At 40.9% G+C, this 72,089-nt stretch overlaps 3 protein-coding genes across 3 annotated transcripts; all 3 read left to right on the forward strand.

The window, feature by feature from the left end:
* Positions 1-3,757: 3,757 nt before the first annotated feature.
* Positions 3,758-8,875, forward strand: LOC122033501 (condensin-2 complex subunit H2-like). The gene is made up of 11 exons (XM_042592540.1): positions 3,758-4,120; positions 4,221-4,320; positions 5,776-5,879; positions 5,954-6,096; positions 6,192-6,648; positions 6,729-6,892; positions 6,979-7,143; positions 7,218-7,313; positions 7,824-7,925; positions 8,040-8,198; positions 8,339-8,875. The coding sequence occupies exons 1-11, from the start codon at positions 3,922-3,924 to the stop codon at positions 8,687-8,689; spliced, it is 2,040 nt and encodes a 679-aa protein (XP_042448474.1). The 5' UTR covers positions 3,758-3,921; the 3' UTR covers positions 8,690-8,875.
* Positions 8,876-28,086: 19,211 nt separating this feature from the next.
* Positions 28,087-29,501, forward strand: LOC122034559 (nudix hydrolase 17, mitochondrial-like). Its single transcript, XM_042593858.1, has 5 exons — positions 28,087-28,191; positions 28,310-28,409; positions 28,779-28,862; positions 28,953-29,081; positions 29,183-29,501. Exons 1-5 carry the CDS (start codon positions 28,118-28,120, stop codon positions 29,300-29,302), a joined length of 507 nt encoding a protein of 168 aa, XP_042449792.1. The 5' UTR covers positions 28,087-28,117; the 3' UTR covers positions 29,303-29,501.
* Positions 29,502-52,753: 23,252 nt separating this feature from the next.
* On the forward strand, positions 52,754-55,507 carry LOC122034495 (G-type lectin S-receptor-like serine/threonine-protein kinase At2g19130). The gene has a single exon (XM_042593774.1). The coding sequence runs from the start codon at positions 52,919-52,921 to the stop codon at positions 55,292-55,294; it is 2,376 nt and encodes a 791-aa protein (XP_042449708.1). The 5' UTR covers positions 52,754-52,918; the 3' UTR covers positions 55,295-55,507.
* Positions 55,508-72,089: the final 16,582 nt, after the last annotated feature.

The raw sequence follows: 72,089 nt of genomic DNA on the forward strand, positions 1-72,089 counted from the left end.
ATAATAGTCATTATAAGGGATTATAGATGTTCATATTAATGTAAATAAAAATTATTTAATTTGGGTAAATAGCAAGACATGGATATCTTCAAGATAATAGTTGTGTGCTACTAGGAGATTGAATGTATCCTGCATAAAGGTTATGTGTCATTAAGAGAGAGAGAGGCTATGTGCCATTATGAGTATGCCTCTAATTTATTTGGAAGAGCGGCTATGTAAGAACAATCTTCTTAGCAACTATCGTTCAATGTGCTTGTTGTCACATGAATCATTTTCTCTATGTATGGATTGGATGTTCTAATATAGTCTTTGTGACTAAACTCTATATAGTTTATGTGACTTATTTAGTGTTTGTAACTAACTAGTTTTAGTGATTTACCTGGATAAACTAGTCTTAGTCTTTGTGACTAACTAGTCTTAGTGATTTACCTGAATGAACTAGTCTTAGCGACTTATCTTGGACGAGTGGGAGATGTAGGAAATGGGAATGTGAGGAAGCCCACGTTACCCACTACTTTTAAGGAAAAAAGTCCCTTTTACCCCTGGGATAATTCTCATATAAAGGGTGAGTCTAAGAGTGGTTCAACCGGAGGGTTGGTGTGGAAGAAAGAGAGGAAGAAGAATATCCAAGGCCGCGAGATTTGGTTTGTGGAGTTGTCGAGAAGCGTTCATCGTCGTAATCTTCTCGTAGACGGCAAGACGACTTCCTCCATCCAACGATTTTCTCTTCTCCATATTTTAGGTATAATTTATTGGTTCGTACAGTAAGTTTTAATTATAATTCCTTCCTGTGAATGATTTAGTTTCATGAAATATATGTTGGGTTCCAATCATGTAGCTAGAGGGGGGGGGGGGTGAATGGCTCGATGCGCTCGTCGTGTTCTTTGTTGCTTGTTTGATGATGAAATACGAAACAACATACACAACGATGGATGATTTATGATATCCACCTCACAAGGTGACTAATCAGGATCCACACTCACACCTCCACTATGAATAACACCTTTATGGTAACTACCAAATGCGGAGCTATAAGTTCACACTACAAGAAAAGGGAAAGGAACAAAATGCAAAGCTAAGTTTGCACAAGAAACCTAACCCTAGCTTCTTTCTTCTTCTTTCATCCGCCTCTACTTGGAAAAACCTCGAAAACCCTCAAGATCTGCGGTGAGAACTCAAGCTTTGGATGCCCTGAATGATCCGAAGATGAAATGCTTGTAAGCGCTGCCAAGTTACTCTGCAAGAATGCCGCCAACGAGCATCTGTCGCGTAGCCGGATCGCATTGGATTGCTCCCAATCGATCGGGAGGCTTTGGATCGATCGGTCGATCGATCCTGCTGGCTCCGTGAATTGCTTGGATATCGAGGGCTTAATCAGGCGCCGCAACCGACTGATCCATGACAACCGATCGATCTAAGAGATCCGTACGAGCCTCTAATTGATCCACCGATCGATTGGAAGGGAGACTCACCCAAGGACTCTCCGATCATCGATCAATGATGGGCATGAGCAATCGATCGGCGATCGATCGAGTCCTTGATTTTGCCCAAAATCAAGTCAAGCCCTAAACCAACATCACCTGACCTTTGGTACATCATGCATCCATCACCCTGACCCTTGACTTGCTAGAACCGCATGTCCGCATCAACTTTGACTGACTTTGACCTGACCCATGACTAAGCGTTGCAAGTTTCGATGAACTCTAGACTTTTCTCGTAAGTATCCATCAACCTTTGACCTACTTGGATTTTCAAACACGGATTTCGATCAAACTTAATCCATTTCGCACCACCACCGCTCCTGGGACTTCACAGCTTCTAGCCCTTCACCAGATTTCCATAACGTTCCAACCGCTTCACTCCAGATCTTTATTTCCTAGCTTCACCTTACCACCGTTTTGGCACAGCTTCACTTCTGCTCACCACCTTCTCTCTCCTGACTTTCACCACCTGACTTTAACCACTGCACAGTCAGCTCTTTCCCAGCCTGACTTTCACTCAGCTTCACCGAAGACTGTCCTGCTACTCACCTTGATTTGCCTTCTCACTATCCTCTACATGAACAATTGCACCTGCAATCTTCATGTGTTGTTTACATGTATTGTCAAACATTGAAACCTAAACATCATGACTCGAGCTTGACTCAATTCAAGCTCAGTCGACACGATCAATCTTAACCTGAGGAATATTACACCAACAATATACTCTCTAAAAACAAGGATGATCTAACATTCAAAATTTCTATTTTAAGTGTTATGAAAAGTACATATATCATAGGCTTGCTAATATACTGGACAAACTTCGCATATATGTTAATTTTGTTTAATTTGAGATTCCTCGTGTTGAAACTCTTTCTTTTCCTTATTTCCTCCATTTAATATACATATATTCATCCTTCTCTTTCACTATTGAAAATTTACTATCCATAATTAAGTCATTTGATTGAGACGTATAAGTTTAATAAAGTTGGAAAGTTAGATTATTAATTATCACACTGGATAAATACATTTTACAACTTCATTTGATAATAAAATTGGATGAAAAAATGATAATGATATAATAATTAATAAATTAAGAATAATTTATAATTTTAAATAATATTTTTATTCTATGCTTTCGAATATTTTGAATATTAAATATTTTTATTTTATATTTTCAAAAAATTAATATTCATATATTTTTTATTTTACTTATATTTTTAAATCAATTAATTTATTATATTAATTATAGTCGACGATAAATCTCATATAATTTTAAATCCTAGCTATGCAACATGTACCATTGCCTAGGGCACCTTAATTTTACTTTCTTCATAAAATGGATGCATGTTTGTTAAGGGAGGGTTTAGCTCGTGCAAATTCATCATAATGGAGGCATGAAAGAGTTTGTGCTAAAGGTTTGGTGAGTTTTGATGCAACGAGGTAAGATGATGCCATAGTACAAAAATAAAAAATAAAAAAAAAATAAAGAAGTAGGACAGACTCCTCTACAATAAAAATTAAAACTCACGTAAGGTATCTCATATATTTATGATGTTCGAACCCTTTGATGTTGGGCCACCCGTTAGAATTCATTTGCACTTCTAGAAATTACCGAAGGAATTGATATAAAATTTCTATTGAGTCGAATCGATTATTTTAAAATTAATCAGTTAAAAAAACTCCTTAGGTTAAAAAGAAATCTTATCTTCCTTACAATGAGTTGAAGCTCATGCAAGGTACTTCATATGTTTATGATGTTTGAATGCAAGGTACTTCATATCTTTATGATGTTTGAATCATTCGTGATGTTAGATTATCTGTTAGAATCTATTTATGCTTCTAGAATTTATTGGAGTAACTGGTATGAAACTTCTACGAAGCCACATCAATTATTTCTAAAATTAATCGGTTAAAAAACCTAAATACCTAGGTTAAAAGAAACCATATCTTCCTTATCCCTATCTGTGATAACTTAACAAGTTAAATTAGCCCATAAACTATTAATTATAATTACTTCTTGTAATGAGTAACAAATTTATCTTGACTTAATAATATCATTAGTTTATATTTTTTTACGACTTTAACTAATATGTATTTTATATTTAAATTTTATTATTGTCTTGTTAAATATATTATGTAATGAAGATTTATCACAGGCTTTTCAGAAGATCGTGATCGTCAAAACACTCGACGGGTGTGATGGGATGACTGACGGCCGTCCCCATTTCTTGATTCAAATTTATCGAGCGGGAAATCAAGATCTCAATCTCCTCTAGGGTTCCTCTTCTCGTCGTTGCCTGGGCTCCAAACCCTAACCTTGTTCTAGAAACCCCTTTTTCAGGTGTTACTTCTCTCGATTCGGTGGTCGTGGATGTCGACGCTCGGGACGGGATCGAGGATGTAACGCCGCCGATGGACCTTTCGCCTCCGCAAGTCGAAGATGAACGATAAAGAACACCTCCCCGGATCCGACGAGCCCGCCGGGTCGCCGTTTCAGTTTCTTCAACCCAACCGCAACCTCCAAACTAACTGGGAGGTCGACCTCGCCAAAAAGCTCGAGGAGTACCTCTTGAAAATCTGTTCCGGCGAGGTTTCCACCGACCAGGACCACGAGCTCCACTCCGTGAATTTTGCCGAAGGTGCCTTTTTGATTTTTTTCTTGTTTTGTCGCCTTGATTTGCGTACCTCTTTGCGTGGCTAAAACTTTTGTTTGCTTTCAATGTGGGTATTTTCTTGCAGCTGCACTGCTTCTCCAAGGTTCAGCTCAGATTTATAGCCGGAAGGTGGAGTATCTTTATTCTCTGGTGTTACATGTGCTGGAGTTTCTCTCTCAAAAGAGGTTTGAGTTTCATCACTTTTGGCCTGCATTGATAAATTGTTGAAATGTCCTCAATGCTGCTCGGTCAAAATCTCACCTTATAGATTTACGAAACAAATTGGTGAGGCTTATCCTTATTTGACCAAGGGTACATCAGTAAGCTAGCTATTGCTTTGTGCTTTTTTTTTTAACTAACAAACAACATATGACATGCTGCACTATTTGCTGAATACATGGAGTTGTCTAGTTTAGTTGCTGTTTCAACATAACATTTCCTCTTGTTTGACATTCTACAGTCACCGATAGAAAACAGTTAGAGTTTAATTGTTAATTTGAGTGTTGTAAAGCTACTTGACGTGTTTACTGGGCCTTAACCATATAGGCGAGAGGTTCTAAATTCTGAATGTGGCTACCTAGACAGCCTGTTGTGGTTGCACATACCAATTCATACAATGGCAAATCTATCATAGTCAAGTGCTTAAAAGAGTTGTAGTCAATATAGATACAGAAGCATATGCCCAAATGCATGTGGCTGATGGAGAAACTCCCACTCTCCTAGAGTGGTGTACACATCTGCCACAACGTGCTATGAATTCAACATATGTCCTAACAAGAAGAGTGAACCTCGTTGTTGCCACATTTAACAACTCAGGTACCCGTAGATATCACCAGATAATGCATAAATCACCAGCATTGATCTCTGTGACATAGGAATACAAGTGTCTTATCAAGCTAAAAAAGTTTATACAATGTTAATAAGCAATGAAAAAATGAAAGTCAAATAGAACTTGGGATATCGAGTGACAAAGTCAAATATATCATACAAATTATTATGGAATTATCGAGTAAAGCAAGAGATACATATACAGTGCATCAAGTGTCAAAGTTGAGTATGTTATACACTAAGGGTTATTGAGGAATTTATGGATCAATTCAAGAGCAATAATGAGTAATAAACTATCCACAAGTAGAAGGATTATATAATTTGAAAGTATTATCATGAATCATAGAATACAATATTAAGGCTCATAATTTAGTCACTAAATGTAGTACTGAATAGGTCAATGATGGTCAATTTACGACAACAATGATATTCTTTAATTTCATTATTAAGATCGTAAGTCAAGGTTGAGGATAAAATCATGAAGCTATAATCTAATTGTAAGGATTAATAATAGATGGAATCCACTAACTAACCCAGATTAAATGTAGAATCATCATCCTTAGGTATTATCAAACTATATATTCACACAGACTAATTATTAAGGCTAATATATCTTAGGCTGCATGACACCTTTTGGTCTTGTTTAACTCTGCCAGCTAGACATGGTGTATCGGACCAGGTCTGTCTTGCTAACAATCTTATCCATGTTATTTCAAGTATTTCATGATGATTGTGAGGTGTTTAACATCAAGCTCCTTTTTCGGTTTGTATCTTTTCTGGGTGGTACTGAAGAGTTATGCGCATTTTGACAGGCAACTTCAAAATGAAAAAGATTCCAATCAACCTGATGGAAGCAAATTCAATAATGTTCTTAATGAAGAGAATGAATCATTTTTGGAGTTAGATGACGTTCCAGGTACATATGATTTGTTTTTGTTTATTAGCTTCATAGGTATGACAGCTGATTTGGCAAGTTTACTGATTAAACAGTTGAAGCAAAAATTTCTTTGGTTGGTGTACTTGATAAAAATGAATCTTCAAAGCTGTGTGCAAAGCCTCCTGCCAATTTGCTTGTGCTAGAAGGAGACTGTTTAGATTCTAGTGGTGATGGTAGTGAACTAGAATCGTACTTGGTAATATATATTATAAGCATCTACTTGACACACATCTAGAATTATTCTTCTTTCTTAGATATGCTACTGAGATCTGTCTTACTATTCTGTTGCAGTTAGCAACCTGTGCTTTTTATGGGGACTTTCTTTTGCTAGATCCTTCTGACGCTAGAGCCGTTTACGATTTTTCGAGAGCAAGTAAAGGTGATGACAATGATATTGTTACACATACTGGTACTCCAGCGAGGTCCAAAACTGCCCGCAATTCTTTTAATTCGCCAACTATAAGATCTTTGGGAGCTGCTTGTAAGTCAAATTTTGGAAAGAATCAAGGCAGCGAACTAAATAAAATTTCAGAGAATAATTGTGCCTTTGAGATCAACAATGATACCCAGATACCTACATTCCACATTGGCATTGATAATTATTCTGATCATGACAATTGTCAAGTAGATGAACCCAATTTTGGGTGTTCAACTCCTAGGGATGAATCTGATGGTGATGATGATGATCCGTGGAAACCATTGAATCCACATGAGCTGGGAAATTTGAAAGTGAAACCAAATAAAAGAAGTAGGCTTTACATCATTTATTACAAACTTTGTTTGTAGTTATTTCATTTTAATATTCTCTTTCATGCTATATTTGAATAGTCAAGGAGTTTGGAAGGCAAATTATTCACTACAAAAGGCAGTGCACTCAAGCACCTCAATTTCCTATTGTGAAACCTGATGCTATTGTTGATTCAGAGCTTCCAGTCTCATTTGAATCACAAAAAAATTTACAAGAATCTCAGTCACTTCCTATCTTCGAGAAGGTTATTATTTTGCTTACATCGTGTGGATGTAAAGACATTTGTATGATGTGTGTTTGTATAATCGCTGATCTACTTTCTTGTTGCAGCTAAGAAGAACTCTCATCTCTGCAGAATGGGGCAAAAATGATGGATTTTGCAATTTTGTTAATGATCATGATGATAATGGGTTTGGCTCTCCTGATTTTAGTCAGGATGAGATTGATCTACCAAACACAATTTTTGATGAAGAGGATGTGCCTCTCTGCAACATGGTCAGTTTTGCAAAGGTTGTTGGTTTTGTTAGTTACTTCACTATTTTAATTGATATGCACAAATTCATATGCAGAAAGGTGATCCTGTTGTGTCTGAGTGTCCTGAAGCTTTTCAACATGATAATCATGATTCTCATGCAAGCCTTGAAGATTTGTGTCGCAGTCATCTGGTAAAGGAACAAATATTAGGTTATCTTATTATGCATTTTGTATAAATTCACGTCTTCAATCCATGTTAATCCTAACAATTTTGGTTCTTCTATATGTATCTTATGTAAGACTATCTATCTACCTAATAATGTTGAAATATCTTATTTCACTTTTAATCATGCTAACCAAGTGTTCTTCTATTTCCCTCTATCCTTTATCTGATCAACTTGAGTTGATTCGACTTGTCTAATTATAAAATCTATTATTGATTATTTTTGAAACGATCTATTTTTAAATTATTCAATGGTTTTAATATACAGTTTTTATTTCTCTTCTAAATTTGACATACTCTAAGAAGCTTGCTTGTTCAGGAGTTACTATTTTAGCATGGAACTCTTGCATGGGTTTATGACCTTTCACATGGAACATGAGAAAGTCACATGTTATAAATTTTAATGCACAAACTTTTCTTCAATCTTGCAAGGATTTGGTCTGCAACTGATTGATTTATTCTACCTATCTTGTTTCAGGATGCCTTGTTGGCTAATATAGCAGAAACACAAACGCAAACAGAGTTGGCAGCAAGGGTATCCACATGGAAGCAACGAATTGAACACACATTAGAAGAGGAAGTATGATCGTGAATCTGGTTCATGCACTTCTGGCCAAATATATATTTTATTGAGAACACGAATTTCTTCTGAATTTTATGCAGTATTATTTTCTTTAATGGACTGTAAATACAGGAGACACGACCTCCTTTTGACATCCATTTGTACGGTGAGAGAATTATGGACAAAGCTTTCTCGAAAGCAGACGCTGATGGGTGCATTTCCTTCTCAAACATTGTGAACGGCCAACCCAAACATGAAATTGCTAGGACATTTTCTGCCCTTCTCCAACTGGTTTTTACCTGTTCCTGAACTTTTTTTAAAAAAAAATTATTTGGCAACCCGTTTTAATTTAAAGATTTGCAAACAAACATTTCTTGCTAGTATGCACAATTTCCTACACACTTTTGCGTGATTATACTTTTACATTTCAGGTCAATAATGGGAATGTTGACCTTCAGAAGGCTCCAGCTTGTGAAGAGTTTATATGTCATACAGCTGCAAATCCTTTCTATGTCAGGCTCTGTGGCAAGTATACCAGGAGGGGAGAATCCGTGACCCGTTCAGCTAGGAAGAGGGTGAAATCACCTTTTAGAAAAGGATTCCGAAAAGTCTGTTCCACTTCCCAGGCTGACTCACCTTTGGAATCATCAGTTCAAAATGGCAAGTTCTCGATTGAGCAGCTTGCTAAGGGCAGCATCATCAGGCTCACTCCCGATGGTAAAAGGCGAAGAAGGTCCGCTCGTCTTGTTGAGTCACTAGATTTACAGTCATCTGGAGGATGACACGGGTGATGAATACCTAGTGTATGTACAGTAGCACCACCGTCATGCCAGTTGGAAGGCATGTAAATTACTAATTTAATCTATGATTATTGTATATCTCTAATTTACACAGCCCCATGTTGTTATCTTTTTTTTTTTTTTTATATGTAGCAGTCTTTTTAATTTGAAGAATAAGATTTTAGTCAAGATGAAGTCAGCATCTCCTTGCTTCATTTGAGATCTTGAACATTTAAATTCTTGTACACGAGAAATTCTCATGTAAAATTTTCTGATGCTTCCGTGTAGTCTACTGTTCCATGAACTGTATTACATTCAACTGCTGATCATTGATTCTAGTGCCACTTCCATCAAATGATACAGTGCCGTAGCTAACCATCCATGACTATCAGAAGGACAAATCAGAAACTTATCCATCAAAGTGACGTTTTCAAATTGGAAAACTACACCATCCTTTTTGTTTTTGTCATCCTTTCTTTAATTTTTAACACAGTGGAGTATGGATATTTTTTAATCATTTGGTAGCATCACATTGTGAAAATTGAAATAGAAATGTTTGAAAAACAAGGCCCCTCTTCCTTGTCATCGCTTAGCTTTCACTATTTTTTATCCATCTTATCTCAACATAATCCATCTTAATCTTATCTCATGACACTCACAGTCCTATTAGTTCTCGAAGAGATTAATTGACATCGTTGTAGGATTGTTGACAAAGATGACAATTAAACAGAGCTAATGCCAGAAGAGTCGTCGTAGATTTATCTTGCATGTAAGTCAAAACACGCCCCGTTGAAAAAAATATTTTCTATGATTAATAAAAGAGTACCAAAATCCTCACTATCTCTATAGTTATTCTAGGATTTATTTATAGAATTGTCGATAAATGAATGCAATTTTATTCTTATTCCTATCCCACATTGAAGAAGAATATCAGTTCGGATAAGAATTTGTTCCTCATACTCTACTCTGAGGTGAGGTTTGTTAAGAGGTTCGGTACGAATACAAAATTTGTCTTAATGGAAAAAAAAAGGATAAAACTTGAAGTATATTTATAATGACCTATGATATTTAAACTTTAACTTAATTAATCAAGATTTCAAGTTTTTATGTAAAATATGCTTTAGGTTTGCTTTGGCCTAATCATGGATAGATCTTTGAATAAATAATGCACATTGCGTCTAGAAAAGACAGCCGCAAAGATTCTTTAATAAATTGATAACAAATGGGCATCCAAGAAGCCATTAAGTAATATTTGCCCATCATATTCCATGTGCAATCATAGAGCTAGCATTTTATATCTTCCATGTAAAATAAAGGAGCATCTCACTTCATTGTGTTTTTCTTCTTCTTTTATCTTTGTCATTCGGCCCACTACTTTTGATTATTCTAAAAAGATAAGGAGAAAAATTCCATATAGTATATGTTTGAGGTGGAAAATAGAGAGCAATTTCATGAACATCTCTCATGATTTTGACACGAGAAAAGCTAGCTACTTTAGAGACTCATAATTTCTCATTATATTTTATTTTTAAAAAAATATTATCTTCATTTAGATCTTTGCTATATTATTTTAAACTGAATTATTCACGGATTAATTTACGTAATTAACTTGGTTGTCGGCCAAGTTTGCCCCTAAAATTAATAATATTTATGGCGATTCCAAGTGTGCATGTTTCTTATATATTTATTAATTTCTTGAGGTACGTTTGGGATTTGACTTAAGCCCCCATTTTTTGATTAATTATATTAATCGGGTACGAAATAATGTGCATCAAATAGTTTACGCAATATTTATTTCTGTATCGGCATTGTTAAACTGTCAATTAATTATGAAGTTTTCACATTGATTATTTCGTAACTGACACGATCACTTACGTATGCAACTCATAATTTCTCATGGTTGCTATAATTTAATTTATTAATCTTGGGAGACTCAGGTGTCCAGAAAGATGTAGCGGCATTAAAGTTATAAATATTTATATATATAAAAAAAGACAATTTAGGATTTTGAGCTAAATTTATATGGATCAATACGTTGGAGCCTACGGTGACATAAGAGGAATAGAAATATAAATCACATTTTCCCATAAGGGCATTCTAGTTTCAGAATTGTCTAAAGTTGCATCGTACTTTTATAGTTTTCAAAAACACCATTCTTTTCCAAAATATTCTTCTTACTATTTTTTTTAAAAAAATATATAAAAATTCTTCTGCTTAACCTGAATCCGCACACTTACGATATCTGGCCACGTGGCTGCCATAAGCCAACTCTAGGTTGGGTCCAGCCCGAACTTCGCCCGGGCATGTAACTGAGTCAACAGGCAACTGTACCATTGACTCGGTTCATCGGATCAAACTAGAACTAATCCGGCAGGATGTCAGGCCGATTTCAGTTCCAGGGCTCAAAAATCAACAGACCGTCGGTTAATTGCCAGTTCGGCCAGTCGGCTCATCCCATTTTTTTTTTATTATTTTTTGCCCGTTGGCCGACGGTTCCTAGCCGTTGGAACTGGTGGTTGATAGCCGTTGAAGGGCGATGAAGTTTTGTGAGTATTTTTTTTAGTGTTTACTATTATTTAAACTCTATAAATAGAGAGTTCATTTCGTCATTTTCACATACGTCTTCTCTATTCTTAATTTTTTCTACACACTTTCATTTCCAATTTTTAATTACAATGGAAGGAGGTCATGGAGGTGCATCATCTCGAGCTCTAAAGAGAAAGAAAATCGTGTATTCGCACGAGGACCCCAACATTTAATCCACTGATGATTAGACCGAGCACATTTCGACATCTGAAATACAAGGAAGTACAAATACAATTACTTCTAAGGCTCGAAAAATTTCTCCTTTAAAGTCTTGTATTTTCACTAAACATTTTGAGAATGCTACTCTTGTTGGTGCAATTTCTCCTTGGTTAAAGTTGACCATATTGACTAAGCTTGAGTTGGCTCAAGCTTGAGTCTTAATATTTTAGTTTTGATATTTGACAATTTATGAAGATTGTAGGTGTAATTGTCCATATGAGATATTGATAGTCAAAAGTTGACCAGAAGAGTCAAGTAGTTCAAGATTTGACTGGGTATTTGACTGGGAAGTCTTAACTAGGGGTTAGGTCAGGGCAAGACCAACAGGATGGTTGGAAAAACAAAATGAAAATCCAAGTGGGTCGGTGTTGACCGGACACTTGGTGTAGAAAGTCCCGACGAGTGAAGTCAGGCGGATTGGAAAGTCCAGGTGAGTGAAGCCAGACAACTGGAAAGTCCTAGTGAGTGAAGCCAGGCGGTTGGAAAGTCCTAGTGAATGAAGCTAGGCAGTGAGAAAAGTCATGGTAAGTGAAGTCAGGTGAAAAGACCTAGTGAGTAAAGCTAGGCAAAGGGAAATCATGGTGAGTGAAGCCAAGTGATGAAAAGCCCTAGTGAGTGAAGATAGTTAAAGGGAAATCCTGGTGAGTGAAGCTAGGTGGTGAAAAGCTTTGGTAAGTGAAGCAAGACATATGGAAATCCAGGTAGATTAAGGCTGACCAGACGCCTAGTATTTAATTTGAAAGTCCAAGTGGGTTATGGAGGACTAGACACTTGGTACGAGACGGTAAGTCCAAGTGGGTCAAGGTTGGCCGGACACTTGGCACTAAGAGAAAAGTTTAAGTGGGTCAAAGGATTGACCGGACACTTGTCACAAGGATAAAAGTCCAAGTGGATCAAAAGATTGACCGGACACTTGGTGACGAAAACCCAGCAGGTCAAAGTTAACCAAATGCCAAGCATGAGGGAGTCCCAACATGTCACGGTTGACCGGATATTGGGATTGAGAACCCTAGACTTGAGTTAAGTAAGTTTGAATTGGTCAATCGATCAGGTGATCGATTAAGCTAGAGCTCAATCAATCAATGGATCGATTAGACAGTGCTTTTGATGCGAGGAACTCAATCGATCAGGTGATTGATTGAGAGGAAATCATGTGAGCACAAAAGACCTCCCAATCGATCAATTGGGATACTCCAATCGATCAGCCAATCAATTGGAGCTGGTTTTCTTGCGATGACGTGAAGCGGTCGGAGTCGATTGGCCAATCGATTATGGGGTCTTCTGCGAGAGCACATAAGACATTTGGATTGATCAGTTGATCGATCCAGCTACCCCAATCAATCAACTGATCAATTTGGATATGACCGTTCTACAAGTTGCGTGCTTTGGACGGCTAGGATAGCCTGAATTTGATGTGGCAATCGATTGGGGAGTAAGACCAATCGATTGGAAGCCCTAAATTGCAGAGTATAAAGGTGACAGCGAGGTTCAAACGTAACAACGTTTATATAATTCTTCTCCACTACTATTCACTGAACCTTGAGCTTGGAAGACAAGTGTTGTTGTACTTTCCAACTGGTCGAAAGACATCTTCATCAACAAGAGATCAAGTAAGAAGAGGTATTTATTTGTATTATTGTATTTACTTCTTGCTTCAAGTTATATCTTTGTTGTTGAATTGTACGAGGTTTCTCCTGTTAGGTCACTTCATGAGCTAGAGGGGAGGGTGATTAACTCCATTCGCTTCGATGAGTTGTTACAGTGGAAAACACTAAAGCAAATGCTAATGCCAAAGATTTACTTGGTATCCACCTCAAGATGAGATGACTAATCCAAGGATCCGGCCCTCACTCACACATCCACTACAAAACACTCCTTCTCAGAAACACTCCGGAGACGAAGAAGCCTCGTACAAACTCACACACACAATAGATATAAGATGAGAAAGATATACCAGCTGATGCAAATGAAATCTTACAAGATTTACAATGAATAAACCCTAGCTTGCTCTCTTCTTGCTTGTAGAGATACCTCTTGAACCTTGGAAGTGCAGCAACACTTGTCTCGAAGAAGCTTCCAAGAACTGGTGTGAAGATATGTGCTCAGTGAAGAGAGTGGAAGAGAAGAGATATGGTGAATAGTGCACGCAAACCCCTTTTCTACCTGCATAACATCTATATTTTCATCCTTAATATGCTACCCTAGTCGATTAAGCCTTGTTGAATCGATTAGCCAAATTGATTCAACAACATTCTGTTCGATCGCGAGAAATAGCTTAAGCGGTTAACCTGATTATTTAAGCTTCAAACAAAAATATTCTATTCGAAGCAAAAGGAGCTGTAAGCGATTGCTCTAATTGCTTACACTATGTCTAATCGATTAACTTAATCGATTAGGCACCTCTGTGCGCTCGCATCAAACCAGCTCTTAAGTGATTAAGAAAAATACTTAATCGTTAAAGCTTAGTGTAATGGATTACCTTAATCGATTGCCAAATCCTAACTTCCAAAACTAGGTCTAGGGTTCTTTACCTAACATCCGGTCAACTGTGACCTGTTAGGACTCCTCATTGCCTAACATCCGGTCACCCTTAACATGTTGGAACTTCTTCACCAAGTGTTCAGTTAATCTTTTGAACCACTTGGATTTTTCTCCTATTGCCAAGTGTTTGGTCAATCTTGACCCACTTGGACTTTTCTAACTGTCTGACTTCACTCACCATGACTTCCTCACTACCTAGCTTCACTCACTAGGGTTTTTCACCTGCCTTCACTTACCAAGATTTTCTCCTGTCTAACTTCACTCACTAGGGCTTTCACTTAGCTTCACTCACCAAGACTTCCTTTTGCTTAACTTCACTTACTAGGGCTTTCACCTACCTAGCTTCACTTACTAGGATTTTCAACTATCTGGCTTCACTCACCAAGACTTTCACACCAAGTATCCGGTCAACACTGACCCACTTAGATTTTTAACTTCTACTAACCTTCTTGTTGGACTTTCCCTTGCCTAATCTCTAGTTAGGACTTTCTCAAGTCAAGTATCTAATCAACCTTTGCCTACTTGACTTTCCTTCACATCACACTGGTCAACCTTGACTAATGGGGAATTGCACCAACAATCTCTCCAAATGGACAATTGTTGGAGCAATCTGGGTACCCTAGGTCTTGATGTTTGGGCAAAGTTTTAAATTAAATTTATTATCATATTTAATATGCATTTTGAGTGTGCAGAATACAAGTACAATAAGGAAAGTCCAAGTGCAATCTTGGCAAAGAAGAAAAGTCTAAGGGTGAGTCTTGGCGGTGTAAGTCCAAGCATGTAGTCTTGGCAACGTTAGTCCAAGTGTGACTTAGCAATGGATGAAGTTCCAGAGGCGTGACCTCTTGGCAAAGGAAGATCCGACAACAATGATAAGGCCGATAGAAGCTTCAGAAGGTAAGGAATGTAGGATGGAAAGACATCTGAGGGGCATGAGCCTGATGGAGGAGGCTAGAATACTAAGTTTAGGTTGTGCAGGCAAAGACGAGTGCATGAGAGATTATACTCAGGGTAAAATCCTAGGTTTAGGATTTTATTATAATAGTACTATAGCAATTACTGTAGTAGTTACTGTAGTAGTCTACTGGTATTTTCATCAAATAACTGGTAACGAATAGAATGCCTCTGTTCGCTCACCCCATGTGGATCAGTCAACTGGTATTTTTATCAGTTGACTGGTATCGAGCCATTAGCCTGTAACAGTCAAATTCCACTTAGGACCAGTCGACTGGTGTTTTTACTAGTCGGCTGGTGGCGGGAAAATGGCTAGGTGTTTTCCTCCCGAGCTCTGTTTAATAGAACTCGAGGTGCTTAGACATAGTTGACGTAATTAGTGGTGGTTAACCTTAATTAGAGTCTACAAGTGCTCAAGTGATCTAGTGTGGTCTCGTGCGAGTTGTGGTGAGGTTTCTCCACCCACAAGGAACTACGCGAGCTAGTCGGAAGTTCTCCGGAGAATCATCCACCGACAAATTAGGATTATCCACCTTACAGACACCATAGAGTAGAAGCTCTATCTCCGAACCATGTTAAATTAACGTGTTAGGTTTGCTTTATCTTATTAGTATTTGTTTTTGTATTCCGCTGTGCGTACTAACCATTGTAGGAAGCGATGTTTTGAGTGAGACGCTATTCACAACCCTATAGCAGACGTCAAGGTCCCAATAACAATTGCACCTGTAATCTCTATATATTATCTACCATCAAAACTTAAACATCACGACTCAAGCTTGAGCCAACTCAAGCTTAGTCAAACTAGTCAACCTTGACCTAGAGAAATTGCACCAACATCTCCACCTCCAGATTATTTAGAGAAGAAGTGTTTTTCATAGTGGAGGGTGTGCTCATGTGTAGATCCTTGGATTAGTCACCTCATCTTGGGGTGGATACTAAGTAAATCCTTGTATTAGCATTGGAGGAGTTCGCTTCGTGTTTTCCGCTGCAAATCATCATCAACGAAGCGAGCGAGCTATTCAACCCCCCCTCTAGCTCTCGAAGTGTCCCAACAACTCTTCCATTAGGAGAATTACATGCAAAATGTAAGCACTGCAATGCTTTCTACAAATTCCAAATCGACGATGGCTATGAGCCATTGAAACGACATGTAGAAACGAAGCACTCGATGGAATATAGATTCGACCGTTCTCAAACATAATTATCTAGATTTTCTTAAACTTCCGGTATTACTAATTTAGATTTATTTTTATATTCGAATAATAAATTAAGAGAATCATTTGCTAAATTTATTTCCGTACAACATCTTTTTTTAGTTTTAGATCTAAATGCACATTTGAATATTTTTGTAAAGAATCTCTTAATCTATGTGCTAAATATGTTTCTAGAACAACACTTACTCGTATTATTAAAAAATTAGTAAAAAATATATAAAAAATAATTTAGTTGATGAATTTAGTAAATTAGATAATAAAGTTTCTTTATGTTTCTATATTTGGAGTGATCATTGACAAATACATTCGTATATGGGTACGTGTGACTTGTCATTGGAATGATAACTCTTGAAAACTCTAAAAAAGATTGTCAACTAATAGAGTTTTTGATAAATCACATAATACTCATAACATCGCACAATTATTATGTTTAATTTTAGAAGAATATGGATTAACTCATAAAATATTTTCAATATTATTAAATAATGCTAGTTCTAATACCGCTTGCACAGATGATCTAAAATTTGTTTGTCAACCTATTACTTATGGTTTATTTTTTCATATTAATTTTGTATGCCATATTTTAAATTTATGCGTTCAAGATGGATTAATAATTTTAGAAAATTATATTAAACCAATTAAAATTATAATTTCTTATTTATGGTAGCATTCATCTATAATGAAACAATGGGTTAGGAACCCGACCCGATGACCCAACCCGAGTTGACCCGAAAAAAAATCAGTTTCAGGTTGGGCATTTCCAGGTTCGGGTCGGGTTCGGGTTGGAGGGTTAAAAAAATTTTGGTTGGGTCGGGTCGGGTTCGAGTTGACTTGGGTTGACCTAAATATAAAGTTTAGTGGGGTTTTTAGGGTTAAATAGAATTTTATTTTAAAAATTAAGATGTTTTTATGTATATTAATATCATGTTTGTATGATAATGATGGAGTATTGAGATAAAAGCAAAGAATTATAGGGAAAATGACAAAAAAAAATCATTTTGAATCGAAATTTTGGGTTATCCGGATCGAGTTTGGGTTAAGGGATTTTGGGTTAAACTTGGGTTCGGGTTGGGTTTTAAAAAAATACCTCAACCCAACCCGACCCACCTGAATTGACACCCTTAATAACCTAACTTGACTTGGTTTATGACATCAAAATTACCACGGGGTACCTATAGTCATGCAGCGCGTTATCTCCACCGCTTTCAGACAGAATTATATATATATATATATATATAGACACACGAAATTGATATGCTTCCTAATGCCTCCTACGTGATTGTGAGTGAAATCCAATGTGTATGATTTGATGCAGCTAAAACTCAATTTTTTAAATCACTCTTATCAGCATGCAACAACTTTTCTCTCTTTCCTCTTAAATTAAAATAAAATTCTATCTTCTTTCTCCTATTATCTTCTTTCTCCTATTATTACATGCAACAATCACTATACTACGGATGCTACAATGTTGTAGTAGTTCTTATGTAATAACTATTACAACTGTCGGCAGTTGATATGATATAAGACATTAGACCGTATTATCAATACCAAGTTACTAGTTACGGTATCGGTTATATATTTGTTGGTAAACGCCTTCAAGTTTTGATGAATGACAAAATAAGTTAGTTGTCATTGTCATTATTTCTGATCGAAAGTGTGGAGCCCAAGACGGCTTGGAGCACGACCGCCGCTTGTTATGCGGCAGCATCGGATACAGTAGTGCACAAATTCACAGGTCGATGGGATGACCGGACGTTTGGCACAAAGTCCAGCGACTAGTAGTGCCGATGGGTGCACGAAGTCCGGCGACGGACAGGTCAGTGACGGCGACGCTCGGGGTAAGTGAAGGTAAGTCAACTGAGGACATTCCGAAGGAACATTAGGCATCGATCCGACTTAGATCTATTTCGGATATCTAAGTCGAGATCGTGATAAATTCAGATTTCGAGGAGACGGAATATAATTACTATTCTGCTTATCCATAAGTTGTGCTAACATTCTATTTTGTAGGATATGATTTATACTTGCCTCGGACTAACGTTTTCATGCAGGAAGGAGATTGCGGAAAACAAGGGTTTGGGCGCCTGGAAGCAAGTTTTATCCCAAACGAACCTCGCCACGTGGAGCACCCTAGTTGGCTTGGCTACATCACATTCAGGGCGTCCTGAAGGGATCCGAGTGCCCTGAACCTCCTATATAAGGAGGGTGAAGGCTGAAGCAAAGACAGAACTCACGATCTACGCTTCTGTACTCCTGCGACACTTCTCCGACAAAGTGCTACTATTTCCACTTTTTCTAATTATTGTCGGTACCATTTCCTTAATAGCATTTGTACTCAAATTTGTAATATTTTACGAATTGCTAGTGGATTGCCCAACGAAAGCACTCAACTAGTGCGAGTCTTGGAGTATAAGTCGACATTGGCTCCGAACCAAGTAAAAGATTACTTGTGTTAGCGTTGCTATATTTTTATTTTCTTCGCTGCGTACTTTACGATAATTTTTAAATCGCTATTCACCCCCCTCTAGCGAATTCTCGATCTAACAAGTGCTATCAGAGCGGGTATCGGTCTGATTTGGTGAAACCACCAATCAGATAGGGGTGAAATTCTTTTCTATTTTTTTGTTCATTCTTTTCTCTCTTTTTTTTGGTTTTTCATAATATTCCAAATTGGTATTGTTACCTTTTTGGAAAAAAAAAATTCGTTGCAATTTAATCTGAATTGGTGCAACACCAATTCGGTTGATCTCTTTTATTTTATTCCGTATTGCTAATCCAAGACCAAGTCTTGGGACCCCTTGTCTATTTATTTAATTGTGTGTAGGTTGAAAAATGTCTCAAGTTGAAGGGTTCAACACAGTACGTCCTCCCCTATTCAACGGAGACAATTTCCCGTACTGGAAGAAGCGGATGGAGGTCTACTTGAAGACAGATTTCGACCAATGGTTCAGCATCACCAGAGGCTACAAGGTGTCGGTAGACAACTCCGGAATTCCACTTGACCCAGAACAGTGGACTCCGGACATGAAGAAAAAATTATCAACAGAATTCAAAGCACTCAACATGCTACAATGCGGACTGACGAAGGAAGAGTTGAACCGGGCAAGACCGCATCAAAACGCTAAAGAGTTATGGGGCAAGCTTATCGAACTACACGAAGGAACAAGCGACACCAAGGTAACGAAACACAACCTTCTTTTAAACAGATTATTTAATATTAAAATGCAGGAAGGAGAAACGGAGATTCATCTTCACGCGAGGATCAAAGACATCCTCAATGGACTCCACGCGATAGGCCATCAAATGGAGAATCGCGATCTAATCAGGTATACGTTAAATGCTTTTCCGCGTAATACTTTGTGGGCATCTATCATGGATGCCTAAAAAATTTCAAAAATTTTATCTAAGTTAAAATTAGATGAATTATTTTATGAATTAGAATTACACGAGCAAACTAACGCCGGAACCGAGAAAGGTATTGCCTTATTTGCAGGTTCCTCCAAGGAAAGAACGAAGACCAAGTCTGAACATGAAGATGAGTCTGACCAGGATTCTGAAGACGAAGAATACCTGATGAACCTGGTAAGGAAAATGTTCACCAGGAGGAAAAAGACCTTCAACAAAAAGGATCTCAGAAGATCAACTCCCCAACCGAACCAAGGAACGTGACCTGCTTCGGGTGCAACAAGAAGGGCCACTACAAGAACGAGTGCCCGAGATTGAAAAGCGGCAAGATGAAGACAACCAAAAAGAAGACTCTCAAGGCAACGTGGGGTGACTCGTCCTCAGAAGAATCGGAGGCCGAAGACCAGAAGCACCAGAGTCACCTCGCATTGATGGCCCTCGAAGCAGAATCGGAGGACAAATTGGAAGACGGGTCCGAACCCGAATCGAGCCACGAGTCCGTACTCATTTCTGAAGGTCCCGAAGAGGTATACTTTAATTTGAATAGAAAGTTCTTTAAAATTATTGCATTTTTAAATAGAAAATTAATTACAATAGAAAATGAAAACAAATTACTCCTTAAGGAGAGTCAAAACCTCAAGGAACAAATCACAAATCCAAATCCAACTCAAGACCTAACACTTGAGGAGGAAAATTTATCACTAAAAATAGAAATTAATAAATTAAAAGATCTCTTAGAAAAATTTACAACAAGATCTAAGAATTTAGATATAATTTACAACAAAATTGGACTTGGCTACAAGTCAAGTTCAAATAAAACATTTAAATCGTTAATAACTCAACATAAACAATCAAGTAAAGCTTGGGTTCCGAAAGCGTGCTTAACCACGCAAGTAGGACTTAACCAATATTACATATCTAAAGAAAAAATATATTATGTAAAGTCAAATAAATTAAATCAAAAACCAAAATATAAACCTAGACCAACAAATTCAAAATCTAAATATTTTAAAACCCTCAAAACTTAGAATATCATCAAATCAATTATAACTATAAAAAGAACAGACATAAACCAAGAACTAAAAATAAAAAATAAAGGTTAATAATTCAAGGGGAGGCTCCAGAATAGCTGGCACCTCCAAACTAACCTACCCGGCAGGATAATTAGGACTAGTTAAAAAGGGACAACAGTTTAACTTGACATACGGTACTAGTGAAGTTTTGAATGATAATACGTTAGGGAAACTATGTCTATGCATGCCTAGGAAGATATGACTTCAACCTGGTGCATTTGACTTAGTGGAACTAACTGAAGCTACCCTTTACAGATCTTAACCAGTTAGACCAAGGTTTTGTATTAAGTTCAGTGGATAGGACTATTTAGAAAACCTCGAAAGCATGGTTACTCTAATAATGTGCAAGTGACTCACCATAGCCTAGAAGTTTATCTGAAAAATGTCTATTTGTTGAGCCCAAAGCTAAACCTGAATCTAACACAAAGTTAAACCAAACACTAAAACTGAACCTAATTCATCTCACAAAATTATAAGATTCCCTAATTGAAAACATAGATAGGGTGAAATGACTAAGGACTTAAATAAAATTAAAAATTAAATTAAATTAAATTAAATTAAATCAAAATGTTAAAAATAAAAATAAAAAAACTTTAAAAAATTATTTTAATTTTTTTTAAAAAAAACTTTAAAAGTTATTTTAAAAACTTTGAAAGTTATTTTAAAAACTTTAAAAGTTATTTTAAAAACTTTAAAAAATATTTTAAAAATTCTTTTAAAAACTTTAAAAAATTATTTTAAAATTCTTTAAAAATTATTTTAAAAACTTAAAAAAATTATTTTAAAAATGCTTTTAAAAAATTTAAAAATTCTTTTAAAAATTCATTAAAAAATTCTTTTTAAAATTCTTTTAAAAAATTTAAAAATTTATTTTAAAATTCTATTAAAAACTTTAAAAAATTATTTTAAAAACTTTAAAAAAATATTTTTAAATTCTATTAAAAACTTTAAAAAATTATTTTAAAAATTCTTTTAAAAACTTTAAAAATTCTTTTAAAAACTTTTAAAAAAATTATTTTTAAAATTCTTTTGAAAACTTTAAAAATTATTTAAAAAATTCTTTAAAAAAACTTTAAAAATTATTTTAAAAATCCTTTTAAAAAAATTTTAAAAATTCTTTTAAAAAAAAATTACCCGGGGCGCCCGCTCAACTAAAACCAAGGCGCCCGGACCTCTCTATAAAAGGGGGGCAGGGCGCCCCCCTCCTCTTGCACCTCACTTATTCATCTCTTGTAAAGGCTTTCTTCAAGCCTCAACGAGAGAGAAAGTGCTAATTAAAATTTTTCCTCGTTTCTTCAGTTATTACGCTGCTGCGAATCAACCGAGGTCGTCATTTCTAAAAATCTTATTCACGATACCTCGGTAAATTTCTTTTTCCCCCCTACATTTTTTATTTCACTTATTTTTTATGCTTAGTATAGTTTTTTTTTAACTTAGGAAATATTCTAGATCTAGTGTTGGGTCCTCTACTGCTAGTGTAGGCGGGAACTTAGGATTAGGTTCCCTACTAACGAACTTAGGATTAGGTTTGAGTCTACCATCTATATGCCTATTAGGACTAGGTGCTTAGATAGACAATTTTTCTTGCGTTCCTGTATTCTAGCTGTAGAGGTCATTAACCACTATAACTTACAGAACCTTGTTTACTGTACAAGTTCAGTAAACATTAGTTTATGTGCTAAATTTTATAACAACTTAGTTAGGGTAGATGATCTTACTTATACTACTAGGATAGCTGGTACGGATATTACATTATCTCCTACCATTATCTAGACCTTTTTAGAGTTACGATCATCTACGTGCACTTTTCAGTGCTACCCTCCTAGGGATCTGTCATTTGGTGATCCTTACTCGCACATTACTCTGAATACAATTTACTCATATTTTTTTTTTGGGGGGGGGGGGGGGGGGAGTACCCACTGTGACTATGTTTAGGTCAGTATCCCTTCGAGTTCACGATTATGTATTCTATAGGGTTTTAGTCTTCTGCATCTTACCGTTGTCCACTCGCGACATAGCGATGATGCGTCCATTTCATTCCTTTCTCTTATATGCCCTTTGCCATAGATTAGACATAGATATTAGTTTACATATCTTTCATACCATTGTCCACTCAGCTGGAGTCACAACGAGCGCTCGAGTTCATATGTCGTATTGTCATATTTTAACGGCATATTTCGCCTCCCTACGTATTGACGTCACCCGAGGCGATATCTAAGTCATGACTGAGTTTGACGTCTTAGGACCTAGGAACTTCTCTCTAGGAGGTGTCCATATAGATGATGAGAGTGTCCTATCTTGGCGGAGGGGCCACAGCACGAGCCAGACCCAGATGCCCAGGAGGAGGCAGAGCAGGATGAGTTGCCGAGCACCTCCACCTCCAGGCCCTGTACCACCTCCACCTCCAGGCCGAGCACCTCGTCCCGTTCCTCACACTCTAGGCGATCAAGTTGCCGGATTCGAGCTATCCATAACGAGTCTCCATCAGGAGGTCTCCGATTTTCATCGAGGCATGCGGTAGGAGGTCACCGACCTACGATGAGAGGTGCGGCAAGAGGTCTCTGACTTGCGACAAGACGTGAGACAGGAGATCTCTGACCTTTGACGTGATCTATCCAGTTCCCGAGAGGATGACCGGACCCGTCATACTGAACTGATCGAGATGTTATGTTCCTTGGGGTCCGGACCACCCTCCTCCTCATCTCGATAGACTTGATCATCACTATGTATATTTTATTATGATCGTTGTATTTTGACCTCGACATTGACTTATGCTATTCTGATTTACTCCGACTTAGTTATATCTCGACTCTGACAATGATTTATCTTGATGTGTTTAATAGACTAGGATAGTTAAATTACAAAAACTGTTTTAAAAAATAGTGTTTTCAAATTCTAGGATAAATTTTTTTTAAAAAAAATCTTCCATTTCTAGAGTTTTAAATCAGTTTTAGCCTTAGACTAGAAAAATTCCTTAAAAACATGCTCCCTTAGGGCTAGTACTTGAGCATGTCACCAACACCCTAGGATTCCCTTGTTTGTGATTGCGAAACATAGAAAGGGGTGAGATGCATAGGCAAATTGCCTGGACTTAAGATGTTTATTTCAATGCATCGATATAAGTCTGAGCGTTAAATATCAAACAGACATTAATCATGTTAAGTCATTCAGTTTAGTCAAACACTAACTGATTATGATTAGACTTAACCTAACTAACCAAGTGAAAGTTGTTATCCTCTAATAGTCAGTAAGTAGCTAACTGGTTGGACAGTTTTTGTAATGTCAGATTCAGAGGGAGGATTAATTATTTTTATACTTATTTTGAAATTAATTTTTGAAAAATATCTCTTTTTAAATCAGTTTAACACTAACTAAGTATTTTAAAATCTTATTTGGATTTTTCAAACTTAGTTTTAAAAGTTAGATCTCCTTAATTGGATTCTTTTAAACTTAGGTTTGAAAATTGGTTTTATTTTCAAACTATAAACTTTTCAAATTTAATTTTGAAATTCATACTTTTTAAACTTAGTTTTGAAATTTAGACCTTCCAAACTTAGGTTAAATTGATTTTGAAAAATAAACATTATTCAGGTTTATAACTTAGATTTTTCATTTTGAAAATTATATTCTACTTGATTTTAAAAACATATTTTTGGAGATTTATTATAAAAATTGGAGGTTACAAACTTAGGTTTGAAAACATATTTTACTTAGTTGGATTTTACAAACTAAGTCTTGAGAAATAAAATCTTATTTTTGAAAGCTTGATTTGAAAATTGGACTTAGCCCCAATAATTTTTTTTAAAATGCTATATTTACTATGTTTTTCAATTTGCAAAACTTATTTCGAAAAATTAAGTTAAAAACACAAATTTTAAGTCATCCTTCTAAAGTTAACTTAGCTACTTTTTGAAAAAGATAAAAGATAAAAGCTTAAAACAAAAATTATCTTTCTATGTTTCTAGTTTAAATTCCCTCAAGTTAATTTGACTTACATCTGTAGACTTCCTTGCATTTTAAGTTATAATTTGCTCGGCGTTTATTTTTGATAAATGACAAAGGGGGAGGGTTAGGTGGTTTAAGTTAGTCAAACAACAAAATTTAAAAACAAAGATAATCTAACAACCTTATAAATGCTTGTTTTACTTGCATATGTTTTTCACTAACTTAACTAGGTTTTCATTGCATCAAAAAGGGAGAGATTGTTGGTGCGGTTAACACTAACGGTCTAACTCAAGTTTTGATGAATGACAAAATAGGTTAAGTTAGTTTCGTTGTTATTTAACACTCTGATCGAGTGTGCAGGAGAAGCCCAGACAGGTCGACAGGTTGACTTGATGTCTGCACGGACAATATGCAGGTCGCAAAGTCCAAACAAAGCAGTCCAAAGGTCGATGGGATGATCGGACGTTTGACACGAGTCAGGAGTTCTAGGTCGAAGCCTGACAGGCGCGCCTAATACGACGGGTTGGCGACGAGACATTCGGTAAGTGAAGGTAAGTCACCTGAGAGAGGAAGGACAGCCGAGGGAACATTAGACGGCGATCCGACTTAGATCCATTTCGGATATCTAAGTCGAGATCGTGACTAGATTCCGGTCTCGAGAAGACAGAATCTAATTACTATTCTGCTTATCCATAAATTGTGCTAACATTCTGTTTTGTAGGATATGATTTATACTTGCCTTGGACTAACATTTTCTTGCAGGAAGAAGATTGCGGAAAACAAGGGTCCGGGCGTCCGGAAGCAAGTTTTATCCCCAAACGAGTCTCGCCATGTGGAGCGCCCTGGTTGGCTTGGCTACGTCACATTCAGGGCGCCCTGAAGGGATCCGGGTGCCCTGAACCTCCTATATAAGGAGGGTGAAGGCTGAAGCAAAGACAAAACTCACGATCTACACTTCTGTGCTCCTGCGACGCTTCTCCAACAAGGTGCTATTGTTTCCTCTTTTTCTAATTATTGTCAGTACTATTTCCTTAATAGCATTTGTACTCAAATTTGTAATATTTTACGAATTGCTAGTGGATTGTCCAACGAAAGCACTCAACGAGTGTGGCCCTTGGAGTAGGAGTCGACATAGGCTCCGAACCAAGTAAAAGATTGCATGTGTTAGCGTTGTTGTATTTTTACTTTTTCACTGCGTACTTTACGATAATTTTTAAATCACTATTCACCCCCCCTCTAGCGAGTTCTCGATCCAACAATAACTAGTACAACATTGTAGTAGTTATAACTATTGCAACTGTGAAGTAATTGCTACAACTATACAGTAGCTGCTATAATAGTGCAATAGATGTTACAACGATGCTGTAACTGCTACAACAATACAGTAGTTGCCACAATACAGTAGCTACACAATACTACACGTTGTAGCAGTTGCTATAACGTGGAACAGTTATTGTGTAGTAGCTAATACAACGTGTACAGTTATTGTATACTAACTATTATATCGTGTACAGTTATTGTATAGTAACTGCTACAACGTTATTATAGCTACACCATAATTAAAAATCATTACTATATTGATTGTTGCATGTAATTATAGGAGAAAGAAATGAAATTTTTATTTTAATTTAAAAAGAACGAGAAGAATTATTTATTTTAATTTAAGAGAAATATATATATATATATATATATATAATTGTTTTTTTTAATAATAAGGATATTTTGAAAAATAAGGACACCCTTAAGAAAATATACGCTCTTGGGGGCAATTCCAAAATCATCTTTGAGAAAATACTGAAATATAAAAAGAGGAACTAGAGTTTCGTGTTAGATACCATCCATAGATTTATAATCATACGATTGCTTGGGTTTTATACAGAATTTTAGTTAAAAATAATATGAACTAGATAGCATTAAATCTGGGACGATGATCTTTTTATATTTATGTTTCAGGTAATGTCATAGCTAGTGAGGTGTATGGCTTTAAAACTTTAAACAGGTTGGCTGTTGAAGCCGGATAATATAGGTTCAACTTGTTGATGAGAAACTCATTAGTTTAATTGTCTAGTCCTAAGGTGACTGGCTATATCGCAAGGGGTTTTCCTACTACGAGCTTGGACAAAAAGAGTTCAACATCCTTTAGTTGTATATTCCATTTAGAGAAAAAATTTCTATAAATACGTTATAGTTAAAAATTAAATCATGAATATTTGGATAATAACCTAAATGCTCTACCGCTACATCATAGCCTGGGAGCTTGAACTTGTTGAGATAGAAGAGATGATTATGGTGTCTTCATTTGATAGATTAAAAGGGTACATAAAAATAATTAATTTTATTTAGTAATCTAGTTGATTAAGGTTAATAAGTTGAATTGATCAATCAGACTAAATGGATTAATCAAATGCTGTTATTCTAACTTCATTTTCTTAATAAAAAGTAAAATCTAGACCATGCTTTTCTTTGAAATTTAAAAGAAAAAAAAAAAGAAAAACGTTTTTAAAAAAAGGAACAGAATCCAACATCGTGAAATGGAGTTTAAACGATAAAAAAAATATATTAGACCAGAAAATGGATCTGATTTTATAAATAAAAAAAAAGAATTATCCCCCATCAACATAAATCACTAAATAAAAAGTATTTGTGATGGATAATTCATAAATTTAACATTCCATATTTATACTATCCATTTGATAAAAAAATCTTTATAAATACATAATAATTAAAAATTAAATTAAATCATAAAAATATATGAATGACAGCTTAACGACCTCCGCTGTAATATAAACCATAGGTGGAGGTTACGGTGCATTAGTTATTGAACGATATCAAATTGGACAAGCCGACAATTGAATTCGTCGGATCCGTCAAAATTTATCAAGACGCGATTTCAAACCTTTGGCGCCGATACGGTGCATCGGACCAACAAACCACAAATGTCAAATTAATTTATCTCGGATTAGACCATTCAAATCCATCCCTCCATGATTTTATTCTCGTTTAAACTGTAGCTTGACCCAAAACATCCATACAATTATTAATTGGCAAAAAGTAAAGCGTTCGGCCGCAGTTTGATAATGTATATAAATGATAAATGACTTCGAATATTTAATTCCGGAATGTACGTGGCAATATGAAAAATCAGGTGAATAGTAGGGGCGAAGTGAAAAATGTTTGCATTATCAGTACAATATTTTATTCGACGACCAGAAGCGTATGCCAATGCGATGCATTGCGGCGGGCTCGACGAATCATTATCCAATCATACGAGTCCCGATCAAGGATGACGGCTGGCGTTGCCGAATTGGACGGAACCGTCGGAATCGTTATATGACTTGACGGCGAAACGTAACGGAGACCGACGGGAAGACGTTCTCAACGGAACGAGGGCCCTCCTGGGCCCCCACCCATCGAACCACTGCGGCGCGCCTCCTATTTATACTCCTTCTCCCGGCCTTTTCCTTCTCCCTCAGCTGTCCGTCGATCGATCGAGGATGGTCATGGTGGTTTCTCGACAGGGAAGGCAGCTCCAGCGCTACAGCAACACCGGGAGTCGCCTCGTAGTCGGGTAACCGAATCGATCGTTTCCTAGATCATTAACGTTTTAGATCGAGTGCGCCTTTCTGAAAATCTAGGGTTTTTATCGCCCGATCGGATCTTTATCGGCTTTTTTTTATCGCGTCCAGGTGCATTCCTTACAAGTTTAATCATGGGGAAGAACTCGATAAATCCGTGGAGGTGCTCGTCATCAGCTCGCCGAAAGGAAATGGCTTGCTGTTTCCAAAGGTGTGTGTGTGTGTGTGTATTGAAGGTCCATTTTCGTCTATGCTCGGATCCCTTCATTTCTTACTCTAGCAATTAATTGTTTCATGATCCCCTTCACTTTTTTAGTCTGCAAAAAAAAAAAAATGCAATTAGTTGCTTCAGCTAAAGAGATCGAATCAAATTAAACCTTTAATGACTCCTTTTTTAGGATTCTCGTAGTTATTCTTAATTATTGCTTCACATAATGTCTATTTGCAAGTAGTCTTATACATAATTCATGGTCCCAACAATCTCTTGTTCGTCATAAGAGAACAAAAAGAGTGCAAATTTGTTGACTAAACAATTTCCTAAGAAAAGGTGGTCAATTAATGTTTGCCGGTACGTCGCCAGGGTGGTTGGGAGACTGATGAGACCATAAAAGAAGCAGTCTCAAGGGAGGCAATGGAAGAGGCTGGAGTGCAGGGCAACATTGAGGTCAGCTTACTCCCTAATTATACTGACTCGAACAGTTTAACGTCTTCCGGCAGCACTGTCCATAGATAACCTTTTTCTTTAATGGCGCAGAGGAAACTTGGGAAATGGAAGTACAAGAGCAGAACTTATGATGCATACTACGAAGGCATCATGTTCCCTCTGAATGTCACAGAGGAACTCGGAGACTGGCCAGAGATGCAAACAAGAGAGCGCAAATGGGTGAGCAAATTAAAACTTCAAGCCATAGTGGAATCGCCCTCTGATCTAAACTACTTAGAGATCTAAATTTCATTCATGGATTAATTTGTTTGACGTTTCAGGTGACAGTGGCTGAAGCTAAGGAAGGATGCCAGCGTCCATGGATGAAAGAGGCATTGGAGAGGCTCGAGGAGAGGCTCTCCAACTCAACCAAGCACACAACACCGCCAGCAGCAACTTAATTTTTTGTTTATTGCAAAAAGTTTTCATGTAGATAAGACAGAGCCTTGTGGATGAACTCTCTGATCCCATCAGCTTTCCTGATGGTCTAGCAGAGTTTGATCATTCTTTAAATTCTTTCAGCCTGTGCATTTTATACTTGAACATTGTAAGACCATAAAACTTAATGCGATATGACTTTTAAAGATGAAATTTGTGACACCTGTTGTTATAGTTGAATTACGCAAGGCCGACGATATTTCAGTAACAATCGAAATCGGACTGTCTGTCTCATTTCAATTACGCAAGGCCTGGCCCAAATATTTAAAAACTGTAAAATAAAATAAACATAATTTAAATCACAAACGTTTAATAGATATTTAAAAGTCCTCATTTTCTTAAATCAAAAGACATCTCATTAGATATTTTATTTGAAAATTACTTACAACAAGACGTGTATGATTTAAAATTTAAGATTTAGCTCTAGATATTACATAGACGGTAGAGGTATAATATTTATAGTGTAATATTTGAGGATTAATTTTTAGAATTTGATAATTTATATTTTATTTCATCATACGTCTAAGATTTGTATATATGTATTTATCTCTCTTAATATTCGTGGGGCTGATATTAGAGGTTGTTAATATAACATATCCATATTTTTTTTTAAAAAAAAATAAGATTTAGTTTGATTAATATGAAATATAAGATTTTTTTAAGTGGTAGTAGTTATTCGATAACTATATATTATAATAACTACCCCTAGCTGTTATACCATTATAGGTAAATTTTAAAATTTTAAATTGGATATTATTATATTAAAATATTTTTTTATTAACTTAGTTAAAATTTATTTAAACTTAATAAAAATATTTTTAAAATATTTGTAAAAGTACTAAGCAGTTGTTACAAATATTATAAATGTATTGTATAGGTGTTATATCTTGTAATAGCTATAGAATAATTGTTAGGGTCGATTTGTGTTAGAGAGGGTCGAATAGTTCATCGCGCTTCGTTGGCTTGTTTTGTTGTTGTTGATATGCAACGGAAGGACTCGAAACAAGACTTACAACGCTAACACGAGGATTTACTTTTTAGGGTCCTTTAGTGCTAGGAGGGGTGAATAGCTCGTCATAAGCTTGTTGTCTTATTTCGTGATGATGGTATGCAGCGGAATGAACTCGAAGTAAACTTACAATGCTAACACAAAGGATTTACTTGGTATCCACCTCAAGAAGAGGTGACTAATCCAATGATCCACACGCGACACACACTCCACTAATGAAAACACTCCTTCTCGGTAACTGCCGGAGATGGAGAAATCTCGTACAAGACTCACCCAAGCATACAACTCAACACAAGAAGAAAATACAAAGAATACAACTGAAAAACCTTTCTTCTTGCTCACTTGATGCTTGTAGATGCCTCTTGAACCTCGGAAGTGCAACAACACTTGTCTCCAAGAGCTTCCAAGAACTGGCGACGAGTTGTAGGAGAAGTTGTGTGTAGATCGGGAGAAGAGATGCGGAGAAGAAGCTTGCTAATGGCTATATACCTCGCGCTCCTAGGGCTCCCAATCGATTGCCACGTCAGATCTGTGTCATCCTAGTCGTTCATCGCTCGCTTCCTGCGCAACGGTCGAATCTCAATCGATCGGCTGATCAATTGGGGAGGCTTGAATCGATTGGCTGATCGATTCAGAGCGCCTCTATGCTCTCTGGACAAAGACTTGAATCGATCGACCGATCGATTCAAGCTTCCTCGCAATAGCGCAAGAAACCAGCTGTCAATCGATCGGTCAATCGATTAGCATTGCCCAATCGATCGGTCGATCGATTGGCGGTGCCTAATCGATCGGTCGATCGATTGGCGGTGCCCAATCGATCGGCTGATCGATTGGGAAAGGTTCTGTGCTCGCGATAATTGCTCCCAATCGATCAGTCGATCGATTGGGTCAACCTACACTTGTGTCACACTCCCAATTGTTCTGCAAATCGATTGGGCTCTGGTTCAATTGATCAGTCGATCGATTGACCATCTTTGGACTTGGCTAAACTCAAGTCCAAGGTCTCCAAACCTAACATTCGGTCAACCGTGACCTGTTGGAACCTTATGCCTATCGTCCGGTCAATCTTGACCTGCTAGGACTCCTTCACCAAGTGTCTGGTCAATCCCTTTGACTGACTTGGACTTTTCTCCTTGTGCCAAGTGTTCGGTCAACCTTGACCCACTTGGACTTACCGTCTTGTGCCAAGTGTCCAGTCCTCCATGACCCACTTGGACTTCCACCAGATGTTCGGTCACCCTTGACCCATCTGGATTTCCACGTGCCTGGCTTCACTCACCAGGACTTTCACTTAGCTTCACTCACTAGGGTTTTCACTTGACTTCACTCACTAGGATTTTTTCATTGTCTAGTTTCACTCACTGGGACTTTCACCTACCTGACTTCACTCACCAGGACTTTCACCTAACTTCACTCACTAGGATTTTCCAACTGCCTATCTTCACTCACTAGGTCTTTCACCTGGCTTTACTCACCAGGATTTTCCAACTGTCTGGCTTCACTCAGTAGGACTTTCAACTGCCTAACCTCCAGTTAGGACTTTCCTAGTCAATCTTTTGATCTACTAGACTCTTCTTCACATCTAACTGGTCAACCTTGACCAGAGGGGAATTGTATCAACAATCTTCCTAAACGGATAATGCATCTGCAATCTCCATGTATTGTCAAACATCAAGACTCAAGCTTGAGCCAACTCAAGATTAGTCAACCTGGTCAACCTTGACCAAGGGGATATTGCACCAATAATCTCCCCCTTTTTGATGTTTGACAATGCCTTTAAATTAGGCTAATCTCATAGTCTCAACTTCCTTTCATTCCAAAGTATGAATGAGAGTTTCCTTCATTCTCCCCCTTTCCTAGAGGGAAAACTCCCTCTTTGGATAATGAAAGTCTAACTTAACCTTACATTCTCCCCTTATTGGCATACATAAAAAAAAAATCTCCCCCAAAGAGTTACTTATCGTTGTTCACAACTTCACTCGTTGTTCACAACACCACAATGAAGGTCTCATACCCTTCATTGTATTAAATGCTCAGCCTTGAGCATTAATCCTTTCACAATGCTTATCCTAACGCATTCATTATTCCAACAATGAAGGTCTAATACCCTTTACTGTATCAAATGCTCACCCTTAAACATTAATCCTCGTTGTAATGATCATCTTAGAGCATCCATAACTCAACAATGAAGATATACACTCTCCATTATTTTTCAGTGCTCAACCTTGAGTATCTTTCCAATTGAAGGTGATAAAATGAAGGATTTATCACCTTCAATGGTTTTAGAAAGCGATAAGTTGGAAAGCTGGGAGGTGGTGGTTTTGCTAACTGGACGTGGACTTCGCTCCGCTTTGTAAAACAAATGACGTTAGTGTCGAGCCAAGGAAAGGACCCCTGACATTGGCCCTCTGATGCTCAAGTCAGTCACCGGAATGTAGAGAGAAACGGAGCAACAATAGAACTCAAGAATAATGTGTTTCTCCGCCGGTGATGGACCCCCTTTATATAGAGCCCTGGTGGACGACGTGCATGCTTCCCAAGCACGAGCGCACTCTCTAATATGTCCTATGAAAGGATTTCTCAGAAAAGTACCTCTGATATCATACCTTAGCAGGGCATGCATATCCATGACACGATAGTAGAAGCTTCCGTCGTACGATCTGCCTATCGACCATGCCTCGTGTTAGCGGCACTATCTCCTAAAAGGATGTCGAGAGATTCTACGGTGGTCCTGTTGCTGGACCGAGCGGGGTAGCCGCTCAGCCGAGACTCCGCTCCGTCAGTGGTCAGGTCTCGCTGCTTGGCCGAGCGAGGTAACCGCTCGGCGTGGACCCCTTCGCTCTGTCGACTTCATGTGGTTCTTCCGTGCGATGACTATGTAGTAACATGTCCTTCCCCGTTCGGACAAGCTATCCGATCTCCCTCGACGTTCTGCTACGCCGTATTGAGAGTCGGTTGTCGTACGTGTCATCTCAAGCTGGACGGATGGTTTGGTCGGACATGTTTCCCGCCGGTGGACCCTGACTGCCCGACCGACCATTTTAATTATCCTTCGTTTGACCCTCTGACACCCGGGTGTTGGGCATTGACCACCTCGACTTTAACCTCCACTTTAACAATTGATCCCGTACCAGGTTGTCCTCCCCATCACCGCATCAATATATATTCAAAATTTCCCCATTTTTCTAAATAAAAAATAAAATTAGTATTCACACAATAAAACTCATACTTATTTGATTACTATTTTTTAGATAATGATAATGTAAAATTATACATATATTTCATTTAATATTTTTTTTAAAAATAAATTAAGCATAGCATATCTTATCAAGTTAATTCAAATTACAGACATCTCAACTGAAGCTCTACATCAGTTATTATGAGTATGAATAGTGCCTGAAATTGTTGTTAATATGAACCTTAAATTTAATTGGCACAGCTTATATCAAGTCAATTCAAATTACACAATACTTCAACTGACCCTTCGTGTCGGTCATTATCATCACAAATGACATGTATCCAGGTGTTCACTGATGAACGGAGGAAGCGATTATGTTATGATAAATTTATAGAATTGGTAAAGGTTGAATTTTAGTAAAGATTGAGAAATCCTTGCATGTATGAGCTAGCTTTGTTTTTCTCATTTACTTTTTTCTAATACTGTAGGATAATTGTGGGGTTGCTAGGATAACATATTTTACTTTTTATAGAACTGATGAACTGAAGAAATTTTGTATTTAAAAATTAGTGCACTTGATACTTGCATAATTATTTATTTCTATAGATTTTAAGATTAATTTTTAATAAGAGTAAAATAACTCATTAGGAACTGATCTCCTTTTATAAAATATCATTATGTTAAGATGAAATATTTCTATAATTTATTAGTCTCTATCTTATTGCGGGACTGATGATACTAATCATTTGAGTTAAATAATTTCATTTTTCTCTAATTGATGAACGAAAGAAAGTCTCCGGCTACAGGCAACGACAAAGATCCTACAGTTAATCAGACATCCACATATTGATTTTTAATTGTGGTATACTGTAGATTAATTTTAGAAGCTAACTGTGAAATGATAAATTTTTAGTGCTTCTAATTTATTTTGATGATCAGAAATTTCTAGAGAAAATCCATCGACGTCAATTTGAAAACTGAATAACTGAATTAAAAAAAACCTAACGGAGGAAAAAGGTTTCATGGTCGAGCATACAGTTAGCCATCACCATCCCTTAATTGCACCATGTAATAAATTGTGATGGGGTTGGTACGTAGAGCGTCCAGTTAGCTGTATCCAACTATCCATCCATTAATTAGGGCTAGGATAGTAAATAAGTAAAATTGAGCTAAATTATTTGATAAGTCCTTAAATGAGTTATTTAAATGATTTTTAAATTTAATTTAATTTATTTTTTATTCAGTTTAGTTTAAGATTAAATATTATCAAATTCTTGATTTAAAATTATTTAATTGTCTGACTTGATTAGTTATAAAACTGCATAATTTAAACTCATATATTTATTGATCATTTCTGAAAGTCGATGAGATGAAAAGCTGAAGATATGGATATTTCGTTGACCACTTAAAGATTTCACCCTACTCTATAAAATAAATAACGTCAGTGTCGAACCAGGGAAGGGGTCCCGGCGTTGACCCTCTGACGCTCGAGTCAGTCATCGACAATGAAGTAGAAGGCGGAGCAACAAGAACGAACACTGTAGCACCAATAATGTATCGTGTACCTCCACCGATGCTTGGACACCCTTTATATAGAGTTCTTGTAGTGCGCGTGCCCGCTTCTAAAGGTGGGTATGCTTCCCAAAGTTTCCCCTTAAAAGACTTGTCAACAAAGTGTCCCTGACACAATACCTCAACAAGCTGAGTATATCTCTGATGTGACAATGGAAGCTTCCATCGTACGATCTTCTGGTTGATCATGCTTGGTGTTAGCGGCACTAACTCCCAAAAGGATGTCGATGGATAACACAGGGGGGTCTGCTGTAAGGCCGAGCGGAATAGCCGCTCGGCCAGAGTTTCACTACGTTCGTACTACACCCGCTCAGCCATAACTTCGTTGCGACTGCCGAATCCTATTATCTGGCTAAGCGGGCTAGCTGCTCGGTCAAGACATTGTATCCTCCTTGCGTCCAACACCTTCTTAAGCGTCGGTTGTTCAGCGCATCCCCCCCCCCCGAGTTAAAGGTAGGGTCGGATCAGGCACATTCTCCTCCCTATCGGGGACCTGATCGCTTGACCAGCCGATACACTTATCGTTCGTCCGGCCATATGATACCCGAACGTTGACGACCTTGACTTTGACCTCCATTGTGGCAACTATCCCCCGTAGGGTGAGCCCCTCCTTATCACCGCATCACATGTCTCTCCCTCAAGTCTAGTCGAAAGAGGCTGTAAGTCCGACTGACTAGACAAATTGTCAATGATGCTTTTCACCCGATCAGTTTACAATACTCCTTGGCTTCTGTTCAGCCTAACATGGCCCAACGGTCGGCTATGTGACCGCTCTTTGTCAGTCGACCTGTTGAAGATTGTCGCGGCCATATGTAAGCCCCCTTAAGCCGATCGGCATAACAACCATTCATACTTGGAAATCTTTTCTTGAGCTTCTTTGGGTGAGCGCGATCCGGGCTTACGTCACCCATATTTATGAGAAATTGTGCAAATCCCTGAGCATTATGGCTTAGTGCGCCCCCATGCCTCTTAATTACCTTCATTAAATGTCGACCCGTAGCGAGGCGCCACGTGCCCCCCTGCTGCCGCCGCACGCTGGACGTGACAGACGGATATCCTCTGGCGATGTGGTGTTTGGCGGTTTGAATTTTATGACCAGATTTATGTCTAGGTCTTCGTGACCCTCGATCGGACGACCCTAATCGACCGGTCCTAGGGTTTATAAACCCGTTGTATTGCCTTCTTCCTCTGCACTTCTCTGTCTTCGAGCTTTTCGACGTCACCCCATCTCTGTGTTCCGACGATATTCTTCCTTTCCTGCTCCTCCAGCAACCCTCTAGTAAGCTTCCTTCCAATCACATATCGCCTTCTTCCTCTGCACTTCTCCGTCTTTGAGTTTTTCGACGTTTCTTTGTCTGTGTTCCTGTCGGTGTCCCTGGGACTTGGTACACCTCTACTGAGTCCAGGTTTGACGCTGGCGACACTGAGAGCCTGACAGTTGCCTTTTGTTAGGATCTCTCGTACGGCTAGAGAGGGGGGGTGTGAATAGCCGACCCCAAATCTTTGCTCGCTTCTTTCTACAAATTAGGTTAGCAGCGGAAATAACAAAAGGAAACGAAAACAAAACAAAACAAACCAAACCTCAACTCGTCGATGTAACGAGGTTCGGAGATGAAACTCCTACTCCTCGGCGTGTCCGTAAGGTGGACGAAGCCTATCAATCCGTCGGTGGATGAGTCCCCGGAAAACCGGCTAATACAATATACTCCTTGTGGGTGGAGAAACCTCGCCACAATATTCTTACAACAGCAAGAAAGGAATACAACAAGAAATACAAGAAGACAAGAACAATAAATGTAAAAACACAGGTTTTCTTGCCTCCTCGCCGACTGGATTCGTTGAAGCAGCAGCTCCTCAGAACACCTCCAACAGCAGGATATCCCAGTCGAGAAGCTCACGCGAAGCTTGTGAAGAAGAGCTCAACAAAGCTCAGCACGGCACCAGAAGCTCGTAGCGAAGAGAGAAAAGTAAAGAAGGCCCCCGAACCCCTTTATACTGCAGCGAAGAAGAAGAAGAAACTGAACGTCACGGTTAACGGATCGCTCCGCATGCTCGCCAGGCAATCGATGCGAAGCCCTGTTGTCACCGATGGTCCCCGCACCGATCAGGTGTCGCGATCAAGCCCCGATCGGGATCAGGATCCCGCCTCGATCAGTCGCTCAGGCCCTACAGAGAAGATATGACAGCAGACGATGCGTCCTACGTCGGCGATGCGGGACCGACGATGACAATGGATCGGTCCACGATCGATCCCAACGCCCTCCGCGACATCGCGTTCTCCGAACGGCCGCCACGCGACCGATCATGGAAGATCCTGATCGTCCCACCGATGATACCGATCGATGATCGACAGTGCACATCGATCACCGATCGCACGATCAGAGAATATCCAGTGACTTGGTTTTGCCCAAACCAAGTCCAGTTTTCCAAACCAACATTCGGTCAACCTCGACATGTTGGTACTTCATTCCTAGCATCGGTCACTCCCTCGACCAGAATTTCTCGCCAAGTGTCTGGCCAATCCTGACCTACTTGGACTTTCCTCAACACCGGATGTCCGATCATCCCCATCCATCCGATTTTTCCTCGCTGCTGCTTCACCACCCGGTTTCACCGCCTACATTTCCGCTTCACTCACTTAGACTTCTACCTAACCGCCAGCTAGACTTTCACACTTTCACCGTGACTTCTCTCAAGCCTACTTTCCAGCTAGACTTTTCCCGTCGCTTCACTCACGAGACTTTCCAACCGCCTAACATTCCTAGACTTTCCCTCTGCTTCACTCACGGGACTTTCCACACCGCCTTCATCCCGTGATTTTCCCACCGCCGCTTCACTCACCGGTGACTTTCCACCTCCGCCTAACATTCCAGTTAGGACTTTCCTCGTGCAAGCTCCCGGACTTCTCCGCAAGTCTCCATACTTGACTTCCCAACCTCCTGAGCTTTCAACCAAGTCAGCCTTGACCGAGATTGCACCTACAATCTCCCAAACACCTATTCTTGTCCCACATCAAGAATAGAACTCTCTCACGAGTGTCAAACATCAACATGCAACACAACTAGGTCAACCTTGACCTAAGGTTGCACCGACAATCTTCCCGTGTCAAACATCAAAATACAACTTGAGTCGGGTCAACCGTCGGCTCAACCTAAGGTTGCACCAACAATCTCCCCCTTTTTGATGTTTGACAAAACCATAATCAAGTTAGGTTAAACCGATAACCTTAACTCAGGTTTTCCAATGTTCTTCCTTGAACATTCTTTCCAAACTCAATATTCTCCTTGAACGTTTCTCCCCAAACTTAGGTTAACCCGATAACCTAACTTGGGTTCCTCAATAATCTCCCTTTGACACACATCAAAAGAATTCCAATGTTCTTCCTTGAACATTCCTTGACATTCTTCCCTAGCTTAGGTTAACCCGATAACCTAACTTGGGTTCCCCAATAATTCCATTACTCTCCCTTTGACACACATCAAAAGAAGTCAAGGTCAAGAGTTTCTTCCTAATGAAAGTCTCATACCTTTCATTTGAAACTCTTAATTTCTCCCTTGATACTAAACTCAACAATCAACTTAGTGATAATCCCATATCACTAATCCTTAAAAGTCTTTTGGAGTAAAAACTCCCCTTAAAAGTCAACTCCCTTGACAATTAGGTAAAACTTCCTCTAAAGGTCAACTCCCCTTGACCATTGCACCAACAATGTCTTCGCGAGTTTCAAACCTTTAGAAATCCACAAAACCCAACTTCCAACTGAAATTTTAGAAATTTCAAACAGAATGCGCGCCTGATCGGTCCTCGCACCGATCCACGCCATCGATCGGATGTCCCCCGGCACCCATCCGGCCACCTTCTCCCGATCGAGTCACCGATCGCACCGATCTCTGGATCGGTCGGTCCCTGACCGATCCACACTCTGAAATCAGAGATTTCTGATTTCCCTTTCCGGAAATTCAAAAACTCCTAATAAATTCCAGAAAGTTCCAAAAATCGTAAAATTTTGAGGATACACTCCTCATACCATATACTATCACGGAAAAATAATTTTCTATGAAAATAGTTTCCATTTTTCAATCTTGATACAAAGTTCAAAAACTTTGAAATATTTCAAGTTTAACTCAACTTTGTATCACAATGTTCAATGATGAATGCTATCACTAAGATGGCTTCATCAAGGTTTTACAAATCAATTTCAAAATGATTTTAAACCTTTTAATTTAGGACCATAATCTTAGGGCTAAATGTACATGACTTGTACACAAGCTTTCCCTATGATCCTCCATTTCTTGAATTAGGCTCATCTAGGTACAAGAACTATGCACCTTGATCCTAACTCATGATCCTAATATCTCACACACATCTAAAGTGTATCAAACACATCCATGTCAATTTTGATGTGAGATATGGGTTTAGGTATCTTAGACTAAGGTCTCATGCATTTTCTAAACACAAATTTGATCTCAATATCAAAATGTGTTTTTCATCCTTAAATCAATTCAATTGATTATTAATGCAAGAGATGATGACATGACATAAAATGATATCATAAATGGAAAACATGTGTCAATGTCATGATGTCATGGCATAAAGTATGAAACTTAACTAGAGCATGACATATAATTACCTAAGCATTATCATGACATTTCAAATGATCATAAATTAAATATGATGTCACGACATGGCATATGACAAACAACCATGGTAAGTTAACACAAATAAAATACCTAGATTACCTATCTAAGTATCCTTAATCACTTAGCTAACTTAAATTCTAATCCTAGATTGCCAAAAGTGCTCCAAGAAAATGTCAAAACCCAAATTGGCATTTCTTGATCTCTTGTTTGATTTATACCATTTAAAATTCTACAAGAGTAGCATTTCTAAATTAAGGCCCGGATTGCCTTGATTACCTAAGAGAATATCAAAATCCCAATTTGATATTTCTCTAGGTTTTTCCAAATTGTGTCAATTTAAAGTAAGATTAATATATTCTCACTTTGGCACACTTTACTCTTCCAAGGAGTGAATGATAAAGATTATTCCATTTCATTTTCAAAGGTTCCCAAAAACCTTGAAAATGCTCCTTGAGTGTCAATTTCCTCAAAGTTGGGTTAACTACCCTTCTTATTGGAGTTGACACTCTCTAACCCATCTATGGGGTAGAGAAAATGCTCCTAGGAACCCAATACCTACTTGAGCTCATTGGGTTCACTAAAAATTCACTAGGGATGACTTCCCCCTCCTAATGACCCTCTTAGGCTTTAAAGCCTTGGTCATTTGGGTCTCATCAAGGTCAACTATAGGGGTGACTCCCCTTGTGACCTTGGTAATGGTCTTCCTAGCCTTAGGTTTTGTTCCATAATCGAATGGAACATTATGATAGGTGGGCTTGACCATTTGGGACTTAGGTTTGTGACCCAAACCCTTTTTGTCCTTGGACATTGGTTTTTGACCCTTAAACCCTAGAGATGACTTCTCCAAGTTTTTAAGAGCCTTTTCCAAAGTATCAAGTCTTGACCTCAAGACTTGATTCTCCTTCTCTAATACCTCAATTTTTGATTTGTCATTCTTCTTTGAGGCATTCCTAGGCATGTGTCTAGTTGATTTGGGGTTTCTACCTAGGTTTTCCTTAACCTTAGAAGTGTTAATCCTAGGGTTAGCATTCCTAGTAGTATCCCTATCTAGGTTGACATGTTTAGCACCTAAGCACATGTATTGATTTCTAGTGTTAACATGCTTATCATTATTGACTAATGCAATAAAATTACTAGCATGTATCCTACTAGACTTGCACGAATGAGCCTTAAAAGATACCTTAGGGTTTGCCTTAGCTCCCCCTATCGATGTGCCCGGTCTCTTGCCCTTGTGAGGTTGCCTCCCCCTCGGACAATGGCTCCTATAGTGTCCCCGTTGCTTGCATTGAAAGCACACCACGTGCTTCTTGCCTTTGCGTGTTGGGACTCCGGCTACCTTGACCTTTGGCGCCGGTGGAGTCTTCCTAACTCTCTTTGGACATTTGCTCTTGTAATGTCCATACTCCCTACACTCAAAGCATAATATATGTAATTTATTTGAAACTAAAATGCTTGAGTTACCTAGGGTTTGGGATGGATGACTCTCTCCTTCATCCCTTCTAGAGGTAGAATCTTCTTCTTGCTCCGATCTTGAACAAGAGGAACTCTCCTCCTCTTCTTCCTTGGATGTTGAGTAGCCCTCAACTCCCAATTCGCTCCCTCCATGATGTGAGCTACTTGGCTCACTAGGCTCCTCTTCATGGCTTGAAGTGGAGCTCTCCTCATAGTACTTGGCCAAGTTATCCCATAATTCCTTGGCATTGTTGTAACCTATCTTAAACAAGATGTTAGTAGGCAATGAAAATTCAATTATTCTCGTTACCTCTTCGTTGATTTCGGATTTGTGAATTTGTTCTCTTGTCCACTCCTCCTTCTCAAGTGGTTTTCCTTCCTTATCCACCGGAGGAGTAAAACCTTCTTGTACACAAAACCAATTCATTATGTTAGTCATAAGAAAGTACTTCATCCTTACCTTCCAATACGCGAAGTCGCCGCATTCGTAGAAGGGTGGAATGGTGATGTCTTCTCCATAGAGATCCATCTCTAGCTTTGCTCCCACGGGTGTTGATCCGATGAGCGGCCTGCGATACCACTTGTTAGGATCTCTCATGCGGCTAGAGAGGGGGTGAATAGTGTGAACCCCAAATCTTTGCTCGCTTTCTACAAATTAGGTTAGGCAGCGGAAATAAAAGGAAACGAAAACAAAACAAACCAAACCTCAACTCGATGTAACGAGGTTCGAGATGAAACTCCTACTCTCTGCTCGTGTCAAATGACTGGAAGCCTATCAATCCGTCTGGATGAGTCCCTAAACCGCTAATACAATATACTCTTTGTGGGTGGAGAAACCTCACCACATAGCAAGAAAGGAATACAACAAGAAATACAAGAAGACAAGAACAATAAATGTAAAAACACAGGTTTTCTTGCCTCCTCGCCGACTGAATTCGTTGAAGCAGCAGCTCCTTAGAACACCCAGTCGAGAAGCTCACGCGAAGCTTGTGAAGAAGAGCTCAACAAAGCTCAAGCACCGCATCTATAGCCGCGAGAGAAGAGAAGAAGTAGAGGCGTGCCCCTCCCCTTTATACCTGCCAAGAAGACGGCGAAGAAACTAGTATAGCTAGCTGAACTCCGGCGATCGACAGCGGATCGAACCCGTCAGCAGCTTAAGCAGGGTTGTCGAAGTTCATCCCCCCGGACAGTCGATGATCTGATCGCGTGATCGATCAATGCCGATCGGTCGGTGACGCCGTCGATGTGAGAACGCACACAGACATTCGCAGTGCGATGCCGACGGATCGGTCTGGGACCGATCACATTCGGATCGGTCCACGCACCGATCCCAACTCGCTTCCCTTCCGAGACCTCGGCCGCCGCCACGACCGATCGGTGGAAGATCCTGATCGGTCCACAGGCAGCCAGATCACGTAATCGTAACGACGCGAGCAGATTTCATCGATATCGACGTCTTAGTGACTTGGTTTTGCCCAAACCAAGTCCTTCCAAACCAACATTCGGTCAACCTCGACATGTTGGTACTTCATTCCTAGCATCTGGTCACCCTGACCTGCTAGAATTTCTCGCCAAGTGTCCGGTCAATCCCTTGACCTACTTGGACTTTCTCAACACGGATGTCCGATCATCCACGATCCATCCGGATTTTTTGCGGCTTCACCCGACTCACTCACCTTCACGGCCTTTCACCTCTCACCATTTCCACACGCCTCTCCACTCACCACTCACTGGACTTTTCCCCTGGCTAACATTCAGTGACTTCACCACAACTGCTTCCCACACCGCCGTCACTTTCCTGACAGACTCCTTCCCACACCGCTTCACTCACCTGTCCACATCCACACATCCGCTAACCTTCATCCCACGGCAGACTTTCCACCCTTGCCCTCATACCTCCGCGCAGCTGACTCGCGTACAAGTCTCCATACTTGGACTTTCCGCGTGCCAAGCTCCCTGCTCGGACTTTTCCCGAATCAGGTCAACCTTGACCTGAGATTGCACCTACAATCTCCCAAACACCTATTCTTGTCCCACATCAAGAATAGAACTCTCTCACGAGTGTCAAACATCAACATGCAACACAACTAGGTCAACCTTGACCTAAGGTTGCACCGACAATCTTCCCAGGTCAAACATCAAAATACAACTCGAGTCGGGTCAACCAGGTCAACCTTGACCTAAGGTTGCACCAACACCTTTTAGTTCCCTTCTGAATACAAAGTTGTTCTTCCTTCTCCTTCCGATCGGCCAAATTCTCCGCCGCCCGGTTGTCTTTGTTTCTTTAGGGATCAGTTTATCGTCGATCTATGGTTTCTCATCCACCCCTTCTTTCCTTCTATATGTAACTACTTTCGCATCTCCCTTCATCAATTAGTGTCGAACTCTTTTCGGTTGCTGTGCGGGATAGTGGTTCTATTCCGCCTACACGACATTCCCCTCACTCCTCCGATTTTTCATTACTTTTATTATCCCAAATTGTCTGAGTTGGGGACTTTTCTTTTCCAAGCCCGAGTGAGCTTAGTTTTCTTCAATAAAATGTCGACCTCCAACAAGCATTGGAAGGAATACTTCTTTTTTGTGCGCCTTCCTAAGCGGCTAGACTTCCCGACCGACTGACAGCTCGAAGTGGTTAGTCAGCCTCCCTTAAAATAGTACAAGAGCCAATCGAACTACCTCAATACAGCTTCAATGTTGGCCGGTCAGAAAAATGACATCCACGAGTTGCTGCTAGAGGGTGTCCTCTACATTTTTCGCTTGAGTCCGATTCGCACCCGGCTTCCGTCCAGCCTAGATATGCAACTTCTTCACTCTTTCCTTTGATTTTAACTGATTTTTCTTCCTCTTTTGAAGCTGAAGTCATGCTACGTGCGCGTCTGGCCAGAAAGGCTAAGCTTGCGAATGCTGCGATCAATGCGATGATCGTGGATGAGTTAGAGAGCCGCAGTTTGCAGCCGGTCGGCTATCAAGAAGATCCGCAATCTGAGAGCGAAATGGCTCCAGCCTTGGTGAGTGGAGGGGTAGACAGTCGGACGCCTAGCGGTGGAGCAGCTGGTAAATCACAACCTCCCTCCGAACGGCCTCCGGTTGTTCGGGTTGAGAGGGTGATGGACTCAGCCTCCTCTGGAGAGCCCCTGATAAGGCGCAAGAGGCGTCGGGCGAAGACTTCATCACGATCCGCCTCCTTGGTGGTGCAGACCCCTACTGGCACTTGCCCACACCCTTCCACCGAGTAGATTGAAACCTCAACCCCCGTTCCAGTTCAAGAGACTGCGGCTCCTACGTCGTCTGACCGGACGCCATTATTATCCGGTTTACCGCAAGGAACTCTTTGCGCGTCGTCGGTGGCCTTCACGCCACAGCCATCGAAGGTCAAAAAGTCCGGCATCCATCCGGCGTCCTCATCTCGGTTGTCCTATAGAGCGACCTTAGCCGTCCGGCCGAGCGACCTCGACCCAATCAGCTCCGAGCGGCTAACACCACATAACGGCGATTCTTCATCTGCCAACTAAGGAATGGCGCGAGTCGACTAGCGCTGAATCCTGAGCCCCCAAGCACCAAATAATTATTTAAGGGTCGCTCTCATAGATATGGGCTGACGTCCGGGACTGCGCAGCGATGATGCCTCTGGGGGCGCTCGCGGGCAGCCACACCCAAATGTCCACTAGAGTAAGTGTAGTATTCTTCTTAATTTATCTCCGATCGACACTTATATTTTCCTAGTTACTCGTAATATTGGGTAGAGAGCCTGACTATGTGACAAAGGCTCACATTTTTAGAGCAGGAGGTCAAGTAGCTTAAGGCATCGAGCAGCCAATCATCTACCTCTCAGGAGCAGTTGGAGCAGATGAATGCTGAGGTGGCTCAGTTGAGGGCCAATCTGGCGAAGAGCACGGAGCTACTAGAGGCCGAGCGGGGAAAGAACGCAGAGTAGACCTCTCTGCTGGATCGACTTAACAAGCAAGTCAGCACTTTTGATGCCAAGTTCGAATTGGCTAATGCGAAAAAACTCTAAGCCATCGAGGACCTGGACTTGAAGAATAAAGAGGTCCGGGCTCTCACTAAGAAACTCAAAGAAGCTGAAGATTTTCTAATTGCCGAACGAAAAAGTTGATCGGCCGAAGAAGCTGTCCTTTGAGGCCAACTCTCCGTAAAAAATGATGAGCTGGCCACCGCGAAGGACGAGCTGTGAGCCTCCCGAGCGGCTTTGAAAACTTATCAAGATGTCGAGCCTAGCCGATTTGAGGCTATGAAGAAAAACTACATCCACTTAGACATTTTCAATGACAAGGTCGCTGACAATTAACATTTAGATGGATTATTTGGCCATCAATTTTCATGTGTTAACTCTTTTATAAGATCAATAGTTGATTCTGATCATGCTACCCGATGATGCCTTGAACAATCTAGAGTGATCTCTGCTCGAGTGATTTTCTGTTCACCCCTTTGTTTTTAATCGTTATATAAGAGTTTGTAATCCTTCATAGTGGTAATGAATGATCGCCCGTTCGACGATTTTTTCTTATTCATTCTTCCCTTTGCCGTCATTCGACTTCTCGATTTGACTCTTACTTTTGTTCGTGCAAAGCAGAAAATCCAGAGCGAGATCGCGAGTTTCTTATTGCGACTTGGTGGCCTTCCGATCGGCGACGAGAAGTCATAGCGAAATAATCCCAAGCGATTACCGTATCTTGAAGACTTGGGGCTTTTTGAGTAGCGTGTATCCATAGTTGGCCGCTCATCGTTCTTGCTTGACCGCTTATCGGAACCAGGGTTTAAGGTCGTCGCTCGACCACTGATGACGACAAGGGTTTAAGGTCGTCACTCGACCATTGGTGTATACGAGGGTTTAAGATCATCGTTCGACCGTTGATGAAGACGAGGTTTTAAGGTCGTTGCTCGACCATTGACGAATACTGGGCGAAGACTAGGGTTTAAGGTCATCGCTCGAACATTGAGAAAGACGAGGGTTTAAGGTCGCCGCTCGACCGTTGGGGAAGACGAGGGTTTAAGGTCGCTGCTCGACCGTTGGGGAAGACGAAGGTTTAAGGTCGCCGCTCAATCGTTGGAGAAGACGAGGATTTAAGGTCGCCGCTAGACCGTTGGAGAAGACGCACCTCAAGAGTGACATTCTTCGCTTTTATTCATATTTGCCTTGCGTTCAGGAAACATACAAAAATACATGTATTCACTTGCGCACCTCTCATCCGGCCTTGTAGGGTTAAAGATGATTCACGCTCCACAGCCGCTTGAGCTGCCTTCCCCCCTCATCCTCCAAGTAGTAGGTGTCTGAGCAGAGCTTTTGCACAACCTTTAAAGGTCCCGCCCATGGGACTTCGAGTTTGGCGATGTCGCCGACTGACTTCATTTTCTTCCATACGAGATCGCCGACCTGGAGGGACCTTGGTATCACCCTCCAGTTATAGTTCTGCTTCATCCGTTGTCGATACGCCGTTAGCCGAACAGCTGCTTTCGCCCGCGTTTCATCCACTAAGTAGAGCTCCATGAGTCTCTGTTCGCCGTTTCCTTCATTGTAGTACTGTACCCAATCAGACTCTACTCCGACCTCTACGAGGATGACTGTTTCGCCGTCGTATACCAAGTGGAAAGGAGTTACGCCGATTCCCTCCTTTGGGGTCGTGCGAAGGTCCCATAATACACTGGAGAGCTCGTTGACCCATCTGCTTCCAGCGTGGTCAAGCCGAGCACGTAGGACCCTGAGGATTTCCCTATTAGCGACTTCCGCTTATCCGTTGCTCTGGGGGTAGGTCACCGAGGTGAAGGTTTGTTGGATGTCATAGCTCTCGCACCACTCCCTCAACCTCTGACCGGCGAATTGTCTCCCATTATCTGATACGAGTCGACATGAGATGCCAAACTGACATATGATATTCTGTCAAACAAACTTAATGGCTATATGCTCGGTTATTCTTGCAAGCGGCTCAACTTTCACCCACTTCGAGAAGTAGTCTATCGCGACAAGTAGAAATCTCTGCTAACCTGTCGCCATGGGGAATGACCCAACGATGTCCATGCCCCATTGGTAGAACGAGCAAGATACTTTGGATTCCTTCATTTCCTTGGTCGGTCGATGCAGAAGGTTGTGAAACTTCTAGCAGGACGGGCAGGTGGCTACCGTCCGAGCGACATCTTCTTGGAGGGTTAGCCAAAAATATCCGGCTAGGAGTATCTTTCGAGCTAATGCACAACCGCCTAGATGGTCTCCACAGGAATCTTAGTGCACTTCCCACAGAATGTATTCGGCATCTTCTGATCCGACGCATTTGAGTAGGGGCCTCGAGAAGACTCTCTTATAAAGCTAGTCCCTGACCAAGGTGAACCGTCCATCCCTCTTCTTCAGCAAGCGAGCTTCTTCCTGATCGGTAGGTGTAACTCCCGACCACAAGAACTCTATCAGAACAATCCTCCAGTTGTTCGGGAAGGTTATTCCTTCCATTCGGTTAATATGTGCCATGAGCGAGACCTGTTCGATCGGCTGCCCTATGATGATCGGTGATAACGAACTAGCTAATTTTGCCAACTCATCTGCCGCCTAGTTCTCTGATCGGGGGATTTTTTGTATAATGACCTCCTGAAAGTTGGTCTTCAGCTTCTCGAAAGTTTTCGCATAGAGCCTGAGGCGGGCATTGCTTATCTCGAATGTCTTGGATAGCTACTGAGCGGCCAATTGAGAGTCCAAGTGGATGAGGACTTTAATGGCTCCCACATGTCGGGTTGTCTGTAGGCCGACTATCAATGCTTCATATTCAGCTTCATTATTGGTGGTGCGATAGTCCACCCGCATGGAAAGCTGCATCCGGTCTTCCCGTGGTGAAATGAGCAAGATGTCGATTCCGTTACCTTGTTGAGTAGACGAGCCATCGACATATATCTTTCATGTTACCTTCGGCTCGACATTCTGGACTTCTATGATGAAATCCGCTAAGACCTGTGTCTTGATTGTCATTCAGAGTTGATATTATATGTCGAATTCGTTTAGCTTTGTAGTCCATTTGATTAGCCTCTCAGATGCCTCGCGGTTGAGAAGGACTTGTCCCAAGACGCTGTTAGTTAGCACAATGATTAAGTGTGCTAGAAAATATGGACGAAGTCGCTGAGCGATGAGTATTAACGCATAAGCCAAATTTTCCAGACCGGTATAGCAAGACTTAACATCCTTCAATATATGACTTAAAAAGTATACAGACTGTTGTTTTGCCTAACTAAAGTCGATCCAACCGCATGTTCGTTGGACGATAGATAGATCCAGAGTGGCTCACCAACATTGGCTTGGCTAATACAGTCAAGGAGTTAAGATATTCCTTAAGCTCTTCCAACACCTGATCACACTTGGCATCCCACTGGAATTTTGTAGCTTGACGAAGCACTTTGAAGAATGGCAGGCTTCGATCGGATGACTTGGATATGAACTTGGACAATGTTGTGATCCGACCGGTCTGACGCTGAGCTTCATTCAAGCTCTGAGGCGGTGACATGTCTTGTAGCGCCTTAACCTTGCTTGGATTGGCTTCGATGCTCCTCTCGGTGGCGATGTAACCCAGGAAGTGGTCGCTCTTTGCACCGAACAGACACTTACTCGAGTTCAGTTTTATCCTATACGCCCTCAGAGTCTGGCAAGTCTCCTCGATGTTTGTGCACAGGTCAGTAGCTCGGAGAGATTTTATTAATATATCGTCGATGTATACCTCCATGTTATGATCGATCTACCGTCGGAACACCTTGTTCGTCAGCCTCTGGTATGTGGCGCCGGCGTTCTTCAGTCTGAACGGCATCACGTTATACGTCTTGTCAGCCGTAATGAAGCTGACCTTCTCCTGGTCTTCTCGGACGAGTGACACTTGATGATGCAAATCAGCTTGCAACCCGCCGTTGAGTCCACCATCTGGTATATCCTGGGTAACAGATAGAAGTCTTTTGGGCATGCCATGTTCAAGTCACAGAAGTCGATGCAGACCCACCATTTATTGCCCGGCTTGAAGACTAACACAACGTTAGTGAGCCAACTCGGGAATTGGACTTCCCTTATATGGCCAGCCTCCAACAACTTCTCTATCTCCGCCTGGATGATCAAATTTTACTCCGCGCTGAAGTCCCTCTTTCTTTGCTTCACCAGTCGAGCGTCCGATCAGACATGAAGCTCATGCTGAGCCACACTTTGGGAGATACCGAGAAGCTCATGTGTTGACCAGGCGAACACATCGTGATTATTTCTGAGACATACGACCAGCTCTGCCTTCCTCTTGCTTTCCAGATCGGCGGCGATGAAGGTGGTTTCCTCTGTCCGGCTTGGGTGGATCTGAACCTCCTCCTTTTCTTCGTATACCAATGCAGGAGGACTCTCGGTGACGGCATTCACCTCCAAGCGCGGATTCTTCCAAGCGCTTCTCACTTCGGACTTGACCATCTCGACGTAGCATCACTAAGCGGCCAGCTGATCGCCTTGACTTCGCCCATCCGGTCGTCCACGGGGAACTTTATCTTTTGGCAGTAGGTAGACACCACCGCCAGAAATTCGTTGAGGGTCGGTCAACCCAATATGATATTGTAGGCCGACGGTGCATCCACCACTATGAAGTTTGTGGTCCTGGTTCTCCTCGGTGGCTCTTCCCTGAGCAAGATGGTCAGTCGGGCTTGTCCGAGTAGTAGTACTTCGTTGCTTGTGAAATTGTAGAGAGGGGTGGTCATAGGCAGCTGCTCATTTCGATCGATTTGCAATTGATTGAACACCTTCTTGAAGGTGATGTTCACCGAACTCTCTGTATCAACAAAAGTTTGATAAATAGTTTTATTAACAATTATCGCTCGGATGATCAGTGCGTCATTGTAAGGAATCTCCACTCCCTCTAAATCTCTGGGACCGAAGCTTATCTTGGGCCCTTCGGCCTTCTCCCTACTGCATCCCACGGCGTGGATTTCCAATCACCGAGCGTACGACTTCCTGACCATGTTGGAGTCACCGCCGGTCGGTCCCCCGACGATTATGCCTATTTCTCCTCGGGCTGCATTGCTTCTGTTTTCTTCCTCCCGAACAAAAGACCTATTTTGCTCAGTCGGGACTCGGGAGGTATTCACGTTATCCCTCCGCTGGTGCTGATGGCGTCGCTCGGGCTCCCTTCGATCACCCTCTTGCTGCCCGGTAAATTGATGCCTATGTCACGGATTAGGAGATGGAGATCGGTGGTGGTATCCTCTTGGAGTCGGTCGGCTGACGATCGGTGTCAGATCGTAGCAGTTGCATGTGTTGTGTATCATCGACTGATGGAAAGAGCAGAACATTGACGTCCATACCTTGCCTCTTGTCGCCTTCTACCGACTGGAGGCCACATGCTGCATGACATGTGTCTTGGCCTCCGGGGGTGGCCTTGCTCCCTCTGCCCTTGTCCCTTTGGGCCGCTAGTGGTTGTTCGACGATCGCCACTCGGGCGCCGACACAGGCTTGGCCGGCGTTTCCTTCTTCCTCGTTGCCTGTGCTTCTTCCACATTTATGTATTCATTGGTCTTCCTGTGTAGGTGGTCGAAGTCCATGGGCGACTTTCTGATGGGCGACCGGAAGAACTCTCCTTCAACGAGTCCCTGGATGAAAGCGTTCATCAACATCTAGGAAGAGATCGATGGAATATCCATGACTACTTGGTTAAAGTGCCTGATGTACGCTTTGAGTGTTTCCTTGGACCCCTGCTTTAGGGCAAAGAGGTCGACGCTTGTCTTCTGATAGTGTCGGCTGCTAGCAAAATAGTGTTGGAATGCAACTCAGAAGTCCTTAAAGTTACGTATTGATCCATCCGACAGTCTTCGGAACCAGCAGTGCACTGAGCCAGAGAGAGTAGTGAGAAAGACTCGGCACTTCCCCTCATTTGTGTATTGGTGCAGCGTGGTCGTGTTATCAAACTTATCCAGATTATTATCTGGATTGGTGGTTCCATTGTATTCCCCGATCGTCAGTGGGGTATAGTGTCTGGATAGAGGGTCACACAAGATCTCCTGAGAGAACTGCATGTTGATCCGTTCAAGCGAAGCGTGGTTTCTGGGCACCTTTTCCTTTTCGCACATCCCGAACGGGAGGGTCGTCCAAGGATGATCCTTGTTCCTGGTTCGCCTGAGCTATTTCTGAAGGGGTTTGGAACAAGGCGCGGTGAAAGGGGATGAGCGAGAGCGACGCTTCCCCCTGCGTGCCTGTTGACTCTCTGTTTTGCCCCCATATGGAAACTTGTTTCGGTTGGTCTTCTAATCTCACTCGCCCTCCTACTACCGACATCGCCAGCTGCTGCACTTGCCGATCGACTAGTGCCTGCTGCTGCTGTTGCTCGAACATCTTCACCGCTCGGGCTTGCACGAGCATGTCGAGCTCCTCTTTGGTGAGAGTCATGGTGGTGAGTCGTCCAGCGTCCTCCATCTTCTCAACTCGGATGCAGGTTAAGTTCCCACAGACGGCGCTAATATAATCCTCTCCGAAAGTTGATGAGATAAAAAGATGGGGATGTGGACGTTCTGCTGACCGCTTGTAGACTCAGCTTCGCCCTGCAAAACAAATGACGTCAGTGTCGAGCCAGGGAAGGGGTCCCCGACGTTGGCCCTCCGACGCTCAAGTTAGTTACCGGTGATGAAGTAGAAGGCGGAGCAACAAGAATGAAACTATAGCGCCAATAGTCCATCGTGTACCTCCACCGATACTTGGACCCCCTTTATATAGAGCTCCTGTAGCGCGCGTGCCCACTTCTAAGGCGGGCATGCTTCCCAAAATTTCTCCTGAAAAAACTTATCAGTAAAGTGTCTCTGACATAATATCTCAACAAGTCGAGCATATCTTTGAATTGACAGTAGAAGTTTTCGTCGTACGATATTCTGATTGATCATGCTTGGTGTCAGCGACACTAACTCCCAAAAGGATGTCGATAGATAACACAGGGGGTCTGCTGCTAGGCCGAGCGGAATAGTCGCTCGGCCAAAGTTTCGCTGCGCCCGTACTATGTCCGCTCGGTCGTAACTCCGCTGCGACTGCCGAATTCTGTTGTCAGGTCGAGCACGGTAGCTGCTCGGTCAGGATACCATATCCTCCTGGCATCCAACACCTCCTTAAGCATAGGCTGTTCGGTGCATCCCCCAAATCAAAGGTAGGGTTGGATCTGACACCTTCTCCTCCCGATCGGGGACTTGATTGCCCGATTGACCAATACACTTATCGTTCGTCCGATCATATGATACCCCGAACGTTGACCGTCTTGACTTTGACTTCCATCGTGACAACTATCCCGCAGGATGGACCCCTCCTTATCACTGCATCATTTATTTATTATGTTGAAAAAAAAATTATTGAATAAACACGTTCATAATATTATTAACACTATTGATAAATATTATTTATAAATATTAATAAATTATATATAAAAAAATTTTCGTTTAATTTAATGAACCGTTTAAATTTATTTATTTAATTGATCTAATTAGTGAATGAATATAAATAAATTCGTAACAAGTGAACTTATTCACTGATATTCGTTCAATTCCCTTTCCAACGGTATCCTTAATTGGACCATGCAATAAATTGAGAAGGTGTTGGTACATCTCACTTTCTTCGTTCCTCTGTGGATCGGCCTCATAATCTTCGGCGACGATCTCTCGCAGCCGCCACACACTGTAGAAAAAATCACGTAACCTCATCTTCTTTCCTATAAGATTAGCGATCGCGGTGATTGCTCAACTACCAAACATGGCTGCCTCCATTGCTTCATGCTTCCTAATATCCTTCTTCCTCAGCGTAGCTCTGCTTGGGCATGCTGACGACAGGCTCCTCCGAGGCCAATCCCTCTCCGGAGATCAAACCATGGTCTCCGAAGGCGGGAAGTTTGAGTTGGGCTTCTTCTCTCCGGGACACTCCGGGAACTACTACGTCGGAATCTGGTACAAGGTCCCCAAACAGCAAGTGGTTTGGGTGGCCAACAGAGACGCCCCTGTTTCCGATCGCTCATCCTCGCAATTCAAACTCGATGGCCATGGCAACCTTGTCCTCCTCGCTGGCCCAGACCGCCTGGTTTGGTCATCCAATTCGTCGAGCACCTTTCCTTCAGCCTCCGCGGTCGCCGTCCTCCTCGACGATGGCAACCTCGTTCTGCAGGAAGATAATCGCACTTCCGGTGAATTATTGTGGCAGAGCTTCGATCACCCCACCAACACTTATCTCCCCCGAGCTAAGCTTGGGTACAACAAGTTAACCGGCGCCAACCGGTTCCTTACGTCGTGGAAGAACCTGGAGGACCCTTCGCCGGGGAAGTTCACCTTCGAGATCGACCCGAACGGTGTCACGCAGTTCTACCTGGTGAAGGAGAGGCGGGAGAGGTACTGGACCACCGGCGTTTGGAACGGAGAGATCTTTAGTGCCGTGCCGGAGATGAGATCGGGCTACTTCGTCAACTTCACCAACGTGTCGAACAGGGACGTCAACGAGTTCTCCTACTACGTCTTCGACCCCAACGCCATCCACAACTTCATGCTGGATTCCTCCGGCGAGATGGTTCGCCGAAAATGGGACAACGGAACCGGCGAGTGGCTGCGGTTCGCAATGCTGCCGAGGGATCCTTGCGACGTGGAGGGGAGGTGCGGGGCTTTCGGCAGCTGCAACAATTACAGCTCTTCCTTCTGCCAGTGCTTGCAGGGGTTCCAGCCGGGGTCTTCCAAGGACTGGAATTTGGGAGATCAAACTGAGGGATGCATCAGAAACGTTCCTCTTCGGTGCGGAGAAGATGATGGATTCGTCGTCGTATCGAACACGCTGTTGCCGGTGAATTCCACGAGCTTGTCGTCTGCCAGCAGCAGAGAAAATTGTCGAACTGCTTGCTTGAAGAATTGCTCCTGTACTGCTTACGCTTATGCTTCACGGTGTTTGGTGTGGCACGACGATCTCTTCGATCTCAAATCGTTGTCTTCCAGCTCAAGCGTCGAAGGCTATACCGTTAACGTTCGAGTCGATGCTTCAGAATTGCGTGATCGTAAGAGTGGCAAAAAGTGGAGGACGATCGTTCTCATCACGATGGTGGGCGGTGCTGTCATCGTCATTCTTGTCGTTTTGGGGAAGAACTGGAGTCGCCGGAGAAGGAAGAGTGAAACTTTGGAAGTAGTGGAAGGCCCTCTGGTTTCGTTTGATTACAAGTTTCTGAAACGAGCCACCAAGGACTTCTCGGAGAAGCTCGGGCGGGGAAGCTTCGGAGCGGTGTTTAAAGGCGAGCTGCCTGACTCCGGTGAACTGATCGCCGTCAAGCGGCTGGAGAGCGTTCGGCAAGGCGAGAAGCAGTTCCGGATGGAGGTCACCACCATCGGGCTGATCTACCACATCAACCTCATCCGCCTCCGTGGCTTCTGCTGCCACGGCGATCACAGGCTGCTCGTCTACGACTACATGGTGGGAGGTTCGCTGGATTCGTTTCTGTTCAATCCCGACGCTTCCCGAGTCCTGCGCTGGAAGAGGCGGCGCATGATCGCGGTGGGGATCGCCCGCGGCCTGGCTTATCTCCACGAGAACTGCAGGGAATGCATCATGCACTGCGATATCAAGCCGGAGAACATCCTTCTCGACGCCGACATGACCCCCAAGATCGCGGACTTCGGCATGGCCAAGCTCCTCGGCCACGAGTTCAGCCGGGTGCTCACCACCGTGAGAGGGACCTTCGGCTACCTCGCCCCCGAGTGGATCACCGGCTCCGCCATCACGCCCAAAGCCGACGTTTACAGCTTCGGAATGGTGCTCTTCGAGATCATTTCCGGCCGGCGAAACAGGGACCGGTGCGAAATGTGGAACCATCTCTACTTCCCTCTCTTCGCTGCGATCAAGTTGCACGAAGGAGCCGGCGGCGGTTGCTTGGCGGACTCTAAGTTGAAGGGAGAAGCGGACGAAGATGAGATCGCGAGAGTTTGTAGGGTCGCCTTATGGTGCATACAGGATCTGGAGAGCAGCAGGCCGACCATGGGAGAAGTTGTGAGGCAGCTCGAAGGAGTCTTGGACGTTGCTTTGCCACCAATTCCAACTCTGCTCAAAAACATGAATGTGTGCGATGAAACAGACGAAGAGGACATGTCCTCCAGCGTCTGGTGATGAAATATGAGCAGTGTGGTAAAGTTAGATGAACAATCCACATCATCATCATCATCATCATCATCATCATCATCATTTCTTCTGTGACAAATATTGAAAGTAAAAAGGGACAGCCCGGTGCACGAAATTCCTGCCATGTAGGATCCTGGGGAAGGATTCATTATACACAACCTTACCCTACTTTATTGCAAGAGGCTGTTTCTAGGATTCAAATCCGTGACCTTTTGATCACATGACAACAATTTTACCATTGCGCCAAGACTCCCATTCTGTGACAAACATTGCGACAAACATTGAAAGTGCCGGGGGAAAAACAAAAGGTTGTATGACGAGCAAAAGTAGCCATGCGCCTCAAGGAGAAGCAACCTCGTTGCTACCAGCTTGAGCTGTTGCTCTCTTCTTGGCAAAGTACTCCTCTGTGCGTGATACATTTTTGGCTACTGATGGTTCTCGTAAAACCTAAGCCGCATGAATTCTAGACAATCATAGTAAGAATTCGAATAGGAAAAACAAGAACATATGAGCATGGATCTTTGTTTCATCGAGAACACGACATAAGGAAATAAATACTGTAATTACAAGAAACCTGAATGCAGCGGAATCGTCATGGTTCTTCGTGCAGAGCTCGTCGATCCAACAATCCTGCGGAAGAAGGAGGAGAAGAAGGTTGGACTTCCAAAGGAGTTAGGGTTGACGGCGCCAGATTCTCTTCGTCAATAGGGAACGAAGAGACGTCTCAAGATTACCCTAATCCTCTGGGGACCAACCCATTACATAGTGCACATCTATTATCAACGCATCGATGATAATAGATGTGGGACTATAAATCCATATATACTAAACATCTATTATCAGCAAATAGATCATAATAGATGCGGGATTATAGGTTCTACACATATGAGATCCACATCCAATTACTCGAAACCCACTAGACATAAGTTAGATCACTTTAAAGGATTCAGATTGTATTCACGTGTACAACTGCCAAATAAGCCCACCAAATAGGGATAATTTTATCCAGCAATCTCCCACTTGGGCTATATGTGAGTTGTATGTGAAATACAAGTAAAACTTTAGTTGATATCAAACTTTATTGGTATAAAATATCCCTATAAAAAATCTGGTCCATTAATTTTATTGGTATAGGACTAAAGAGGTCATAGCTACTGTATATGATCATAACAAGCCCCAACAGTAATCACAATACCAATATCATTAATGACATAGATCAAGATGTGGATGTGTAGAGTGGAAATTACATGAAATGTGATCAATACATGTTAATTTCCAACTGGTCCTAAGATGACCTCAAAAGAGGTTAGATCATATTTGCAAAATACTTTATGCTAAACTGCAATAGAAAATCATGATCAACTTTATGATTCCAAAAAGAATCTTTATCATATTTACAAACACCAAATGCTAAACAATAGTAGTAAATGATGATATCACAGTCAGAGTGTCAAACAAACATATAAATTCCCATTAGTGTTTTGAACTTTAAGTACGTACAATAATCAAAACAAAATGTTTGTCTTTATTATCAAATATAGAGCAATAAGATAAATACAGACTCCCACTAGATGAGTTCTTCTTCCATAAGAAGGACTCCCATATCCACAACATGCGCATGAAACACCTTAGGCACCAAGCCTTTGGTAAGTGGATCGGCCAACATGGAATCTGTGCTGATGTGCTCTACCATGATCTGACAACTTTGAACTCTTTCTTTAACCGCTAGAAACTTGATGTCGATATGTTTAGATTTCGACAAACTGTGGTTGTTCTTGGCATAAAGTTCTGTGGCCTTGTTATCACAGTAGATCCTCAGTGGCCTGTCAATACCATCAACAATCTGTAATGCTGTGATGAAGTTCCGCAGCCAAATCCCGTGATTGGATGCTTCGTAGCATGCTACTAACTCTGCCTCCATAGTAGAAGTGGCTACTAACGTCTGTTTGACGCTCCTCCAAGATATAGCCCCTCCAGCAAGCATGAAGATATAGCTCGAAGTAGATTTTCTGCTATCCAAGCATCCAGCAAAATCGGAGTTTGAATATCCAATCACCTCCAAATGATCTGATCTCCGATACGTGAGCATATGTCCTTTGGTTCTTTACAAATACCGCATCACTCTCTTTACCGCTTTCCAATGTGACGATCCTGGGTTACTAACAAATCTGCCTAACATCCCCACTATAAATGCTATATCTGGTCGAGTACAAACTTGTGCATACATGAGACTTCCCACTGCTGACGCATATGGGAATTGCTCCATCTCCTTTATTTCAAGTTCTAGCCGTGGACACCGCTGCAAGCTGAACTTGTCACCTCTTGACACAGGTGTGTCACCGGGTGTACAATTCTGCATACCATATCTTATAAGCACCTTTTCAATATAGGCCTATTGTGAAAGTCCAAGAATACCTCTTGAACGATCACAATATATCTGTATGCCTAAAACAAAGGATGCTTCACCAAGATCTTTCATTTCAAAATTACCAGATAGAAATGACTTGGTTTGATGCAGCATACCCTTATTATTGCTCGCAAGCAATATATCGTCCACATACAAAACAAGTATAACAAATTTGCTCCCACTGAACTTGACATATATGCACTGATCAACAGGGTTCTCTTTAAATCCAAATGAGGTAACCACTTGACCAAATTTCCGGTACCACTGACGGGATGCCTGTTTTAAACCATAAATGGATTTTTTTAATCTACATACTAGGTGTTTTGAGTCGTTAGACTCAAAGTTCTCTGGTTGCGCCATATATATAGACTCCTCTATGTCTCCATTGAAGAATGCAGTCTTTACATCCATTTGATGTAGCTCCAAATCATAATGAGCTACAAGTGCCATGAATATTACCCTAAGGGAGTCTTTCGTCGACACAGGTGAAAAAGTCTCCTTGTAATCAATGTCTTCTTTCTACGTAAATCCCTTGGCAACAAGACGAGCCTTATACTTTTCGATTTACAACCAATGGGCTTCTTTCCTTCAGGCAATTCGACAAGTTCCCAAACGTCATTGTCCGCCATAGACTTCAACTCTTCTTGCATGGCGTTAATCCACCTTTCAGGATCAGAACATTGTTTGACTTCTTGGAAAGATGTAGGATCACCTTCCTCCCCTATGTCAAAGTCATGCTCTTGGAGATAAACATAATCATGAGAATTCGTGCTTCTCTATTCCCTTGTGGATCGCCTTAAGGCACTTGTATTTGAGGTGGTTGAGGTACTTGCTCATCAATATGAGGCAATACTTTAATTTCAGTGGCAGATTCCTCTAATTGCATTGGAGATGTCATGGGAATATCTTGGTTCACTACGCTTACTGGATGTGTGATACCCATAATGTGTGGTATAGTAACCATACTGCTATTGATCATACTAGTAGTAACCACAGGAGGATTGTCATCGCATTCCTCAAAAGGTATTTCCCTGATTTTATCACTCCCACTGTCCTCAATGAACTTAGCATTTCCCGTTTCGAAGAAGGATCTAGAGGGATCATAAAATTTATATCCTCTTGATTTTTCAGAGTATCCTCCAAAATTACAGCCAACCGTTCTTGAGTCCAGTTTCCTTTCATTAGGCTTGTGAGGCCTAGCTTCAGCTGGACAACTCCAGACGTGTAAGTGCCTAATGCTAGGCTTCTTACCCGTCCACATCTCGAATGGGGTTTTAGTTACTGCTTTACTAGGTACTCTATTGAGTACGTAAACTACAGTCTTGAGTGCTTCACCCCACAAGGACTCTGGTAGAAAAGTGAAAGTCATTATACTTCTTACCATGTCTTTTAGGGTTCGATTGCGACGCTCAGCTACACCATTCTGACTGGGTGTATGACAAGCACAAAATCTAAGTGTCACATTGTACATCAAATTAATAAAGATCGGAACATTCCAAAACTAAAGATAAAACATGTAGCATGAAGTCCCAAGTCGAATCTCACAAGGAAACTAATTGTAGGATGATTGATTTTAGATTAGAATTATTCTTCTTTTAAAGTTTTCTGCAGATTAATTGGAGTGATGACTTTCAATTCAAATCCTAAGTTAAGAATTAAAATTGCAGCTAATTAATCTGATCTTAAGCAATGATTAAATTCTAGATAAAGAAAACTAATGTACTCTGTGAATTAGAAACTAAAAGAATTCAACAGAATTTAAATTGCAGAAATAACTTGTGCAGAAATTTTAATACGAAACTGGATTTGCAGGAAGAACAACTGTAGCATAGAAATGCAAAACTCTAGCTGTAAATAAACAAGAAAGGAAACAGAATTGACTTGCACAAAAGATAACTAAGGTAACAAAACTAGAACTATATAATTCAGAATTAAAGAAACAACGAATTCAATGACAAAATCTAAAGGAAACAAAAACGCAGAAACTATAAACTGCAAAACTAAACTCTAAGCCATCTCCAATCAAAACTACTCCTCTAACAAGTCTTCCCTTGCTACAACACAAGCTAATTGAATGAAAACTTCAACTCAATTCAATCTCTTCCAGCACCAAGGAAAACTTTCCTGGAAAAGTCGGTGAAGATTGGAACTGCACAGCTCGAAATTTCGCAGATCTTGAATCCGATTTCTCTGGATCGATACTCTCTGATAGAGAGCAAGCCACTATCACCGAAGAATTCCCCTGATGATGGCTGAAACAGAGGACATACGAACAGATCTGAGCTCCGGAGAGATGTTCGCCGGCGCGTGCAAAAGATCCGAGCCTAGAAGCAAAAGAATGGAAGCTCCAACGCCAATTAGACTCGTTGAGAAGTAGATCTGAAGGAGGATGGGGCCGAAATCCTGAAGAAAGACGTCGGGACGCGGAGCTGAGCGCGGAGGAATCGACCAAGAAGCTGGAACACTGTAGCTTCTCATTTAAACAGATCTCAGATTTGAACCGACGGCTGAGATTAATTTGGAGCTAAATCAACGGTGAAGAGTCATCCAAAATCCGATCCGAAGGTACTGATGTTGATCTAGGGTCTGGATCTACTCTCCTGTAGGTCGGATCGATCAGATAATCACTGGATGGTCCAGAACCGCCCAGTCTTCAATGAACGGTCCAGATTAATCCGGCTGGGTCAATGGCTGGATGAACTCAGATCTGGATCAAAACTTCTGGATCTTCATAAATGGCTCAGATCTACTCCCCATTAAGTTGGATCGGCCAGATCTTCAACGGATGGTCCAGATCTGTCCTATTCTTGATGAACGACCCAAAATGACCCAAAGCTTGATCTTCTTGTTTGAACTCCGATTCGAGCCGAATTTCAGTCCAAATAGATCCAAATCCAAGATCCTTTGATGCCTACAAAATAAGAATTAAATATTAGCACCAAAAAACACCAAAAATAAGATAATTTGTAATTATGCCAAAAAATACACACAATGTACAAAATGTGGTGTAACCATGATTTAAACTATGAAATCAACATCAAACCATGCATATATGAATCAAAATAATGCAATGAAAATCATGGTTATCAAATCCCCCACACTTAGTCTTGAACGTCCCGTGCAAGTAAAGAGAACTAAAATCCTACTTAAATGGCACCCCCTAAACAAATTCCTAAACATGATTAGAAAATAAAGAAGGTAACCCATCTAAGATTATCACATTTCAAAAATCTCAAGCATTCATGGACTTCAAATTTTACTCTTGGTTAACAACATAATAATTTCCATCTATCATGAGTAAATTGAAATTGATTCACACTAAAAACCTCACAAGATAAGAGTTTTTGTGGCCCTCATCCTATCTCACATGTAATCACAAAAAATGGAGGGCACTCATGCTACTTGTGCTTCTTGAACTACCATATGCTTGCTTATCTTCTACTCTCTACCATGATCATGGATACAAATCACAATATAAAGGTTAATCATGGACAAGAAAATGTAAGAATATGAATTAAGTGCACATCAAAACATTAGTTGCAAGAAAAGATAAGAAAAGGAAAAAAATTGCTCAAAGAAAAGATAAGCAAGAAAGATTTAGCTTAAGTGGAAGACATGGATACAAAGAATGCTATATAAATGAATTCCGGCCACCACTTCCAATTTCATCTCAACTGTTAGACAATCTCATTCCCAAACAATTCAGCAACTTAAATTCAGAAAACTCAATGTTAGATGTGCTGTTTTTAATCTAACTATCTGAGCTTACTCCCCTAGATTTAATCATAGAAAGACATCCATTCACTCTCAGTTGAAGTATATCTTCTTAACTTCCTTTCCGTTCTCAGCCCTTTTGAATTCTTGGCACACAAAACAGCTTCAATTCAGAATTTTCTTACACTGCAGCTTCAATTCTTAGCCTTTCAAAATTCCGGCACAAAAACTGCACAATAAAAACTTGACCTTTGTTATATTAATCTCCTTCCTGTTTAACTGCAAAAACTCACTATACACTCCCCTTTAAATTGGTTCTTTCAAGTTTTACCAATGAACTGACCAATCCTTGAAGAATTTTTACCATTTGTTCACCTTACATCACTAATCCTTTTACAAAATAATTCTGAATTCAGCTCTGCAATTCAATTTCGGCACTTTCATTCTTCAAGATTTTGTCACATAAGTTTGCCACTTGATTTCTGATTTTTCATTCAATCCAACAATGAGATACTCAGCTCATATCTTACCTGATCTTACCTCCCCCACACTTAAACCGTAGCTCGTCTCGAGCAATGAAAGCTCAACAAATGCTCAATCAACTCAACAATTTCAGTAATTCAGCACTTCACAGAATTTAGCACAGTGCTAGAATTCAAAATTTATGCAATTCATTACTCGTTTAATTATCAATGGATCAAGATCATGCATCTGTAACAGCCAATAGAATGAATTAACAACAAATTCTATCAAAACTCTTCCCAATAGAAGTTAATATAAGTCTGCAACTTCAAACTAAATCTGAACTTAGTATCCAGATTCTGATACAAAGTGATTTCTGTAAAATTTTCCAGCAAGTTAAACTCTAGAAGATAGTTCATTTGTTAATTGAAAAGACTTTGAATTCCATTAATTTCAAATAAGAAAGAGCAAGAAAACTCTGCCCCTAATCTGTCATTTTGAAGTCAGAATCCAATTCCTGAATTGATGAGTTTCAGCTCCACTTCCAGCATTATAATATCCTCCATTTCTGTAACCATATTCATCTTCAATTAAACCATCAATAATTTCAAATTCAGAAATCTAAACTAACTGCAGAATGGCAGATTTAATTTCCTGTTTTCAGTTTCAGGATTTCAGCTTGTAAACTCAACTTCAGCAACCGATGTCTTGTACCTTTCAGTACTTCAGCAGGTAAGGAAAAGTGTTATCACAATTATATCTAACAGTACTTGATTTTCCAATGCTCTCTTACTTAATTTAAAAACCAGCTATGCAAAGTTGGTACACATTTGATACAGTTCAAAAACTGAAATCTATTTGTTACCTCACTGTTTTAACCATACTTCTGCAGAATTGAGTAATATACAGATCCTGAAATAATTGCACTGTCCACAGCATTTATAACCACCTAGCATTCCACCTTTCTGAAGTGATTCCTGAATTTGAAACTTCTAAAATTGCTGCACAGCAGTAATGTTCAGATTCAGCACAGAACATGCCCTTGTGAAGCTTTCAAAATTCTGTTCACAGCATTTTGTGAAGAAATGGAAAACAATGAAACACCATTTGAGTATCAATTAGCTCTGATTCTTACTTGAATTTCGAATTCTGACTTTAATGACCAGATTCCAATAACTACAAAAGCTCAATGTTTCAGCATTTTTGCCCCTCTGTTTTGCGCGCTGCATTTCTGTTTTTCAGCCTCTATTACATTTTGTTTTTCCACTTACGATTAAAGCTTACTCCAGCTGCCCAGAATCAATACTGCATTGACAGATTTCTTGCATTGTTCAGTAATTCCCAGCTCTGAAATTCAGATATACATTGTATACAATTTGTGTATGTAAATGCAAGGGCTTAATTCTACTTTCTCACTGAATTCAGTTCCAGAACTGAATCTTGGCACACCATTGATACTAAAATCCTTTATTACTAAATTTCCAGGTTCTATACTAATCAATCTATTCCTCATTAACTATCAGCAACTTCTTCCATTTCTTGCTACAGCACAGTTAATATTCCAATTCCAAAGAACTCAGAAGTGTTGTTCCACTTAGCACTTAAATCCATCACATACTTCATTCCATTTCTGAATTGCATAGCTCCTCAATCACTTACACTCACAATGAAATCAATCTCATAAATACCAACAGAACTCAAGCATTTTCCTTTTTTAGATCAGTAGCATTTCAAAATAATTGCCCCAACAAACACTTCCAAATTCAACCCTGCTTTGATTCTGAAGATTCAAAATTTAATTCCTGCAGATTTTATTTCAAACAACTGCAACCAGTTTCAAATTCAGCATTGCCATTGTTCGACAGTAGCATTTCTGCATTCCTGAATTTGTTCACAGCAACACCCAAATAGAGAATGCAATCAAGAACAGCTCCACAACTCCCTCTAAATTGTTTGATTCAGCAAAACTCCAGCTCCAACAGAATTTCTGCTTTTCTGTTTTTGATATGGCACAGCTCACGGGCAATCCCTCCAACAACCATTGAGAAATTGATCTTCCCAATCTTGAACCACTCCAATCTTCTTCATGTAACTCTTTCCCCCACACTTCAACTTAATCCACCTTGGCCAAAATATCATCATATAACAAACCATGTATCAATATCCAAAAGATTTACAAATGAGAAGACATAAATTGAGACGATGATTATCAAGAAAAATAGCAAGAATTTGTGTGGAAGAAAGAAACAACTAGATTTACCTTCATCAACATGATTTAATCCCTTAGATTGTGGTTTTGAAAGAATCAAAGCAAGTTTTAGAGTGCAATAACACAAGTACATCACTCAATTAAGGCTCATCCTTACTAGGCATGAAAAAGTATCATTCCAATTTGTCAATCAAGTGTCCATCATTAAGTAGAAACCTTGAGAAAATTTAAAGTCCATTATTGACATTAAGCTCCAAAAATAGATTCTCAAATCTAGCTCACATTCCCTACTTCTAACATGTTATAGAAAACTTGCTAGGGGGTGCCATTTTCTTATTCACACTCAAAATAAAATGCAATAAGAAAATTACCAATTGTTAACATAGCTAAATGCTATACGAAAATCAACATTTATACTCAAAGAATTTATTAAAGAAAAGACTAAACGTAAAGCATGAATTAAAATGCAAAAGAAAATTAAGTTGGAACAAACTCCCCTTTTCCCCGGTGGCTGAAGAAAATTTAGAAGTAGAAGCTATGCCGGTAGTGGCGGAATTGTGATTCCAATGATATCCTTTTTATTCATCATTTTTCCATTGCAAATTTTTTCTGGAGGTCTAAGGCGGTTCAGTGTAAGCATCCACTCCGGAAGCTTATGTTCTCCTACAACATTAATCAAAGAAAACACCTCCCACATGCGTGTGGGATAACAAGAAAATAGGAGAGTATTGTTGGTGCAACCTTAGGTCAAGGTTGACCTGGTTGACCCAACTCGAGGTAACTTGACTCGAGTTGTATTTTGATGTTTGACTTGGGAAGATTGTCGGTGCAACCTTAGGTCAAGGTTGACCTAGTTGAGTTGCATGTTGATGTTTGACACTCGTGGAAGAGTTGTATTCTTGATATGGGACAAGAATAGATGTTTGGGAGATTGTAGGTGCAACCTTAGGTCAAGGTTGACCTGAAAAGTCCAAGTGTGGAGACTTGGCAACGGAAAAGTCCAAGCAGGGAGCTTGGCACGCGAAAAGTCCAAGTATGGAGACTTGACACGGGAAAAGTCCAAGTATGGAGACTTGGCACTGGAAAAGTCCAAGTATGGAGACTTGGCACGGAGAAGTCCAAGCAGGGAGCTGACGAGGAAAAGTCCTAGCGGGATGTTAGATGAGAAAAGCCCTAAGCGGATGTTAGGCTGGAAAGTCAGTGAGTGAAGCAGGCGGTGAGAAAGTCCTAACCGGATGCGTGGAAAGTAATCACGGTGAGTGAAGCGTGGAAAGTCCGTGAGTGAGGCCGGCAAGGAAAATCGAATGGATCGGGGATGATCGGACTTCGGTGTTGGAAAGTCCAAGTAGGTCAAGGAGTGATCGGATACTTGGCACGAAGAGGAAAATCGGATGGATCGGGATGATCGGACATCCGGTTGAAAAGTCTAAGTGGGTCAAGGGATCGCGGACTACTTAGTCGTCTTGGCGAGGTCGGAAGGGATGTGACGTGATGTACTGTAAGTCAGAGTTGTCAACGGATGATGGGAAGCCTTAGGTTTAGGGTGAAAGGTTTGGATCGGGTGAGCCGCCAATCGATGATCCTGGCTCATCCATCGGTGGGGTCGCGGACGATCGATCGACCGATATGCTATCGATGGTTATCCGATCGAGCCGCGGAGACCGATCGAGATCGTGATGCGCGAGAAGAAAAGCATGATCGGTCCGAGATCGATCGATCAGCACGATCGGTCCGGACCGATCGAGGGAAGCGAAACGACATATGTTTCCGGATTGTCTCAGTCTGCATCGTTGCACGTCCACGCGGGATGTTACGGGATCGTGGATCGCGACACTGATCGATCGGTGCGACGGGACCCCGGGATGTAAGGACTTTCGCGCCTTATGAGGGCGGTCACGTCGTCATGCGGGTTACGCTGCGAGCAGCGGCTTGGCCAGTTTCTTCCTTCTTCGCGGTATAAGGGGGGTCTCTGGGCGAGAACTTCTTCTTCTTCCTCCTTCACCAACGGTCGGCGGCGAGCTTTGCTCATCCATCGCCGCCGGCCGGACTTCTCCTCCACCTCTTCACGGGTGCTTCATCCAATGACAAGAAGCAGCTAGGGTTATTACATTCTTGTATTGTACTTAGTTTCTCATTCTTGTATACATTGCTATTCTCTTGTTGCAAGACATTGTGTGAGGTTTCTCCACCCGTAGGAGTTTGATTTAGCTTTTCCGGGACTCATCCCGGATCGTAGGTAGGCGCTTTACAACAGGGAGTAGGAGTTCATCTCGAACCTCGTTACATCGGTTTGTTTTCTTCTCCTTAGTTTCTTCCTTGTATTTCACTGCGATAACCTACCTGTAGGAAGAACGCGAATTTGGGGCCTATTCACACCCCTCTCTGGCGATCAGCACGATCCCAACAAGTGGTATCAGAGCGAGGTTGCTCTTCATCGGATCAACACCCGTGGGAGCAAAGCTAGAGATGGATCTCTATGGAGAAGACATCACCATTCAACCCTTCTACGAGTCTCACGACAACTTCACATATTGGAAGGTAAGGATGATGTATTTTCTTAGAACTAATATGTTAAATTGGTTTTGTGTACAAGAAGGGTTTTCCCCTCCGATGGATGAGGAAGGAAAACCTATCAAGAAGAAGGAGTGGACGAAAGAGCAAATCCGACAATCCAAATCAATGACGAGGTAACAAAAATTATTGAATTTGCTTTACCTAATAATGTTTTGTGCAAGATAGATAGGTACAACAATGCCAAGGAGTTGTGGAACAACTTGGCCAAACTCCATGAGGAGAGCTCCACTTCAAGCCATGAAGAGGAGCCTAGTGAGCCAAGTAGCTCACATCATGGAAGAAGCGAATTGGGAGTTGAGGGCTACTCAACATCCAAGGAAGAAGAGGAGGAGAGTTCTTCTTCAAGTTCGGAGCAAGAAGAAGAAGCTTCTACCTCCGGGAGGGATGAAGAAGAGAGCTCGCATCCACCCTCAACCCTAGGTAACTCAAGCAATTTAAGTTCAATTAAATTACATATTATGTGCTTTGAGTGTAGGGAACGTGGACATTACAAGAGTAAATGTCCAAAGAGGGTAAGAAAGACTCCACCGGCGCCAAAGGTCAAGGAAGCCGGAGTCCCGAAACGCAAGGGCAAGGAGCACATCGTGTGCTTCCAATGCAAGCAAAGGGGACACTATAGGAGCCATTGTCCAAGGGGGAGGCAACCTCATAAGGGCAAGAGATCGGGCACATCGATAGGGGGAGCTAAGGCAAACCCTAAGGTATCTTTTAAGGCTCATTCGTGCAATTCTAGTAGGATACATGCTAGTAATTTTATTGCATTAGTCAATAATGATAAGCATGTTAACACTAGAAATCAATACATGTGCTTAGGTGCTAAACATGTCAACCTAGATAGGGATACTACTAGGAATGCTAACCCTAGGATTAACACTTCTAAGGTTAAGGAAAACCTAGGTAGAAACCCTAAATCAACTAGACACATGCCTAGGAACACCTCAAGAAAGAATGACAAATCAAAACTTGAGGTATTAGAGAAAGAAAATCAAGCCTTAAGGTCAAGACTTGACTCTCTAGAAAAGGCTCTTAAGGATTTGACTCTAGGGTCTAGGGGTCAAAAACCCAAGTCCAAGGACAAGAAAGGTTTGGGTCACAAACCTAAGTCCCAATTGGTCAAGCCCACCTATCATAATGTTCCATTCGATTATGGAACAAAACCTAGGGCTAGGAAGACCACTACCAAGGTCACAAGGGAAGTCACCCCTATAGTTGACCTTGATGAGACCCAAATGACCAAGACTTTAAAGCCTAAGAGGGTCATTAGGAGGGTTGCTAGGGAAGTTATCCCTAGTGAATATTTAGTGAACTCAATGAGCTCTAATAGGTATTGGGTTCCTAGGAGCATCTTCTCTACCCCATAGATGGGTTAGAGAGTGTCAACTCCAATAAGAAGGGTAGTTAACCCAACTTTGAGGAAATTGACACTCAAGGAGCATTTTCAAGGTGTTTGGGAACCTTTGAAAATGAAATGGAATAATCTTTGTCATTCACTCCTTGGAAGAGTAAGTTGTGCCAAAGTGAGAATATATTAATCTTACTTTAAATTGACACAATTTTGAAAAACCTAGAGAAATATCAAATTGGGATTTTGATATTCTCTTAGGTAATCAAGGCAATCCGGGCCTTAACTTAGAAGTGCTACTCTTGTAGAATTTTAAATGGTATAAATCAAACAAGAGATCAAGAAATGCCAACTTGGGTTTTGACATTTTCTTGGAGCACTTTGGGCAATCTAGGATTAGAATTTAAGTTAGCTAAGTGATTAAGGATACTTAGATAGGTAATCTAGGTATTTTATTTGTGTTAACTTACCATGGTTGTTTGCCATATGCCATGTCATGACATATTTAATTTATGATCATTTGAAATGTCATGATAATGCTTAGGTTATTATATGTCATGCTTTATTTAAGTTTTCAAGCTTTATGCCATGACATCATGACATTGGCACATGTTTTTACTTATGATATCATTTATGCCATGTCATCATCTCTTGCATTAATAATCAATGAAATTGATTTAAGGATAAAAACACATTTTGATATTGAGATCAAAGTGTAGTTTAGAAAATGCATGAGAACTTAGCCTAAGTTGACCTTAACCCATATCTCACATCAAATTGACTTGAATGTGGTTTGATACACCTTAGATGTGTGTGAGATATTAGGATCATGAGTTAGGATCAAGGTGCATAGTTCTTGTACCTAGATGAGCCTAATTCAAGAATGAGGATCATAGGGAAAGCTTGTGTACAAGTCATGTACATTTAGCCCTAAGATTGTGGTCCTAAATTAAAGGTTTAAAATCATTTTGAAATTGATTTGAAAAACCTTGATGAAGCCATCTTAGTGATTGCATTCATCATTGAACATTGTGATACAAAGTTGAGTTAAAACTTGAACTATTTCAAAGTTTTGAACTTTGTATCAAGATTGAAAAATGGAAGTTATTTTCATAGAAAACTATTTTTCCATGATTGTATATGTTATGAGGAGTGTATCCTCAAAGTTTCATAATTTTGAAATTTTCTGGAATTGTTTATGAGTTTCTGAATTTCGAAAGGAAATTCAGGAACTGATAAGAGCTTTGGATCGATCAGAAGGGAGAAGTGGATCGGTCATCGGACCGATCCGGAGGGTCGGTGGATCCCGAACGCACGATAGAAAGCGTGAGGCACGAGGTCCGTGAATGATGCAGTTGGGACCGATCGATGGGATCCTGATCGGTCGCGGTGACCCGATCCGCGCTATATTGATGAACCGTGGTCTGAAATTTCAGCTGAAAATTGGGTTTTGTGGATTTCTAAAGGTTTGAAACTCTCCAAGACATTGTTGGTGCAATGGTCGGGGAGTTGACATTTAGGGGAGTTTTATCTAATTGTAAAGGGAGTTGACTTTTAGGGGAGTTTTACTCCTTAAGACTTTTGAGGATTAGTGATATGGGATTATCACTAAGTTGATTGTTGAGTTTAGTATCAAGGGGAATTAAGAGTTTCAATGAAAGGTATGAGACTTTCATTAGGAAGAAACTCTTGATCTTGATTCTCTTATGTGTGTCAAAAAGGGAGAGTGTTCATTGGAGAATTATTGAGAACCCAAGTTAGGTTATCGGGTTAACCTAAGCTAGGGAAGAATGTCAGGAATGTTCAAGGAAGAACATTGGAATTCTTTTGATGTGTGTCAAAAGGGGAAGAATTGGAGAACCCAAGTTAGGTTATCGGGTTAACCTAAGGGAGAATGTCCAGAGAATGTTCAAAGAAAGAACATTGGGCATTGGAAGATGGTTGGAAAACCTAAGTTAGGTTATCGGGTTAACCTAACTTGATTATGGGTTTTGTCAAACATCAAAAAGGGAGATTGTTGGTGCAACCTTAGGTCAAGGTTGACTTGGTTGACCCAACTCGAGGTAACTTGACTCGAGTTGTATTTTGATGTTTGACTTGGGAAGATTGTCGGTGCAACCTTAGGTCAAGGTTGACCTAGTTGAGTTGCATGTTGATGTTTGACACTCGTGGAAGAGTTGTATTCTTGATATGGGACAAGAATAGATGTTTGGGAGAGTGCAACCTTAGGTCAAGGTTGACTGAAAAGTCCAAGTGTGGAGACTTGGCAGGAAAAGTCCAAGCGGAGCGAGCTTGGCACGAAAAGTCCAAGTATGGAGACTTGGCAGGAAAAGTCCAAGTATGGAGACTTGCAGGAAAAGTCCAAGTATGGAGACTTGGCACGGAGAAGTCCAAGCAGGAGCTTGGCACGAGGAAAAGTCCTAACTGGGATGTTAGGCATGGAAAAGCCCTAACTGGATGTTAGGCGGTTGGAAAGTCCCGTGAGTGAAGCGGGTGGAGAAAGTCCTAACTGGATGTTAGTGGAAATCCGGTGAGTGAAGGTGGAAAGTCCGTGAGTGAAGCGCGAGGAAAATCCAGATGGATCGGATGATCGGACGGTGTTGGAAAGTCCAAGTAGGTCAAGGGAGATGATACTTGTGGCACGAAGAGGAAAATCCAGATGGATCGGGATGATCGGACATCCGGTGTTGAAAAAGTCTAAGTGGGTCGAAGCGATTGACACTAGCCGGGAGTGCTAGCAGTCGGGTGACCGGATGCTAGGCATGATGTACCAACAGGTCAAGGATGTTGGTGTGGAAGCCTTAGGTTTAGGGTGAAAAGGTTTGGATCGGAGCCGATCGATCCAATGTATGGCTCATCTGACGGTCGATCGGTCCGATCGATCGACGATGCACGATGCGCATCGCAGAGCGATCGTCAGATGCAGCACGGGAGAGAAGCATCTGAAGCGCGCCGAGATCGTAGGCCGATCGGTCGGATCAGTCCACTCGTGGACCGATCGAGGGACTAACGAAGCATAGGCTTCTTCCCCGGATGGGGAGGATCAGCGGGATGTTGTGATCGGTCCACATGGATCAGGGCGATCGATGCGACACCGATCGGTCGGGGACCGATCGGTGACAAATGTGCGTTTACGCGCACGGCTGATCGGCCGTCGATCGTCAGAGTTCTAGCCCGGACGCAACGCTTTCTGCGGCAGTTTCCTTCTTCGCAGTATAAAAGGGTCGACGAGAACTTCTTCTTCTTCTCCTTCCCTAAGTCTGTCGGTTGGAGCTTTGTTGAGCTCGTCAAGCTTGCGTGAGCTTCGGATCTTTCGTTGTAGGCGCTTGAGTTGTTGCTTTCATCCAATCGACAAGAAGGCAAGTAGGTTATTACATTCTTGTATTGTACTTAGTTTCGTATTCTTGTACTCATTGCTTATCTTGTTCGCTGCAAGACATTGTGTGCGGTTTCTCCACCCGAAGGAGTTTGATTTAGCGGTTTTGGGGACTCATCCACCGACGGATTGGTAGGCTTCGTCCACCTTACGGACACGCCGAGGAGTAGGAGTTCATCTCCGAACCTCGTTACATCGGTTTGTTTTTCTTCTCCTTAGTTTCTTCCTTGTATTTCCGCTGCGACTAACCCTAACTGTAGGAAGAACGCGAGAATTTGGGGCGGCTATTCACACCCCCCTCTCTAGCCGAGTACGAACGATCCCAACAAGTATTAGTGTGGGTATAAAATATATCACGAAATGAATCACAACTAATAAAATCAACAATTGGTACCTTAATTAAATTTCCTGAAAAATCACAAGAAAAACTCACCTTTTCATGTTGAAAGGTACCTGGAGTGGTGATTGTTACCTCCTTTTCATCATGACATGGCTCAAGCTCTTGTTCTTGTGAATGTTCATCCTCATGTAGTGATTCTTGGGTGCTTGGCTCCATAGCACAATTCCCTACACTTACATCTTCAACTCTTGGTGATTCTTGAGGTAATACTTCCAGTAAGCATTCCCCTACACTTAAATCATCTTCAAAAACATGTTCAGAACCTGAATCACTAACAACATCTTCAACAACAAAATCAT

This window comes from Zingiber officinale, chromosome 11B (genome assembly GCF_018446385.1).
Source record: "Zingiber officinale cultivar Zhangliang chromosome 11B, Zo_v1.1, whole genome shotgun sequence".
Taxonomy (NCBI): domain Eukaryota; kingdom Viridiplantae; phylum Streptophyta; class Magnoliopsida; order Zingiberales; family Zingiberaceae; genus Zingiber; species Zingiber officinale.

Bases quoted from the DNA above. Each gene is read 5' to 3' on its own strand.
- LOC122033501 (XM_042592540.1), top strand. From the start codon at position 3,922: ATGAACGATAAAGAACACCTCCCCGGATCCGACGAGCCCGCCGGGTCG. The intron at 7,144-7,217 runs GTCAGTTTTGCA...ATTCATATGCAG, and splicing joins ATGTGCCTCTCTGCAACATG to AAAGGTGATCCTGTTGTGTC. The intron at 7,926-8,039 runs GTATGATCGTGA...CTGTAAATACAG, and splicing joins AACACACATTAGAAGAGGAA to GAGACACGACCTCCTTTTGA.
- LOC122034559 (XM_042593858.1), top strand. From the start codon at position 28,118: ATGGTCATGGTGGTTTCTCGACAGGGAAGGCAGCTCCAGCGCTACAGC. The intron at 28,192-28,309 runs GTAACCGAATCG...TATCGCGTCCAG, and splicing joins GGGAGTCGCCTCGTAGTCGG to GTGCATTCCTTACAAGTTTA. The intron at 28,863-28,952 runs GTCAGCTTACTC...TTAATGGCGCAG, and splicing joins GAGTGCAGGGCAACATTGAG to AGGAAACTTGGGAAATGGAA.
- LOC122034495 (XM_042593774.1), top strand. From the start codon at position 52,919: ATGGCTGCCTCCATTGCTTCATGCTTCCTAATATCCTTCTTCCTCAGC.